This window comes from Salvelinus alpinus, chromosome 30 (genome assembly GCF_045679555.1).
Source record: "Salvelinus alpinus chromosome 30, SLU_Salpinus.1, whole genome shotgun sequence".
Lineage (NCBI taxonomy): Eukaryota > Metazoa > Chordata > Actinopteri > Salmoniformes > Salmonidae > Salvelinus > Salvelinus alpinus.
In genome coordinates this window covers 16,466,486-16,527,433 of record NC_092115.1, presented here as the reverse complement: position 1 = coordinate 16,527,433, position 60,948 = coordinate 16,466,486, and the positions used below count along the sequence as shown (strand labels likewise).

General features: G+C 42.6%; 2 protein-coding genes across 8 annotated transcripts in view; one reads left to right on the top strand and one right to left on the bottom strand.

The window, feature by feature from the left end:
- Positions 1-3,398: 3,398 nt before the first annotated feature.
- Positions 3,399-42,052, bottom strand: LOC139560559 (retinol-binding protein 1-like). 7 transcript variants are annotated; one of them, XM_071377442.1, is made up of 7 exons: positions 41,954-42,052; positions 40,398-40,543; positions 39,210-39,393; positions 37,283-37,368; positions 16,185-16,363; positions 7,644-7,745; positions 3,399-3,855 (listed from the first exon to the last, which is right to left on the bottom strand). In XM_071377442.1, exons 2-7 carry the CDS (start codon positions 40,504-40,506, stop codon positions 3,805-3,807), a joined length of 711 nt encoding a protein of 236 aa, XP_071233543.1. In that variant the 5' UTR covers positions 40,507-40,543; positions 41,954-42,052; the 3' UTR covers positions 3,399-3,804. The 7 variants fall into 7 exon arrangements, with proteins under 7 accessions (XP_071233543.1, XP_071233545.1, XP_071233546.1 ...); XM_071377444.1 differs by lacking the exon at positions 16,185-16,363; XM_071377439.1 differs by lacking the exons at positions 3,399-3,855; positions 7,644-7,745; positions 16,185-16,363 and adding an exon at positions 34,418-36,164.
- Positions 42,053-60,324: 18,272 nt separating this feature from the next.
- LOC139560558 (calsyntenin-2-like) overlaps positions 60,325-60,948 on the top strand; it is a 258,095-nt gene continuing 257,471 nt past the window's right edge. The window contains exon 1 of the mRNA XM_071377438.1: positions 60,325-60,610. Coding sequence (XP_071233539.1) covers positions 60,538-60,610 — 73 coding nt within the window. The 5' untranslated portion in view covers positions 60,325-60,537. The remainder of the gene's footprint in view (positions 60,611-60,948) is intronic.

Genomic DNA, 60,948 nt, shown 5'->3' with positions numbered 1-60,948 from the left:
GATAGGTACTCAGTGTAAAGCCAATTACTACACAGCTGGGCCCAATAATTACTTTGTCTCTTCCTCCTATATAGGTGTGCCAGGAGAGGAGCTGGGGGAGGATTGGGAGGAGAGACGGGGACCTGTGAGGATGTTGGTTTTTCCTACCTCAGAGAAAGCTTCTATGACTGGGCACCTTGTCTCTCTGTTAACCAAGGCAGGCTTTAGGTAGAGAGAAGCGTGCCTCCTGTAACTGTTACGTTTAGACGATAGTCTAAGACAGGAGTAGGCGTTTGTTGTTTTGCTTTCTCTTTTTGGCCACGGCCTTTTGGTCAACGGCTTAGTTTGTTTATTTGTTTTGTTACGCTGGTGTTTCAGTGTTGGACGTTCCCTGTACTGGAGTTATTTTGTCGGGTGAAAGAAGACCCGTTTAGTAAAAGATACAAAAGAAAAGGAACCAATGCCTCTGGTCTGTTCGGGTGCTTCGGACAAGCTGATCCATTCACAATAGTTTCTTTCTAGAATATCAAGACAGCTGAAATGTTTGATGGGACTATTAAGGCCATCAAGTTCCAAAGAGAATAGCTAGTGTTGCCGTTGTTTTTTTCTAAAATGTGATTGTTATCTTTAGTGTTGATAAGCCATGGATGTAAAATAAAAAGTGGGACGCACAGGGAGGGAAACCCACCCATTGGTCGATCCCCACCCAGAAGACGCTCATATGGAGTCTCTTAAGCAGCACATTTTTGGTCTTAAGGTAAAAAATAATAATAACTTTATTAATTATAATAAACTAAAACAAAATAAGTAAACAAATCAGATCTGTACAATTAAGTTAGCAGACTTGATGAGTAAGGGTGGGTAATGAGGAAAATATGAAGAAAATGAAAACAAAGATATGACAGATATACAAGCCTAATGCCTAATGCCTAAACAGTCAGATATAGGATAGCTATAGAACCAATAGCACCTAATCCATGATCAACACTTATTATTAGCAATATGCTTTAAATGACCTTAAAACTACATTCCCCCTCCTTTATGTGCTCTATACTATGTACAAAAAAGGAAGAGGGTATGTGCAAAAAGTGAAGTCTATTCTCTAGATCAGTGGTCACCAACCTTTTCTGAGTCAAGAACACTTTCTGAGTCAAAATGCATGCTGAGATCTATCGCTCTGATTTACTTTTTAAACATGACTTAAACATAAGCCTATAAAACATTTACCAAATAAAAACTCTTCTGTAGCGATGAGGTTTGTGCAGTAGGCTATAGGCCCAATACATGATCACTGCATATTGGCTATTGGCCCTGCCAATGTTGTTCTTCTCAGACCATTTTGAAATAATATTGTATGATGACACTGGTAATGGATCATATGTTGTATTACTTGTGGACTGATGCCCTGCATCTGATTGTCATATATATGAAAATGGTGCAGACAGATAAGGGCGGCCGTGCTTCTAGCTCCAAATCAACTTTGCAGTAAATAGTTTTTTTATGTGTTATTTCTTACATTATTAGTTCAGTCTCTGGATAATAAAGTTGACGAGCTCAGGGCGAGGATTTCCAGAGAAACATCAGGGATTGTAACATACTCTGTTTCACGGAAACATGGCTCTCTCGGGATATACTGTCTGTCCGTACAGCCAGTTGGGTTCTCAGTTCATCGCGCAGACAGGAATAAATATCTCTCTGGGAAGAAGAAGGGTGGGGGTGTATGTTTCATGATTAACTACTCATGGTGTGATTGTGATAACATACAGGAACTCAAGTCCTGACCTAGAATACCTCACAATCAAATGCTGACCGTATTACCTCCCAAGAGAATTCTCTTTGGTTATAGACACCCAAACTTTGAACAACCCACGGAGCTCCATTAAATCCATTATTAAAAAATGGAAAGAATATGGCACCACAACAAACCTGCCAAGAGAGGGCCGCCCACCAAAACCCACATACCAGGCAAGGAGGGCATATATCAGAGAGGCAACAAAGATACCAAAGATAACCCTGAAGGAGCTGCAGACCTCCATGGAGGAGATTGGAGTATCTTGTCCATAGGACCACTTTAAGCCGTACACTCCACAGAGCTGGGGTTTACGGAAGAGTGTCCAGAAAAAAAGCCATTGCTTAAAGAAAAAAATAAGCAAACACGTTTGGTGTTCACCAAAAAGCATGTGGGAGACTCTCCAAACATATGGAAAAGGTTCTCTGGTCAGATGAGACTAAAATTTAGCTTTTTGGCCATCAAGGAAACCGCTATGTCTGGCGCAAACCCAACACCTCTCATCACCCCGAGAACACCATCCCCGGTGAAGCATGGTGGTGGCAGAATCACGCTGTGGGGATGTTTTTCATTGGCAGGGACTGGGAAACATAAGAATTGAATGAATGATGGATTGCGCTAAATACAGGGAAATTCTTGAGGGAAACCTGTTTCAGTCTTCCAGAGATTTGAGACTGGGACGCAGGTTGACCCTAAGCATACTGCTAAAGCAACACTTGAGTGGTTTAAGGGGAAACATTTACATGTCTTGGAATGGCCAAGTCAAAGCCCAGACCTCAATCCAATTGAGTATCTGTGGTATGACTTAAAGATTGCTGTACACCAGCGGAACCCATCCAACTTGAAGGAGCTGGAGCAGTTTTGCCTTGAAAAATTGGCAAAAATCCCAGTGGCTGGATGTGCCAAGCTTACAGAGACATACCCCAAGAGACTTGCAGCTGGAATTGCTGCAAAAGGTGGCTCTACAAAGTATTGCACGCTCGTTTTCAGTTTTTTTGTCTTATTTCTTGTTTGTTTCACAATAACACATATTTAGCATCTTCAAAGTGGTAAGCATGTTGTTTAAATCAAATGATACAAACCCCCCCAAAATACATTTTAATTCCAGGTTGTAAGGCAACAAAATAGGAAAAATGCCAAGGGGGTGAATACTTTTGCAAGCCACTGTAAACAAGATGGCTATCGGGCCCAGTGTATCTGAGTCATCATAGCCATCTGTCACATCTTCTGTTGCCTGTGCATTTCCTTTACATTCTTTACCTCTCTCACCCACACCTTCACTCTGCTGAAACCCTCCTTCCTACTGGTCAAGTTCACCGTCAGTCTTCAGTCCGGCGCATCATCAGAAATGAAGGCACTAATCGCAAAAAACATGTTCATCAAAGGAGCACCCGGCCACCCTGAAACAGAGTTACAGTACCACTGATGAAAAGGAAATTATGTTTGAATTTTTTATTTCACCTTTATTTAACCAGGTAAGCTAGTTGAGAACAAGTTCTCATTTACAACTGCGACCTGGCCAAGATAAAGCAAAGCAGTGCGACACAAACAACAACACAGAGTTACACATGGAATAAACAAGCATACAGTCAATAACACAACATAACCGTCCAGAGTAGTGATGCTAGTCGGGCGGGCGGGTGTGGGCAGCGAACGGTTGAAAAGCATGCATTTGTTTTTACTAGCGTTTAAGAGCAGTTGGAGACCACGGAAGGAGTGTTGCATGGCATTGAAGGTCATTTGGAGGTTAATAATAAACCGTTTTCCTTTTTGTTAGGAAGCTCACCCCTGTTGTGGATAGTTTGACTTTGGTGGGGCAAGGCAACAGTCTTGATGGAATGAAATGTGAAAGGATGGAATGAAATAAGGAAGGATGAATGAAAGGATGGATTGATGGACGGATGTGTACAATAGGTGGTTCTCTGTCACAGGCTTGGGTCGTGTCCGTGTCTCTCTTCACTCTCAGGTTGGGGGTCGTGTCCGTGTCTCTCTGCACTCTCAGGTAAGGGGTACCGTTCTGTTGTTCCAGGGCTGGTTTAAGTTTTCTCGAAGACCTGTTTGCACACAGCTCCACATGCTCTCAGCTCCTGCAGAGAGAACAGATTTTTTAGAAATCCTTTTAATTATTGATTTGTTCGTGTAGAAAGCAAAAAAGAACCCCCTTATCACAATTAATTGAGGTAAACAGCTGTGAAAATGTATTTAAAAAAAAAACTAAATCGATCTCCTCTAATTCAAATATAGTAATTGATAAAAAAACTGTATTTATCGAAGAAATGTTTAAAAAAGGTATAATTTTTGTGAATGATATCATAAATAGGACTGGTGGAGTTATGTCACACATGCAGCTAACACAGACATATGGAAATGTCTGCTCTACCCAAAATTACAACCAATTAATTGCAGCATTACCACAAAAATGGAAGAGGCAAGTAGAAGGGGAAAAAAGTAAGGAACTTGTATGTCAGCCCTGTATTAAAGAACATAAATGGTTAAAGAAAAGTGTGATAAATAAAAACATATACCAATTTCATTTAAGGACCAAAAAACTGACAGCTGTGCCATATAAATTGCAAAATAGTTGGGAAGAGATTTTCGATGTACCCATTCCATGGCACATGGTTTATGAATTGATACGCAAAACAACGCCCGATTCAAAACTTCAAATTTTTCAATTTAAATTACTGTACAAAATTCTTGCAACTAATAGAATGTTATATATATGGGGTATACAATCTTCCCAGCTCTGCAGATTCTGTTGTGAGGAGGCAGAGTCATTAGATCATTTATTTTGGTATTGTCCATATGTAGCTCGTTTTTGGTCACAGGTCCAGGAATGGCTGAAGAATTGCAACATTTGCCTAGAACTAACGCTACAGATAGCAATACTGGGGGATTTTAAAAGCCATAGTCAATCAATCAATAATATAATAATTATTTTAGCAAAACTGTTTATTTTTAATTTACAATCTGTAGAAGCTATGAGAATAGGAAGGTTCAAATCTTTTGTGAAGCATCACAGCACAGTTGAAAAATATATGGCAAATAAAAATCCGAAATGGATGATGTTGGAAGATAGATGGGAAGGGTTGAGTGGAACTGAAGGGTGGGACTAATAACAAGATAAACAATGTAGGGCATACGGGATCTGTGAAATGTGTATAGGTGCGGAGCTTTTGTGAAATAGCACAGTTACAAGTGGAAATAAAATTGGATGGACAACAGAAATAGAGGAAGGACTAAGAACAAACAAGAGAGAACTATTATAAAGTAGACTGTGTCTGTAAAATGGGTATAAGATGTATAAATTGAAGGTAAAAGCAGAAGTGTTTATTAGTTTACTCCAATTGGGGGAGCGGTGGTAGGGTTGCGGGGAATAATAATAAAGGTATATTCTTTAAAAAAGTATGTATGTCTATATAGGTATGTGTATGTATATATGTGTATATGTATGCATGCGTGTATGGATATATATATTTACCCCAAAAAATATGGGGGATTGGAAATGATGCAGACAATTACATTGGAAGCAACATTCTTTCCGCAATATTAAGCTGATCCACCCCTAAAAAAATATATATAATAATAAAATTTAAAAAAGAAAAAAAGAAAAGAAAAAAATAAATTAATAAAAATTTCGATCTCCTCTATGGAGAATAATCATAGTCAAAGCACTTGTACTTGCAGTTATATTTCTAACCACCAGAGGCCGCTGTTCAGTGTTCCGGGGATTAGTGACTCCAGTGAGCCACTCTGCTGATGAATAATTTCATGGCCAATGATTGCGAACATCTGTTAGAATCACTTTGACTAAATAATATGGCAGTCAGATGCCTTTTACCACAGGATGTTGGTGGAACCTTAATTGGGGAGGACGGGCATGTGGTAATGGCTAGTGCGGAATAAATGGAAAGATATCAACAACATCATATACTTGGTTTCCATGGTTCCCATGTGTTCGATGCAAATCCATTCGCTCTGTTCCAGCCATTATTATGAACCGTTCTCCCCTCAGCAGCCTCCACCGCCTTTTACTCAGCTTTGACGACAATAATCATATAGCAATGAAAATCCGCAACGACAAGGTAGTCATACGGTGGTCATTGTAGAGGTCAGTGTCGTTTTTTACTCTGCTATTTATCTAAAGCCACATCTATATACAGTGGGGAGAACAAGTATTTGATACACTGCCGATTTTGCAGGTTTTCCTACAAACAAAGCATGTAGAGGTCTGTAATTTCTATCATGGGTACACTTCAACTATGAGAGACGGAATCTAAAACAAAAATCCAGAAAATCACATTGTATGATTTTTAAGTAATTAATTTGCATTTTATTGCATGACATAAGTATTTGATACATCAGAAAAGCAGATCTTAATATTTGGTACAGAAACCTTTGTTTGCAATTACAGAGATCATACGTTTCCTGTAGTTCTTGACCAGGTTTGCACACACTGCAGCAGGGATTTTGGCCCACTCCTCCATACAGATCTTCTCCAGATCCTTCAGGTTTCGGGGCTGTCGCTGGGCAATACGGACTTTCAGCTCCCTCCAAAGATTTTCTATTGGGTTCAGGTCTGGAGACTGGCTAGGCCACTCCAGGACCTTGAGATGCTTCTTACGGCGCCACTCCTTAGTTGCCCTGGCTGTGTGTTTCGGGTCGTTGTCATGCTGGAAGACCCAGCCACGACCCATCTTCAATGCTCTTACTGAGGGAAGGAGGTTGTTGGCCAAGATCTCTCGATACATGGCCCCATCCATCCTCCCCTCAATACGGTGCAGTCATCCTGTACCCTTTGCAGAAAAGCATCCCCAAAGAATGATGTTTCCACCTCCATGCTTCACGGTTGGGATGGTGTTCTTGGGGTTGTACTCATCCTTCTTCTTCCTCCAAACACGGCGAGTGGAGTTTAGACCAAAAAGCTCTATTTTTGTCTCATCAGACCACATGACCTTCTCCCATTCCTCCTCTGGATCATCCAGATGGTCATTGGCAAACTTCAGACGGGCCTGGACATGCGCTGGCTTGAGCAGGTGGACCTTGCGTGCGCTGCAGGATTTTAATCCATGACGGTGTAGTGTGTTACTAATGGTTTTCTTTGAGACTGTGGTCCCAGCTCTCTTCAGGTCATTGACCAGGTCCTGCCGTGTAGTTCTGGGCTGATAACTCACCTTCCTCATGATCATTGATGCCCCACGAGTTGAGATCTTGCATGGAGCCCCAGACCGAGGGTGATTGACCGTCATCTTGAACTTCTTCCATTTTCTAATAATTGCGCCAACAGTTGTTGCCTTCTCACCAAGCTGCTTGCCTATTGTCCTGTAGCCCATCCCAGCCTGTTGCATGTCTACAATTTTATCCCTGATGTCCTTATACAGCTCTCTGGTCTTGGCCATTGTGGAGAGGTTGGAGTCTGTTTGATTGAGTGTGTGGACAGGTGTCTTTTATACAGGTAACGAGTTCAAACAGGTGCAGTTAATACAGGTAATGAGTGGAGAACAGGAGGGCTTCTTAAAGAAAAACTAACAGGTCTGTGAGAGCCGGAATTCTTACTGGTTGGTAGGTGATCAAATACTTATGTCATGCAATAAAATGCAAATTAATTACTTAAAAATCATACAATGTGATTTTCTGGATTTTTGTTTTAGATTCCGTCTCTCACAGTTGAAGTGTACCTATGATAAAAATTACAGACCTCTACATGCTTTGTAAGTAGGAAAACCTGCAAAATCGGCAGTGTATCAAATACTTGTTCTCCCCACTGTACATGTTTTAAATCACCTGATCTGAGATTTGTTGTGACAAAAAGTAAAATCAGGAACTGAGGAAGTAGACTTGCATTCAAATGACATGAATGAATAGACTCTCTTACCAAATAAAGCCTATCTCCCTCCACCCAATGGGTCCAGCCTCGGCCCTCCTTCTCTCCCTTCTGAACACACACCAGCTTGTCCCCCTCCCATGAGATAGTGGTCTACGGGAAGAAAGGAGAGACACTATTATGCATTCTAGGAGCATGACCCACACATCAACACACACATAGCATCCACAACCATATGTAGAACAACTTACAGGGAGAACATACACTGAGTGTACAAAACATTAGGAACATCTGCTCTTTCCATGACAGACTGACCAGGTGAAATCTATGATCCCTTAAACCTGTTGGTTTTTTCACATTCAACAGTTTCCCGTGTGTATCAAGAATGGTCCCCCACCCAAAAGACATCCAGTCAATTTGGAACAACTGTGGGAAACATTGGAGTCAACATGGGCCAGCATCGCTTTCGACACCTTGTAGAATCTATGCCCAACGAATTGAGGCTGTTCTTTTTTTTATTTTTATTTATTTATCCGTTATTTTACCAGGTAAGTTGACTGAGAACACGTTCTCATTTGCAGCAACGACCTGGGGAATAGTTACAGGGGAGAGGAGGGGGATGAATGAGCCAATTGTAAACTGGGGATTATTAGGTGACCGTGATGGTTGAGGGCCAGATTGGGAATTTAGCCAGGACACCGGGGTTAACACCCCTACTCTTACGATAAGTGCCATGGGATCTTTAATGACCTCAGAGAGTCAGGACACCCGTTTAACGTCCCATCCGAAAGACGGTTCTGTGGGCAGAAGAGGGTGGAACTCAATATTAGGAAGGTGTTCCTAATGTTTTGTACATTCAGTGTATACAGACAGAAACCTGCAACCACACTTCTCAGCAGAGTAAAATAACTTTTCATATATTGTTCAGAGTACAGGAGCAAATAATATGCCAAAGGACTTGAATGAGATCAGAATGTGAGGAAAGGCTGACATCTATCTTTGTATTTATATTTATTATGGATCCCCATTCGCTGCTGCACTCTTCCTGCGGTCCAGCAAAATTAAGGCAGTTTGTACAATTTTAAAACATTACAATACATTCACAACACACTGTGTGCCCTCAGGCCCCTAATCCACCACTACCACAGATCTATAGTACTAAATCCATGTGTATGTATAGTGCGTATGTTATCGTATGTGTGTGTGTATGCATGTGTCTGTGCCAACGTTTGTATTGCTTCCCAGTCCCCGCTGTTCCATAAGGTGTTTTTTTAATCTGTTTTTTAAATAAAATTTTACTGCTTAAGTCAGTTACTTGATGTGGAATAGAGTTCCATGTAGTCATGGCTATATGTAGTACCGTGTGCCTCCCATAGTCTGTTCTGGACTTGGGGACTGTGAAGAGACCTCTTGTGGCATGTCTTGTGGGGTATGCATTGTGTCCGAGTAGTTTAGACAGACAGCTCGGTGCATTCAAAATGTCAATACCGCGCCATCCATCATTCCTTCAATTCTTACCTGTTTCCCAGTCCCTGACATGCATATTATTAATATTAGCTCTCGGTGTACATCCAAGGGCCAGCTGTGCTGCAATGTTCTGAGCCAATTGCAATTTTCCTAAGTCCTTTTTTGTGGCACCTGATCACACTACTGAACAGTAGTCAAGGTGCGACAAAACTAGGGCCTGTAGGACCTGCCTTGTTGATAGTGTTGTTAAGAAGGCAGAGCATCGATTTATTATAGACAGACTTCTCCCCATCTTAGCTACTACTTTATCAATATGTTTTGACCATGACAGTTTACAATCTAGTGTTACTCCAAGCAGTTTAGTCATCTCAACTTGCTCAATTTCCACATGATTTATTCCAAGATTTAGTTGAGGTTAAGGGTTTAGTGAGTGTTTTGTTCCAAATAGAATGCTTTTAGTTTTAGAAATATGTAGGGTTAACTTATTCCTTGCCACCCACTCTGAAACTAACTGCAGCTCTTTGTTGAGTGTTGCAGTCATTTCAGTCGCTGTAGTAGATGACGTGTGTAGTATTGAGTCATCTGCATACATAGGAACTCTGGCTTTACTCAAAGTCAGTGGCATGTCGTTAGTAAAAACTGAAAAAAGCAAGGGGCCTAAACAGCTACCCTGGGGAATTCCTGATTCTAACTGGATTATATTTGATAGGCTTCCATTAAAGAACACCCTCTGTGTTCTGTTAGACAAGTAACTCTTTATCCACATTATAGCAAGGGGTGTAAAGCCATAACACATACGTTTTTCCAGCAGCAGACTATGATCAATAAAGTCAAAAGCTGCACTGGAGTCTAACAAGATAGCCCCCACAATCATTTTATCATCATTTTCTCTCAGCCAATCAGTCATTTGCGTAAGTGCTGTGCTTGTTGAGTGTCCCCCCTGATTAGCATGCTGAAATTCTGTTGTCAATTTGTTTACTGTAAAATAGCATTGTATCTGGTCAAACACAATTTTTTCCAGAAGTTTACTAAGGGTTGGGAACGGGCTGATTGGTCGGCTATTTGAGGGTGGCGGAATGACTTTATCTTCCTCCAGGCCTGAGGGCACACGCTCTCTAGTAGGCTTAAATTGAAGATGTGGCAAATAGAAGTGGCAATATTGTCTGCTATTATCCTCAGTAATTTTCCATCTACAGTCGTGGCCAAAAGTTTTGAGAATGACACATGAATTTTCACAAAGTTTGCTGCCTCAGTTTGTATGATGGCATATACTCCAGAATGTTATGAAGAGTGATCAGATGAATTGCAATTAATTGCAAAGTCCCTCTTTGCCATGCAAATGAACTGAATCCCCAAAAAACATTTTCACTGCATTTCAGCCCTGCCACAAAAGGACCAGCTGACATCATGCCAGTGATTCTCTCGTTAACACAGGTGTGAGTGTTGACGAGGACAAGGCTGGAGATCACTCTGTAATGCTGATTGAGTTCGAATAACAGACTGGAAGTTTCAAAAGGAGGGTGGTGCTTGGAATCATTGTTCTTCCTCTGTCAAACATGATTACCTGCAAGGAAACACATGCCGTCATCATTGCTTTGCACAAAAAGGGCTTCACAGGCAAGGATATTGTTGCCAGTAAGATTGCACCTAAATCAACCATTTATCGGATCATCAAGAACTTCAAGGAGAGCGGTTCAATTGTTGTGAAGAATGCTTCAGGGCGCCCAAGAAAGTCCAGCAAGCGCCAGGACCGTCTCCTAAAGTTGATTCAGCTGCGGGATCGGGGCACCACCAGTACAGAGCTTGCTCACTAATGGCAGCAGGTGGGTGTGAGTGCATCTGCACGCACAGTGAGGTGAAGACTTTTGGAGGATGACCTGGTGTCAAGAAGGGCAGCAAAGAAGCAACTTCTCTTCAGGAAAAACATCAGGGACAGACTGATATTCTGCAAAAGGTACAGGGATTGGACTGCTGAGGACTGGGGTAAAGTAATTTTCTCTGATGAATCCCCTTTCCGATTGTTTGGGGCATCCGGAAAAAAAACTTGTCTGGAGAAGACGAGGTGAACGCTACCATCATTCCTGTGTCATGCCAACAGTAAAGCATCCTGAGACCATTCATGTGTGGGGTTGCTTCTCAGCCAAGGGAGTGGGCTCACTCACATTTTTGCCTAAGAACACAGCCATGAATAAAGAATGGTACCAACACATCCTCCGAGAGCAACTTCTCCCAACCATCCAGGAACAGTTTGGTGACAAACAATGCCTTTTCCAGCATGATGGAGCACCTTGCCATGAGGCAAAAGTGATAACTAAGTGGCTCGGGGAACAAAACATCAATATTTTGGGTCCATGGCCAGGAAACTCCCCAGACCTTAATCCCATTGAGAACTTGTGGTCAATCCTCAAGAGGCGGGTGGACAAACAAAACCCCACAAATTCTGATAAACTCCAAGCATTGATTATGCAAGAATGGGCTGCCATCCGTCAGGATGTGGCCCAGAAGTTAACTGACAGCATGCCAGGGCGGATTGCAGAGGTCTTGAAAAAAAAGGGTCAACACTGCAAATATTGACTCTTTGCACCAACTTCATGTAATTGTCCATAAAAGCCTTTGACACTTATGAAATGCTTGTAATTATACTTCAGTATTCCATAGTAACATCTGACAAAAATACCTAAAGACACTGAAGCAGCAATCTTTGTGAAAATTTATATTTGTGTCATTCTCTAAACTTTTGGCCACGACTGTAGAGTATCAGACCTACAGTGGCTTGCAAAAGTATTCACCCGCCTTGGCATTTTTCCTATTTTGTTGCCTTACAACCTGGAATTAAAATGTATTTTTTGGGGGGGTTGTATCATTTGATTTACACAATATGCCTACCACTTTGAAGATGCTAAATATTTCTTATTGCGAAACAGACAAGAAATGACACAAAAAAACTGAAAACTTGAGCGTGCATAACTATTCACCCCCCCAAAGTCAATTCTCTGTAGAGCCACTTTTTGCAGCAATTCCAGCTGCAAGTCTCTTGGGGTATGTCTCTATAAGCTTGGCACATCTAGCCACTGGGATTTTTGGCCATTCTTCAAGGCAAAACTGCTCTAGCTCCTTCAAGTTGGATGGGTTCCACTGGTGTACAGCAATCTTTAAGTCATATCACAGAGTAACGTTTGTCGTCGGAAGGAGACCAAGGTGCAGCGTGGTAGGCATACATTCTTCTTTATTTTAAATGTACACCAAAAAACAATAAACAATACAGCGACCGAACAGCTTCGTCGTGCAAACTACATGCACTCAAAACAAAGACAAGATCCCACACTGAAGGAGGGAAAAAGGGCTGCCTAAGTATGATTCCCAATCAGAGACAATGAAAGACAGCTGCCTCTGATTGGGAACCACACTCGGCCAAACACAAAGAAATAGAGAACATAGAATGCCCACCCCAAATCAAGGCGTGACAGTACCCCCCCCCCAAAGGTGAGGACTCCCGGCAGCAAACCTGAACCTATAGGGGAGGGTCCGGGTGGGCATCTAATCTCGGTGGCGACTCCGCTGATCCCTCCGCTTCTGTGGAACCGGACCATGGATCGTCGCTGGAGGCTCCGGACTGCAGATCGTCGCCGGAGGCTTTGGACTGGGAACCCCCGCTGGAGGCTCCGGACTGCAGATCGTCGCCGGAGGCTCTGGACTGGGAACCCCCGCTGGAGGCTCTGGACAGCGGATCGTCGCTGGAGGCTCTGGACTGGGGACAGTCGCTGGAGGCTTCGTACGTGGAGCCGGAACAGGTCTCACCGGACTGAGGAGACATACTGGCAGCCTAGTGAGGGAAGCTGCCACAACACATCCTGGCTGGATACTCACTTTAGCTCAGTGAGTGTGGAGAGCTGGCACGGGACGCACTAGGCTATGACGGCGCACTGGAGGCATAGTGCGTAGAGCCGGCGCAGGATATGCTGAGCCGTGGAGGAGCTCTGGAGCGCAGACCTGGCACAACACGTCCTGGCTGAATCCCCCATGTAGCATGGCAAGTGCGGGGAGCTGGAACAGGCCGCACTGGGCTGTGCTGGCGAACTGGGGATACCGTGCGTAGAGCTGGCGCAGGATATCCTGGGCCGAAGAGACGCACCGGAGGCCATGAGCGTTGAGCCGGCACAAACCGTCCTGGCTGAATGCCCACTCTAGCACGGCAACTGCGGGGAGATTGCACAGAGCGCTCCGGGCTGTGGCTGCTCAATGGGGACACTGTGCGCATCACCGTATAACACGGTGCCTGACCAGTCACACGCTCCCCACGGTAAGCACGGGGAGTTGGCTCAGGTCTGAACCTTGACTCCACCAATCTCCCTGTGTGCCCCCCCCCAAAAAAGAATTTGGGGGGCTGCCTCTCGTGCTTGCTACGTTGAGCTAACTCCTCGTAATGTCGCCGTTCCGCTTTCGCTGCCTCTATCTCCTCCTTCGGACAGCGATACTCCCCAGCCCTTGTCCAGGGTCCTGCTCCATCCAGGATTTCCATTCCAAGATATTTAAATGTTTCCTCTTAAACCACTCAAGTGTTGCTTTATCAGTATAATTAGGGTCATTGTCCTGCTGGAAGGTGAATCTCAGTCCCAGTCTCAAATCTCTGGAAGACTGAAACAGGTTTCCCTCAAGAATTTCCCTATATTTAGCGGAATCCATCATTCCTTCAATTCTGACCAGTTTCCCAGTCCCTGCTGATGAAAAACATCCTCATAGCATGATGCTGCCACCACCATGCTTCACTGTGGGGATAGTATTCTTGGGGTGATGAGAGGTGTTGGGTTTGCGCCAGACATAGCGTTTTCCTTGATGGCCAAAAAGCTACATTCTTGTCTAATCTGACCAGAGTACCTTTTTCCATATGTTTGGGGAGTTTCCCATATGCCATTTGGCGAACACCAAATATATTTACTTATTTTTTTCTTTAAGCAATGGCTTTTTTTTAATGGCCCATCTTCCGTAAAGCCCAGCTCTGTGGAGTGTACGGCTTAAAGTGGTCCTATTGACAGATACTCCAATCTCCGCTGTGGAGCTTTGCAGCTCCTTCAGGGTTATCTTTGTTCTCTTTGTTGCGTCTCTGATTAATGCCCTCCTTGCTCTTGTCCATGAGTTTTGGTGGGCGGCCCTCTCTTGGCAGGTTTGTTGTGGTGCCATTATCTTTTCAAATTTTTTATAATGGATTTAGTGGTGCTCTGTGGGATGTTCAAAGTTTTGGATATTTTTTTGTAACCCAACCCTGATATGTATTCTCCACAACTTTGTCCCTAACCTGTTTGGAGAGCTCCTTGGTCTTCATGGTGCCGCTTGCTTGGTGGTGCCCCTTGCTTAGTGATGTTGCAGACTCTGGGGCCTTTCGGAACAGGTGTATGTATACTGAGATCATGTGACACTTAGATTGCACACAGGTGGACTTTATTTAACTAATTATGTGAATTCTGAAGGTAATTGATTGCACCAGATCTTATTTAGCAGCTTCATAGCAAAGGGGGTGAATACATACGCACGCACCACTTTCCTGTCATTTCTTTTTAGAATTTTTTAAATAAGTAATTTTTTTCATTTCACTATTTTGTGTATGTCCAATACATGAAATCCAAATAAAAATCAATTTAAATTACAGGTTGTAATGCAACAAAATAGGAAAAATGCCAAGCGGGATGAATACTTTTGCAAGGCACTGTATATGGGACTCAGAGAGGGAGAGTAGTCAACCATTTTGATATGATCACTTTACCCATCAGCATTTTCAAAACACTACACCAAGCCAGTTCATATTCATACCAACAGGAGCATTCTAGTGCAAATGCAAATGAATTACTTAAAAATCATACAATGTGATTTTCTAGATTTTTGTTTTAGATTCCGTCTCTCACAGTTGAAGTGTACCTATGATATAAATGACAGACCTCTACATGCTTTGTAAGTAGGAAAACCTGCAAAATCGGCAGTGTATCAAATACTTGTTCTCCCCACTGTATATACACACACAATACTGACCAGATATTATACACACCAGCTCTTTCATGACATAAACAAGTCAGGAGTTAATTGTAAATAGTTATAAAGGTATAGTAAAGTATTTATCAATTGGACTCACAAATCATAAGGTACAACATTATATAGTTGGCTCATTGGTCAATAACAGATTACGCTATTTCATTCCCTGATGGTACTCGCAGCACCACACAAGGGGATGGCTTATGGGCTTGAAAAGTAATCAGTCTATATCGGCTTACAAGGGCAGATCTTTTTTGGGGAGAAAAATATGCAGATCCTGATCAGTTCAGAGAATAAATGTAATCAGAGGAAAAATTTAATCGTACAAGTTTGTCTCTGAGCTACTAACTAACCTTCTCGCCTTGCTCTTGTCCTCTATTGCCTGATTTTATTAGGCCGACCCAAACCTTACTGTGCTGGCTTGGATATTTTCTTTTCACATTGTCCTCTTCAGCAGTTCCAGCAACTATGATGAATACGTAACCTGGCCAGCTCAGTACAGCTTGGTTTAGCACTGCTCTGATCGGCTCAGTAGTGCGAAAAGCCCTTAGAGTATGTGTTCTCAAGGACTCCAGTGTCTTCTCTAGCTTTGTTGCTGATTCCATCTACTGCTTCCCCCTTAGTCTCAAGTATGGTCCTCTGTGGCTCAGTTGGTAGAACAATTGCGGTAGAACAATTGTGCTTGCACCTGTCAGGGTTGTGGCTTCAATTTCCAGGGCCACCCATACGGAAAATGTATGCATGCATGACTTTAAGTCGCTTTGGATAAAAGCATCTGCTAAATGGAATATATTATTATATTAACTCAAGGCCCCTTGTGTTCACAGTGGTACCTCAATCAATTATAAGGACACATAAGGACTGCCATCACACTAGAGCAGGGTTTTGGCAAAAACCAAAATGTGCACCCCTTGTGGTCCCCAGGACCGAGTTTGAAAAACGCTGCACTTGAGGGAATATGATTGATCAAATCACTACTGAAACATCAATATTTCTCCTTGTTCGGCGTCTCTCTCCAGTCTCCAGAAATACGTTTTTATAGCCGTTGATAGCCAAAAACTAGTCTACACTGAATGTGTGATGGAAATGTTTTCGTCAACTCACCATGCATTTTCTGTCATCCACCCCTGACAGATCCTCCTCAAACTCCTTGTCAACATGGAAATCCATGTTGTAGTTCTTAAAGGTACTGAGGGTCTTGATGACCATGTGGTCACCATCAACACTGATGTCTTTGTCGGGCTTCAACAAAGTGGCAATTTTCCTAATGGCAACATTTACATCTGTGTGATAGGTCCCCAAGGAAAGAAGAGAGAGAAAATAGATCAACACAAGAGGAGCAGGAAGGCTACGTTCATCTATAGCCTAATGTCACATTCATTCTCCCATAACCTGTTTCTGTAGCCTATAGGCTTTAACTGGATCCAACTCCCGAAAATCTTTTTGGGAGACTTTGTAAATATGAGGCACTTTCGAAACCATTATTTTAAGTGACACAACAATTGTCAGTATCTACACCAGTGCTCCAATAAGAACACTTTCAAACTACTAAATGTTATAACCCTATATATGTCTCTAAATATTCAGAATAGTAATGTTCGCTAGGTCTATAGTTGGAATATTGAACCCATGGCGCAGTGGTCCAGCAGGTATCCTTGCGCATTATCCATTTTGACTGAAGTTTGAATCCCCGTCATTAAGGGCAAACCATCCATAAAAGACTGTGGGACAACTCACCGAGGGCTTTCAAGTACTCTTCGAAGTTGTCATTAGAGATCATTTTCCAATACCCATTCAGGTCAACTGGCATATTGCTGTGTGTTTCTAGTGTCCTTACTCCCAGTGAAAAGGGTAAAGGAGATATATCGCTGTTTACTTGCAATCGAATGCCGGACCACTGTCCATACTGTAATAAATATCATTTATTATAACACAAGCATATTTGCTAATACATTGTTATAACTAAACTCTTTCCAAACAGGGTTACTCACAAACTCATAGCAGATACGGAAACCCACACACACCCAGAGACAGATGGCTGACACAGGCCTTTTTCATAAAGACTGATAAGAAAAGTGGTGCCGGGTACTGCATATCACGAGAAACTGAGACACACACATACCCAAGGACAGAGGGCTGACGTAAACCTTTCATAAACACAGATAAGACAGGAACATCTACGCACACACAAAAACTCCTCTTCAGTCTGAACATTTTACAGAGACACACAGAAATGTCAAAATAGGAACATCTACGCACACACCTAATCTCCTGTTTTAGCTGAACATTTCTGAAGACAAAGAACTCTACTCAGAGCCAATGGGACAGTGATACTGGCCTGAAGGAGACCTCGCCCAACTCATCAGAACCAACCAGAGGACCAGAACTTCCAGACTCAACCTACTTTCTGTACTGTATAAAATGTATATGCACTCTGTTATCTGGGCTTTTTTCAGAGAGTTCCATTTGAGCTTGATGAAAGGGTCCGTGCACGCTATTTCAGATATCTTTACCTCTGAATAAATTGCATTTAATTAAACCTCATCCACCCTGTCCAGAGTCTCTACTTCATCTCAGTTCTCCAGTAAACATGTTTTATCAACAAATGGTAGCAGAGGATGGTTTTCTTCTCTGAATTCGGTCCATAAAAAGTTGATAGAGAAAAGAGACAAGTGAGAGACGGATCAGAAAGGAAGGGTGACCTGTCGAAGGAGCAGCCGGGAATCTAGCTCACCTCAGGAAACTGATCTATAAGGCCTACAAAACAAAGGTAAGCAGAAACCTGTTAAATCAAAAATCTGCATATTGTATATTAGGAAAATCCAAATTAAAGATCAGAAGTACTGAGGTTGAGTATGGGTTACTGTCAAATTTATGATAAATGTCTATTGTAAATGTAAAAGTAAACATGTAAAGATATCTGAGATATAGAGAGTCACATAGTCGGGTAGAAGCCGTGAGACTCAGATTCATATAGTCGGGTAGAAGCCGTGAGAATCTAAGTAAATGGGTGTTGTGATAAATCCACATAGTCGGGTAGAAGATAATTGTAACTGACTTGATAAAAAGATTCAGACAGTCGGGTTGAGTGAGAATTCCGTGAGAATCCAAGTCTAGAAAAGGTTCCCCAGACTTAACAACATTTGATTGGTTAAAACACTTGGAAGTTACCTAGGGGGAATCAACAAAATAAAACAAAAATACAAGTTCAGATAGTCGGGCGAATGGTTGACGTGGCACTTAACTAAATGCACTGTGAAGAACTTAACCTGCAATCAATGTGTTAGTGTTGTTATGTAATAAAACTAAATGTGGAAATGTTAATTTGAAATGTTGTGTAAGATTGGCCTTTTCACGAGACTCACTAGTTGATAACTTTTGGGAGGACAGCTGAGTTTTCTTTTGGCCCGTGGTGCAGCCGCCGAGCTGAAAACTGACTTGTATTTGTCCTCTATTGTGATGTTGGTATTTCCATAATTCCTAAAATTGAATTGATAATTATTTTAGCAGCGCTTGAGTTCGTTGATATATTGTTCCCGAAGGGCGATTCTGATACCTTCTGGAAAGTATATAGCAACTCGAAAAACTGAAAAACGCTGATAACTTTTGCAGAATAATTCCTACAATTGAATTAATAATTATTTTAGCAGCGCTTGAGTTCGTGTATATATTGTTCCCGAAGGGCGATTCTGATACCTTCTGGAAAGTATATAGCAACTCGAAAAACTGAAAAACGCTGATAACTTTTGCAGAATAATTCCTACAATTGAATTAATAATTATTTTAGCAGCGCTTGAGTTCGTGTATATATTGTTCCCGAAGGGCGATTCTGATACCTTCTGGGAAAATATATAACAACTCGAAAAACTGAAAAACGCTGATAACTTTTGCAAAATAATTCCTACAATTGAATTGATAATTATTTTAGCAGCGCTTGAGTTCGTAGATATATTGTTCCCGAAGGGCGATTCTGATACCTTCTGGGAAAGTATATGGCAACTCGAAAAACTGAAAAACGCTGATAACTTTTGCAAAATAATTCATATAATTGAATTGATAATTATTTAAGCAGCGCTTGAGTTCGTTGATATATTGTTCCCGAAGGGCGATTCTGATACCTTCTGGGAAAATATATAACAACTCGAAAAACTGAAAAACGCTGATAACTTTTGCAAAATAATTCCTATAATTGAATTGATAATTATTTTAGCAGCGCTTGAGTTCGTAGATATATTGTTCCAGAAGGGCGATTCTGATACCTTCTGGGAAAATATATAACAACTCGATTAACAAAATCTGTTTAACAGTAATAACTGCTGTAAATAATTCTTTGTGTACGAGTGTGGGGCACCAGAGATAAGTCGGTGTCAGCACCGAGAATACATTGCTGGCCTCGGCCAGTGACGGGCTAAGTGCACTAAGATAGTCAAACCTGATCCTGAAATTTACCATGGCAGCCGCTAATGGCCCAAAACTAGAGTTCAATGAATACCTAGAACAAAAAATACAGGACAGGGCAGGGGGAAAGGAACAATATAAATGTACAGGCCCCAATCTCAAGACCTCGTGGGAGGGCCAATCAGACTTTGAAGGCTAAGATAGATGTGTGGTACACCAAGAGAGGGAGGTCATATGCCCGCTCTTGATGTACAACAAATCACAAGGTCCAATGGCAGGGTATAAAGTATTTACATGTGAAGGCACTTGTGTAAAGATATCTGCCATTTATTCTGATATATCTTAGAAACGGGGCTAGTTGCAACTAGGAGTATCCGTAAGATAAGTGAGAAGTAATGACACATCTTAGAAATGGGGCTAGTTGCTAGAACTAGGAGTATCCATAAGATTGAAGTGTCTGTTCAAGTTTGTATCAGTGTCCGGGACTAGAAGTTAGTGTAAGTTGAAGATGTAAGTTGTTGGCAACCTCGTACACGCCTCGGACACCCTTCTAGGTAGCATCGGAATTAAACTGAGCTTGATCATTCGGGAGCTCGTGCTGAATTGGCAAATCCGGGTCAGGTTAATAACTATTTTTTAACTGGTCGCCGCTCGGTACCTAAGTCCAAGCCTGAGCTTTAATGTGGTGAGGACTTAATCCTCTTGGCCATGTTTTAAATTCTTGTGACAGGTATAACTATGTAATTATGTTTTGTTTGTAGTAAACGTTTGGGTTAAGGGGATTTACATGTTCCCAGAGACAAGGTATCTTAAAGGGGCACACTCATATATGGAATATTCAGAGTTTTATTTTCTGAGTTTTAATTAGACAAGGAAATGTTTAATTTTTAAAGATAAGGGGTTCTTTAATAGGTCTAGACATGGTATGGAACACGAATGTAAGGGGGTGTTGTAACCTTTGACCTGCATCATGGCTGTCTCTTGAAGTCTGATCAGCTTCGGGGGATGGTCATGTAGATAAAGCATTTGTGGTCATTTGGTATACTGGTTTTGAGGTAAATTAATATGTAAGGACTCTAGAAATTGCCACCATAGACATGTTTTTCTAAAAATCCATGAGTTTAGATGAAGCCAAACAGTGAGACATTTAGTTAAAATTTGGAAACAAAACAGTTGTTACAGACAGATAAGGGAAAGGGAAGACAGACAGGCCCTCCCTACACTGCTGAGACCTTGAAGGTTTGAGAGCAGAGAGGGGAGTTTCGGAAGGGGCGCCAGGACATGGATAACAGAATGGGTAGATAACAGTTACTGAATGGAGACATGAAAGGGGCGCTCCTACATGATAATGTAGAACATAAGAATATTTTACTATTCTTACCTAAGTCATTATTTAGAATAGGTAAGGTTGTTACCTGGCTAGAGCCAGGTATCAAGAGGGGGATGGGTACATTGTGGTCTAGGATAGGATGGGGCCTATTGGATAATAAACTAATTATAAAAAAATAAAAAATAAAATAATAATTATAGCTAACAAATAGGTATAGAAGTTAAATATATAATCAGATAAAACAAATGAGAAACTGGTGGTTAACCAAACCTGTATGTCCAGGATTTTATGCGTTACAGATGAATTAAAGGAGAAGGTGATTCACTCGACCTGGGGGCATATCGCACTTGGAGGGTGAGACACACTGACACTGCCGAATGATCACAGAGTTAAGGAGAAGAACTGATGCTAATAAAGCTCAGGGGTCAACTCCTTAATGAAGAATTCCCTGACCCCGACCTTTCCTCACTGTGTACGTTCATAGAAGTGAAAGTGTTGCTTGGTCTCTAGCTGATGATGTGTTCTCTGGGAGAGGATGGGGTTTTACAGGACTGCTTGTGGTCCTGAGCTGTCTGTTTAGGATACGATGGGGATGTTACCATCACGGTGCTGCCAGAACCACCACCAGTTCCAACGGACCAGGGTTCAGCCGGCCTCCTCCACCACTTCAAGACCAAGTCCCACACCACCACCTAAGCTCTCCAATCTGGGACAGGTAATAAATGTAAAAGACATCTCAGATAGTGAACAATTGGGGACTGAAACTGGTTATGAGGAAAGGGAGAATATGTGGTTGGCCTGCAAAACAATAAATAGAAAGGACTGTGTCGTATGTGGACATGCCAGACCTATTCTGGCTGCTCACCCATTTGCCCTAAGTAATGGGGAAGGTTGGATGTGCATATTGGAAAGTTTAAGCCAAATTCAACCCTGTGTAAAACTCTGAGTCTTGTGTTCCCAGAAGTCCCTCCCCAGAAGACACCATGGGGGGTTAAGGCATATGGGGGATATTACAGCTGTAACACTGGTACAGGTAGGGGTATAGACTATGGGAGGCTCCCTACTGCTACCTGCATCACCAATGCCACTATTAACTGGAGGTGTTGCTGATGTATGGTGGATGTGTGGACCTGCCAGGCGATTGACCCCATTTTGAAAGGAGATTGTCAGGGCACATGTGCTTTGGCCAGTCTGATAACACCATTGCCTATTATTGAGGTTACAGCTGACCAACTTCTGAGAGCTGCACATGACACAGAGGCTCGGAACCAACCCAGGAGATGGCAGAGCCGTGACGCTCCTTGGTCCGAGGGTACAGATAACATCCACACCAACCTGTTGGGGGTCCCAATAGGGGTCCCCCCACGAATTCCAGGCATTAAACAGAAATGATGGTCTGTGGCATCTGATGCCCACCATTGGCCCAGCTATTGGTGATACTAAACAAAATGCCTGGATCAATTATCTTTAATATAATCAACAATGATTTGTCAACTACACCCACACTGCACTTAGGGGGATGGCTGAACAATTGGATGCCACCTCTCGAACTGCTAGACAGAATAGGCTAGCACTAGACATGATACTGGCCAACCAGGGAGGTGTATGTAAAATGATTGGAGAACAGTGTTGCACGTTTGTCCCTAACAATACTAGTCCGGATGGGAGCATTTCAAAAAGCTCTGAGTGGGTTGGCAAGGTTATCGGTGGAGATGGAGGGTCTTGCAGGTGTGGAGGAGAGTGGACTGTTCCCCTGGCTGGGTGGTTGGTTTGGTAAGTGCACTACAATGATGGATACTGGCACTACAATGATGGTTACTGGATTTCTGACTCTAGTTGTTGTTTTTCTTATGCTCATGTGCTGTGCTACCTGTATCATACCTTGTTTGAAGAAGTCTGTTACAGATGGGGCAAGGACCTCTGGTATGATGCCGTTGCTTGATGCTCCAGTTGGAGAGGCTGATACGGAATCAAGCTTTCGCAGGAGAGTGGGCCTGACAGAGGAGGACCCTTGGTTTGCTGTAGTAGAGGTTGTCGAATGAATAAAAAGTGATGTTTGTCCTCCCTGTTGTGAAGGTTTGAAGTTCCCGGGTGGCGACGAGCCCACCTGGTACAGGTTGTATAGAGGGATGGACCTGAGGGTTTAACATTTTCTCGTTTTTTGGTTAAAAAATTAGGTAATTGGACTCAACAAGGTTTCGAGGCGGTCCATGGACAATTGGCAGCTACATCCCTGATGGCATTCCAAAATAGAATCGCGGTGGATATGTTGTTGGCTGAACGCGGAGGTGTTTGTGCCATGTTCGGGGAGCAATGTTGTACTTTCATTCCCAATAACACAGCAACTGATGGTAGTCTTACTGTTGCCTTAGAGGGTCTTCGTACACTTAATGAGAAGATGAAGCACCACTCCGGGGTTGACACCTCTATGTGGGACTCTTGGATGGATGCGTTTGGGAAATATAAGATGCTTGTTTCCTCCATACTGGTATCTATATCTGTCTTCACTGCGATACTGGTGCTTTGTGGATGCTGCTGCATTCCATGTATTCGAACGCTGACCACTAGGATCATAACTACTGCTATTGATCCCAACCAGGCAGAGAAGGGACAGATGTTTCCTATGCTTGCCCTGGAGGATGCTGAGCCAGGCTATTGGACTGATGACTAATTAAACGCCATTCTTAGTTTATGTCACGTCTCTTTGGAGACGTGAAGAGAGGGAATCAAAACTTTCTCTCTGAGAAAGTTTCCCTGGTTGTTTACTTTTGCTTTTCTTACTTTTACCTAGTTTATGTCACGTCTCTTTGGAGACGTGAAGAGAGGGAATTAAAACTTTCTCTCTGAGAAAGTTTCCCTGGTTGTTTACTTTTGCTTTTCTTACTTTTACCTAGTTTATGTCACGTCTCTTTGGAGACGTGAAGAGAGGGAATTAAAACTTTCTCTCTGAGAAAGTTTCCCTGGTTGTTTACTTTTGTTTTTCTTACTTTTACCTAGTTTATGTCACGTCTCTTTGGAGACGTGAAGAGAGGGAATCAAAACTTTCTCTCTGAGAAAGTTTCCCTGGTTGTTTACTTTTGCTTTTCTTACTTTTACCTAGTTTATGTCACGTCTCTTTGGAGACGTGAAGAGAGGGAATTAAAACTTTCTCTCTGAGAAAGTTTCCCTGGTTGTTTACTTTTGCTTTTCTTACTTTTACCTAGTTTATGTCACGTCTCTTTGGAGACGTGAAGAGAGGGATTTGTAATAAATATCATTTATTATAACACAAGCATATTTGCTAATACATTGTTATAACTAAACTCTTTCCAAACAGGGTTACTCACAAACTCATAGCAGATACGGAAACCCACACACACCCAGAGACAGATGGCTGACACAGGCCTTTTTCATAAAGACTGATAAGAAAAGTGGTGCCGGGTACTGCATATCACGAGAAACTGAGACACACACATACCCAAGGACAGAGGGCTGACGTAAACCTTTCATAAACACAGATAAGACAGGAACATCTACGCACACACAAAAACTCCTCTTCAGTCTGAACATTTTACAGAGACACACAGAAATGTCAAAATAGGAACATCTACGCACACACCTAATCTCCTGTTTTAGCTGAACATTTCTGAAGACAAAGAACTCTACTCAGAGCCAATGGGACAGTGATACTGGCCTGAAGGAGACCTCGCCCAACTCATCAGAACCAACCAGAGGACCAGAACTTCCAGACTCAACCTACTTTCTGTACTGTATAAAATGTATATGCACTCTGTTATCTGGGCTTTTTTCAGAGAGTTCCATTTGAGCTTGATGAAAGGGTCCGTGCACGCTATTTCAGATATCTTTACCTCTGAATAAATTGCATTTAATTAAACCTCATCCACCCTGTCCAGAGTCTCTACTTCGTCTCAGTTCTCCAGTAAACATGTTTTATCAACAATACCTCCAATTTGAAACATAACCCCTTTAATCTGATTACTTACTAGTTTAAAAAAAATTCCTACAACATTTTGAGCCTCCCTCCACCGCTGATCCGCCGACTCACCCCCATGCATCCCTACGCAAACTGCGCATTTGGAACAAGGGCACATAGTGTATCAATTAAACCTCGTCCCCAGCCCATGAGAGCAGACTGGGAACGACATAATATATAAATTATACAACAGTATTGTTCAATACCCGTTTCTGATTGGCTAGAAGAGCATTCTAGAATGGACATTAAAACCAGATAACAGGACACCTTTTAATATGCGCCTACAGATGCAGACCGTAAAACTAACAACTAAACAAACTGAAATGGGATACATTGTAAATGCAGGAAAAACAACGAAAAAATAGCTAGCTAGGCATTGATTGGTTTTTGCAGAGACATTGTTTTGGAGCATCTGGTGAACTAACCTGGTGAGTGATAAACATGAATTTCTCTGGTCCCTACTGTTGCAGTCATGACGCAAGAGGCGCTCTGCTGTCAAATCCTCCCACATGTTTCTAGTTTGACCAGCTGTTTTCAGCAACAGTTTTTTTTTTTTTTATCGGCAGATTTGCTAGCAACAAACTATTTAGCTAGTTAACTAGCCTAGTGTTTGATATGCAATGCGATCCCCAGTCTCGAGTGGCCTGAGGATAAGGGAAACTTTTCTAGCTCTTCCAGGCAAAATCGGGCACCCTCAGCGCATTGTTATGGATTTATTCAAATGAACGTCAATAGAAAACAGATACTTGTTGTTATTCTGGCGGCAGAGGTCGTGACTATGTTAGCTGTAGCTAGCTGGCTATCTAGCAAGCAAGGGTTAAGGGACAGGTCGCAATTTACTGGGGGAAGGGGTGGTCTAAAATAGGGGAGGGTTGTCAAACTTCATTTTTTGCTTTGGGGAGGGTTGTGTGTTTTTTTTTTTATTGGGCACATGGGAGGGTAGTGCATTTTTCCCCTGGTTAACATTTGCTCTTTTGCAGGTTTTACAATATAATTTCCATCCTAGCTACATTTCCTCAGCTGCTTGCATGCGCCTCCCCTATATCAAGGTGTTTTGGTACTTCCCTTATGCACTACACTTTTCCATGTGACAACTTTTATTATAAACTGAGTGGTTCGAGACCTAAATGCTGATTGGCTGAAAGCTGGGGTATATCAGACCATATACCACGGGTATGACAAAACATTTATTTTGACTCTTCTAATAATGTTGGTAACCATGGGGGTTAGCTTGTGGGTTAAGGCTAAGGGCTGTATCCAGGCACTTCGCATTGTGTCGTGTTTAAGAACAGCCCTTAAATCAAATCAAATGTATTTCTAAAGCCCTTTTTACATCAGCAGACGTCACAAAGTGATTATACAGAAACCCAGCCTATAACCCCAAAGAGCAAGCAATGCAGATGTAGAAGCACTGTGTCTAGGAATAACTCCCTAGAAAGGCTGGAACCAAACCTAGAGGGGAACCAGGCTCTGAGGAGTGGCCAGTCCTCTTCTGGCTGTGCCGGGTGGAGGTTATAAGAGTACATGGCCATTAAGGCCAGATTCTTCTTCAAGAGCTGTGTTATATTGGCCACATTTAATTTGAATAATGTCGCAAACGCCCTGTAATTTGAATGTTTAATTCCATTTGTATCAGTTGTGGACTACTCTCAACAGTTTATAAGGTCTAGAAAGGCACAGTAGCAGGCCAGTCTGGCTGTATTTTTACCTCTGATACTGAATGCGCTGTCTGTATCAGATAATCATTCTCCCAAGTCCTCCTAAAATAATGTGGCAACATATGCTCCTGGCAGGCCCGGTTAATCAGGAAAGCTTAACACCCACACTGCCTCCTCTCCAATCCGAGCGGCTATTCCTTGCGCACCTAGAACATTTCAACAGACAAAATATTTATCAATTCATTTAAAAAATGTATTACCTTTTATATGTGGCATAAATACAACCAGTCACAATGTTTTAATATGATTAGTCTCCTATAGTCATGCACACGTTAATCCAAAATATAATTCCAGCATCCTCAAAATGGCTTGACATTAACCAGGTTTCCATCCAAACTTTTTATGGATCAGTTTTGCCTATTAGATCATAATAAATAAGATTCCATGGACAGGGGGACTTCCTGTTGAACGCAGAATGAGGGAGAGCTTGGTTTGTTGTTTTGAAAGTGTATTGGAACATTTCTTAGTAGCTAGCTAACTTTTAAGTTTGGTTCCCGCGATGCAGTTGGCATCAGTTTCTGGGACAGCTACTCTCTATCCAGTGATCCTGCTGACCAAGGCCGGGTCTGAGGAGCTATTTGGCGTAGCTGCTAACTAGCTGCCCATCAAGCTAGCGGGATTTCTTGAGGGCTTGAACGCAGCCCGCGACGCGGTTATGCGACTGCAGAATGTCCCAGGTTTGTGTCTGTCTAGATCCCTGCTGTTTGTTGTTTTCAATCTTCCCTGTGACCTGCCCTGTCTGGAACTGCGAGGAGAAACAGCATAACCTACGTTGCTAGCTACCATGACAAAGACCAAAGCCAGCGGGAGTACCGTTGAGGACAGTGGTGTCTCTCTATCACAGATGAAGTATATTTTAAACTAACAAAAAGAGATCTACAGGCAGTTGTTACAACAACAAGAAAATAGAAAGTGTTTTGTCCAAATACTGGTGGATTCAGCTAATAAAAGAATGGACGACCTGACCAGAGAGGTCCAGGACCTGAAGAACAGTTTGCAGTTCTTCCAGGGTCAGCTCAATGAGTTGAAACAGGAGAATGGCAAGATGACAGCAATTTGTAAGTCATTGAGAGAGGACATCAGTTCTGTGTGTGAATCCATGATAACAATGACGGATAAATCTCGAGGGACAATCAAGACGGAACAACATGGTTGTTGACGGAATTGCAGAATCTCCACGAGACCTAAACGGAGTCTGAGGACAAAGTGAGGGAAATTATCTCTAAGACATTGAAGATGGACCACAGGAAGATTGAGGTGGAGCGCGCCCACAGGACTGGAAAACACACCACCGGCCCAGGTGATAGACCCAGGTGATAGACCCAGGCCGATAGTGGTCAAGTTCCTGAGGTTCAAGGACAAGTTAGCTGTTCTGAAAAGAGCCAAGAACTTAAGAGGAACGTATACCGTCCTCAACAAGATTTTCCAGAATGTGCGCGCCAGAAGAGGAAATCCCAGCCATGAAAGCTGCCAGAGTGTGTGGGGACATTACATCTGCTATGACAGGCTCATTGTCCACCCTCTCTCCCAGAAGCCTGGAAGGGATGAGAGCCAAGCCTATGGGTTTGTAGCTTCAACCACGCAGCACACACACCAATTGATTAATGGACTGCGGAATATATATATTTTTCTCTTGCTTTGTTTGCTTATTTCCATATTATGTCAATCTCTGATAAGCTACCCAGGAAAGGTCTGAAAACAGCCCATAATAATGTTTGTAGCTTTAGAAATAAGGTTCATGAAATCAATAACTTGCTAACGTCAGATAACATTCATATATTAGTAATTTCTGATACTCACTTAGAAAATTCATTTGATGATACATCCGTAGCAATACAAGAATATAACATCTATAGAAGAGACAGAAATGCTTATGGTCAAGGTGTTGCTGTATATATTCAGAGCCATATCACTGTAATGCTTAGAGAATATCTTATGTCAAGTGTTATTGAAGTGTTGTGGTTGCAGGTTCACTTGGCACATCTAATGCCTTTTCTTTTGGGGTGTTGCTATAGACAACCAAGTGCAAACAGTTAGTATCTAAATAATGTGTGTGAAACGCATGATAGTGTATATGATGTAAACAGAGCATTCTACTTTCTTGAGGAGCTGAATATTGACTGGTTGTGATCAAGCTGTCTGCTCAAGAGGAAGCTTCTCACTGTAACCAGTGCCTGTCATCTGGTTCAGGTTATTAATCAACCTACCAGGGTGTTTACAAACACTACAGAAACAAGATCATCCACATGTATCGATGATATTTTTACTAATACTGTAGAACTTTACTCTAAAGCTGTATCCGTACACATTGGATGCAGTGATCACAATATAGTGGCTATATCCAGGAAAGCCAAAGTTCCAACAGCTGGGCCCAAAATAGTCTATAAGAGATCATACAAAAGATTTTGCTGTGACTCTTATGTGGATGATGTTAAAAATATTTGTTGGTCTGATGTGATTATTGAGGAGCATCCAGACACTGCACTTGATGAATTTATGAAATTGCTTCTTCCAATTATTGATAAACATGCACCTGTTAAGAAACAGACTGTTAGAACTGTTAAGGCTCCATGGATTGATGAGGAATTGAAAAACTGCATGGTTGAAAGAGATGGAGCAAAGGGAGTGGTTAATAAGCCTGGTTGCACATCTGACTGGCTGACTTACTGCAAATGATGTGACTAAACTCAACAAAAATAAGAAACTGTGTTAGGAAGCTAAGATCAATGATATAAAGAATGTTGGAAAAAAACTTGTACTTTAAATGAAATGGTCAGAAAGACAAATTCAACTCATCTTTCATCGAATCAGAATGCTTATTCATCACAAAACCATTTGATGTTGCCAATTATTTTAATGATTACTTCATTGGCAAAGTGGGCAAACTTAGGCAGGAAATGCCAACAACGAACAGTGAGCCATTGTATTCATGCATAAAAAAACAAATAAAGAAAAAGCATTGCAAAGTTTGAATTTTGTAAAGTTAATGTGGGAGAGGTGGAAAAATTGTTATTGATCAATGAGAAACCTCCTGGCATTGACAACTTAGATGGAAAGCTACTGATGATGGTAGCTGACTCTATAGCCACTCCTATCTGTCATATATTTAATCTGAGCCTTGAGGAAAGTCTTTGTTCTCAGGCCTTCGGGGAAGCCGTTAGTAATTCCGCAACCCAACAGTGGTAAAGAGGCCTTTACTGGTTCTAACAGCAGACCTATCAGCTTGCTGCCAGCTCTTAGCAAACTGTTGGAAAAAATGGTGTTTGACCAAATATAATGCTATTTCTCTGTAAACAAATTAACGACAGACTTTCAGCATGCTTAGAGAAGGGCACACTCAACATGTACTGCACTGACGCAAATGACTGATGATTGGTTGAAAGAAATTGTTAATAAGATGATTGTGGGAACTGTACTGTTAGATTTCCGTGCAGCCTTTGTTGAACAAATTGAGGAGACTAAATTACTTGGCGTTACCTTAGATTATAAACGGTCAAGGTCAAAACATAGATTCAATGGTTGCAAAGATGGGGAGAGGTCTAGCCGTAATAAAGAGATGCTCTGCTTTTTTGACACCACACTCCAAAAAGCAAGTCCTACAGGCTCTAGTTTTGTCTAATCTCGATTATTGTCCAGTCGTGTGGTCGAGTGCTGCAAGGAAAGACCTAGTTAAGCTGCAGCTGGCCCAGAACAGAACTGCATGTCTTGCTCTTTGTTGTAATCAGAGGGCTGATATAAATGCTATGCATACCAGTCTCTCTTGGTTAAGAGTTGAGGAGAGACTGACTTGTGCCGTGGCGGAGATCTTTGTGGGCTATACTCGGCCTTGTCTCAGGATGGTAAGTTGGTGGTTGAAGGTATCCCTCTAGGGGTGTGGGGGCTGTGCTTTGGCAAAGTGGGTGGGGTTATATCCTGCCTGTTTGGCCCTGTCCGGGGGAATCATCGGATGGGGCCGCAGTGTCTCCTGACCCCTCCTGTCTCAGCCTCCAGTATTTATGCTGCAGTAGTTTGTGTCGGGGGGCTAGGGTCAGTCTGTTATATCTGGAGTACTTCTCCTGTCTTATCCGGTGTCCTGTGTGAATTTAAGTATGCTCTCTCTAATTCTCTCTTTCTTTCTCTCTCTCGGAGGACCTGAGCCCTAGGATCATACCTCAGGACTACCTGGCATGATGACTCCTTGCTGTCCCCAGTCCACCTGGCCGTGCTGCTGCTCCAGTTTCAACTGTTCTGCCTGCGGCTATGGAACCCTGACCTGTTCACCGGACGTGCTACCTGTCCCAGACCTGCTGTTTTCAACTCTCTAGAGACAGCATGAGCGGTAGAGATACTCTCAATGATCGGCTATGAAAAGCCAACTGACATTTACTCCTGAGGTGCTGACTTGTTGCACCCTCGACAACTACTGTGATTATTATTATTTGACCATGCTGGTCATTTATGAACATTTGAACATCTTGGCCATGTTCTGTTATAATCTCCACCCGGCACAGCCAGAAGAGGACTGGCCACCCCTCATAGCCTGGTTCCTCTCTAGGTTTCTTCCTAGGATTTGGCCTTTCTAGGGAGTTTTTCCTAGCCACCGTGCTTCTACACCTGTATTGCTTGCTGTTTGGGGTTTTAGGCAGGGTTTCTGTACAGCACTTTGATATATCAGCTGATGTAAGAAGGGCTATATAAATACATTTGATTTGACTACATCACTTATTTTATAAAAAAACATGAATGTGTTGTAAATCCCAAATTGTTTGCATAGTCAATTTACACACAGCTCTGACACACACACACACACTTACCCCACCAGACATGCCACCAGGGGTCTTTTTACAGTCCCCAAATCCAGAACAAATTCAAGAAAGCGTACAGATTTATGTAGAGCCATTATTGCATGGAACTCTGTTCCATCTCATATTGCTCAAATGAACAGCAAACCTTGTTTCAAAAAACAGATTAAGCAACGCCTCTCCCCTATTTGACCTAGATAGTTGTATTGACATGTAGGCTGTGTGCGCCTTTAAAAAAAATAGGACTAAATGCAGTAAAGTAGTCTACATGTTGGATAAAAAATGTCAGGATATCATGAGAAAGCATGCAGTTTATTAAGCTACAGATGAAATACGTTCTGATGAACTTCACAAGGTGGTGAAAGTGCAGTGTCAGCCAATGCTCCTTTCAATAAATATGCAGTTGATGCTCCTTTCAATAAATATGGAGGGTCTTATTCTGCTGAAATGATGCTTGGCTGACATTTGACAAATAAAAATAATCTGGTGCTTTTGTGAATAATGATATCATCATGTAGTAGGCTATACCTGGGTCGACAGGTAGCCTAGTGGTTAGAGCGTTGGGCCAGTAACCGAAAGGTTGCTGGATTGAATCCCAGCAAGGTAAAATTCTGTCATTCTGCCCCTGAACAAGGCAGTTAAAACACTGTGCCTTGGTAGGCTGTGATTGTAAATAAGAATTTATCCTTGACTGACTTGCCTAGTTAAAGGTCAGAGGTAAAAAAAAATGTAAATAAATACCTGCACTGTATCTGCAACCTGTTGGCTAGAGCGCACGTGCCAATACCAGAGTGGGCACATTTGCTATACCTATGTAAAACATGTTGTGACAAAACCATCAGTAGGCCTAGAGTTGAAAATGTGATGGAAACCCATTGCTTTGGATTTTTTATTCGGTACATGTGAATTTAAGCTCAACATTTATTTTTTTATGTGCACAGACTTTTATTTGCAACAAGTGAATGATAGAAAACACAACTCTGATGGAACAATGCACCAGGGTTTCCCTTAGCCTGTGGAAAAGTCAATAAATAGAATTGTAGCAGGCCAAATTGTCCTGGAGAGGCTGTCTATCATAGCCTACGCCCCAAATTGTCCTGGAGAGGCTGTCTATCATAGCCTACGCCCCAAATTGTCCTATAGAGGCTGTCTATCATAGCCTACGCCCCAAATTGTCCTGGAGAGGCTGTCTATCATAGCCTACGCCCCAAATTGTCCTGGAGAGGCTGTCTATCATAGCCTACGCCCCAAATTGTCCTGGAGAGGCTGTCTATCATAGCCTACGCCCCAAATTGTCCTGGAGAGGCTGTCTATCATAACCTACGCCCCAAATTCGCGCTTCAGAACCATTCTCTCACGCATTGTGTGCACATGAGCCTGCTGCTTAGGAGAGACCGAGCGAGAGAGGAGCCTTGGCCTAGGCCACTGTTGATTGTGAAGATAGATGGCTTTTTCATTGAAGTAAAACAAAAGTTAGAGGAAAAAGAGTACACCTATAGTGAAAAGTCTACAAGGGGAATTTAATATAAGTTTTAATATTGTAGATGAAGATGAGAAGAACGTTGGCATGGCCAAATACAGGCTACAGTGGCAACTCCCTATTCAGGTAGGATGCAATTTTGAAACTTAAATGTATTTCTAATAACTTGTTTTATCCTTATTATTGTATATCATTTATTATTAAGCCTATTTATTTATAGAACACTTTTTTTTATTTTTTTTTAATACGCAAAACCTGTTTTGTTTAATTCTGTTGAGACATTTTCATTGGCTAAATGACATTTTATTTGTCTTTTTAATTGTGTGCTCCGTATTTAGTTTAAGCTAGGTTATAAGTAGGTCTGTATATGATATGATTCTATTTCTGTAATTTGTTGTGTATGGTACGTACTTGCCTTTGTTGGTAATTACTGCAATAAGGTTTAAACCAGTTCGCAATTGTTGTATTTCATTCAGTTGAGCCATTTTCTTAGGCCAAATTAAATTCCAACTGTTATGTTGTGTTTGCTGCAATATAATGGCCTGTTTTTACTTTATATTCCCTATAAACAATGGCTTGACTTTTGATATTACACTCAAGTTTACAAACTTTTGTGAAGGTTTGGTGTGGTTATTATTAAGCTTTAGCTACTGCAAGCCTATGATATGAAGGCAGTGTGCACCGTTGCTACAACTGACTCGGACAGTTGAACTTGAGGTGAGGAAGAATGTTTCAGGCCTACCAGTGATGAAACATGATGGGAGAGTGAGCTCCTCTGTGGTGGTCGGTGAACACTCAACCTTCTGGCCCATAGACCTGCGTGGCATCGACTGTGCCACAAAATCATGCTGAAGTCTATATCCACGTTCATAAACACAGGGTTGCTACATTTGTTATTTGTGGGCGTAAACATTATTGGAAATATTTTTACGTTGGGGCGGGGGTGCATTTTATTTTATTTTTTATAAATTTTATCCCATTTTCTCCCCAATTTTCGTGGTATCCAATCGCTAGTAATTACTATCTTGTCTCATCGCTACAACTCCCGTACGGGCTCGGGAGAGACGAAGATCGAAAGCCATGCGTCCTCCGAAGCACAACCCAACCAAGCCGCACTGCTTCTTAACACAGCGCGCCTCCAACCCGGAAGCCAGCCGCACCAATGTGTCGGAGGAAACACCGTGTACCTGGCCCCCTTGGTTAGCGCGCACTGCGCCCGTCCCGCCACAGGAGTCGCTGGAGCGCGATGAGACAAGGATATCCCTACCGGCCAAACCCTCCCTAACCCGGACGACGCTATGCCAATTGTGCGTCGCCCCACGGACCTCCCGGTCGCGGCCGGCTGCGACAGAGCCTGGGCGCGTGGCGCAGTTAGCACTGCGATGCAGTGCCCTAGACCACTGCGCCACCCGGGAGGTGCATTTTTTAATTTTTATGACACCATAAATTGTACAACTCTGCTAATTCGATTAGGCATAGCCGTGTTTTAAACTGAACAACCACTGTCTTGACATTTGCATTTGCACAGTGGCCATATAAAACGGTGCTAAGTGTTGGCCTATCGGTAACATAAACCACGTTTCCATCCACAGTTTTTATGCGAATAAAGTCATACTGTATAAAAAAAAAAAAGTAATGACAGCCGTGATGGAAACAGAACGTTTCGGTACAATTTTATTAATACCGACAAATAGTTTGTTCATTCGACATGGTGGGTGGGATCTTTTTGTATCCGCAAAATTAATTATGCAAGGAATGTGGAGGAAATATCAAACATATCACACTTTCACAAAATGCATGTAGACATGGCTAAAGGTCAATCAGATTTGTGAACATAATCCCTAGCTGTGTATTGCCGCTTTCCATGTTGACTGTTGTCTGTAGCTTGTGAGGTGTGGAAACACTTTGTTGCTTTTATGAATTTTGTTCTATGTTGCTCTGTCTGTATGCTACGTCTTGCTTGTCCTATGTTGCTCTGTCTGTATGCTACGTCTTGCTTGTCCTATGTTGCTGTCTGTATGCTACGTCTTGCTTGTCCTATGTTGCTCTGTCTGTATGCTACGTCTTGCTTGTCCTATGTCGCTCTGTCTGTATGCTATGTCTTGCTTGTCCTATGTTGCTCTGCGTGTGCTCACTGCTCAATGATTGTCTATATTGTAATTGTTTTTAATAATCTGCCCAGGGACTGCGGTTGAAAATTAGCCGGCTGGCTAAAACCGGCACTTTTACTGAAACGTTGATTAATGTGCACTGTCCCTGTAAAAATAAAATAAACTTACACTTAAATGCCTTTATGTGCAAATAGTGATATCATCACATCGAAGTAAACTTGGAGTGGCGTGTGGTCCGGTCCCCCCACTACGACTCGAGAAAGCATACAGTTTATTAGGCTACAGTTATGATGAGCTTCACATGGTGTTGAAAGTGCACGGTGATGAGCTTGATGGTCATTTCCAATAAATATCGAGGATATTATTCTGGTGACATGATGATCGATGCTTGACTGCCTTTTGACAAATACAAATATTCTCGCTCTTATCCATAATAATCTGATCATGTAGACTAGCCAACCAGCACATACCCGGACTGTATCTGCGGGCTGTTGGGGGTGATGATGTCATCTCTTCCAAAACAGATTACATGTCAGCAATAGTTTAGGAGCATCCTAAACTAGTCCAGCTTACTACAATCCACCACGTCAATCACAATTCTCATCTGGTCTCTCTAGTCATCTGCACTGCTGCACAAATGTCTTTGCTGTTACATCAAGTTTGCCAACATTAACAAATGTGTATAAATCTGCTTATAAAAAAGGCAACCACTGATGGCAAAACATTGTGCGTGTGGTGTGCCACATATTCAACTGAGATGACAGAAGTGAACTAGTTATGGGCCACATGGCCTGTTCTTGCAAAGTCAGTAGATGTATCTGCTATTGGCACATCATATGCTTGCTTCCATCAATGAAGGCCAATGGCAGTCTCTCAGTCAATCATCCAGAGTTTTCACAGGCATCTCTGTCTGCTTGGTAAGCGGCCTCAATAGCACATCCTTATTCTTCAACTCACTATCCCCGGTATAGAGGTTGTGCTGGTGGATATACTTGATGACAGAATCTGGGAGGAGGTACTTGACACTGAGGCCTCGTCTCAAGGCCCGCCGGACCTCCGTGGCGCTGGTCTCGTTGCGGACCCACTCGCGCACCAGGAAGATGTTTTGCCAATGGCGTGACAGTGTCTCCGACTCGTGCACGTCGCGCTCAGGCTCCAGGCCCCCCCGGCTGACACAGACCAGGCCGAAGCGGCCCGCCACCTCCTCCACGTGGTCGTCCAGCCACAGGCCCGGCACCTTGAAGGTGTCCAGGAAGTCAGCTCCGCACAGCAGCTTCAGCCTGGGAGAGGAGCCTGAGAGAGGGCCAAGAAAAGGAAGCGTTGGTGAATGGCGGCCTTCACACTGATGTCTCCCCTGCTCTCCACCCAAGAGAGATTTGGATGTGGCCATCATGTTGAAGTAAACATGAAAGCCATGGTTTTAATTGGTTTGCTGAGAGTTAGTTATTCATTTGTTTTGCCAATTTCTTTATTTCTACTGCGGTAAACCATGTAATCCATCCCTCACTAGAATGAGCCATTTTCTTCATAAATATAGGTGTTAACCAGATGTAACCCCAAGCCAGCTGACCACCAACACAGTACGACGTAACTGAGCATTCGGATTTCATCCCTAAATCCATTTAATTCAATATTGTATTTTCCGTGGCACAAACCTTCCGAACCGAAATGCGCGTGAACAAAAGCTAATGATCTTTATCTGCGTTCGCTAGCACTGCAGTGTAATAACACAGGCACACTATAGTGCCAATGTGGAGGTTTATAATTAATAGAGGATGATTGCTGTTTATTATCTATGCATAGTCACTTTACCCCTACCTACATGTACAAATTACCTCCACTAACCAGTGCCCCCGCACATAGCCTCGTTATTGTTATTTTATTGTGTTACTTTTTATTATTCTTTTTACTTCATAAATATTTTCTGAACTCTTTTTCTTGAACTGCATTGTTGGTTAAGGGCTTGTAAGTAAGCATTTCTCAGTAAGGTATACACCTGTTGTATTGGGTGCATGTGACTAATACAATTTGATTTGCAGCTCAGTTGGTGCCGAGAGAGAGGCCCAGTTCCATTTCAGTCCACTTCCCATAAAAGTCCCATAAAACAGAATTGTGTTGAGTGTTGAAGGCCAATTTCAACTGTTGTTAAATACGTCTCATGTGGTTGTTCAAGTGTGAGTACAGCTTATTTGATTTGTTCTTTCAACTACTTTTATAGTTGATTGATAACATCAAAATACTACTTGGATCACCATGGGCCCACAAAGGGACAGGTAAAGAGCAGCACGCGGCTCCAGAGCCACACGTTGCAGAACCCTGACCTATCCAATCCTTTTAGATCTTTGAACATAAAAGGAGAAGGGGCTAGAATGGGCCCATGCTACAGAGTGCAAGGTCAAGGAGGGTCTTACTTGTGATATGATGGGAGTTTGTGGTTGGACCACTGTCCTTCCCTGTGCCCTCTTGGTACTGCTTCAGTATCCGACCATAATGGTACCTGCCAGCAGGACAACGCAAAGGGAGACACAAATAAACATATGACAACCGCAAAGAAAACCAATAAAGAAATATGCTGTTGAGAGCAAAAGCCTCTTACAGATGTTCTAGAAGATTTGTGTTTTGGGTTACGTGATCCCATAGGTTTCAACAGCCCTGCTCCAATGTGGACAACAGGCCACTTCATGGCTTTAATCAGCTCCCCTTGTTGCGCAAACGCAGCTTAAGAGTGCAGACAGCTCGCTCAACAAGGGAATTTGTCAGAGCAGAGGGGACAAGGAGAGGGTTGTATAATGCATCACAGCACTTCAGCTGGGAACAGCACTTCAGCTGCGTGTGCATTTATGTTTGTATGTGTGGGTGTGTGTGTTTACATTTGCATGGGTGCACATAGTCGTTGAGTACATATAACTAAATGCGTGTCATGTTTATGTGTAACCCTAAATGAAAGGTTGCTGGTCCATTTATGTGACTTGTAAATCAAATCAATAGTGAGTGCCATTGTGGGAGATAAACACTCAATATCCCACGCATGTAAAGTGGAGGTAACTTTCTGTATGTATAGTTTCAACTGGTTGATCAATATCAAATGCAACTGTGTCCCACATCCACTTAATCACTATGGCAACAGGTTACAATAGCAACAAACTCAGCCAGCAGCAAGGGATCTGACCCCAGTAAAGACTCAGACCTGGCATGGGCCCCATGTTGCTGCAATATCCCTGGAATCTCTGGCATCGCAGCCTTAAATCTGAGGTGGTTTCTGGCACAAAGAACATTTGGCATGGAGCAGCAACAGAGGGGATTTTTACCCAGGGAGCTCTATTGCGAACAGGCTTGTGGTGCGGGAAGAGGAGATTCTATGGAGCGCTAACGGCTAATGAAGAGCTAAAGAATGAGGGCTGGGAAGTACAACATGGGAGGACATAAACCAAGGCTCCGGACCAGTGTACACCTGGTATTACAATGTTATTGGATGTTGTTCATATTCAGTAGAATTGGATGTTTATGGACACGTGTAGAATAGAGTACATGCATTGTGATCGGATCTGATGGACCACAACAGTCATGTAAATGTAGTTGTAACGGTCCTCAGATGAAGTGGGAAATTCTGATCATGAACGTGGACAGTCGAGGCATGATGTGACACATCATGTTGGGAGACATTTTAATACAGGGTGTGGATGCAAACTAAGCCTTTAATGAGATTGTCTAAATCATTTGTGATAGGATTATCAAAGTTATTTTTAATGTCAGGTCTAGACGGGATCTGTCTGGCTGAAAAGGAGGATGAAGCTCTGACTGGCAGGTTCAATTAAGTCTTTCTGCATGCTGAGATGCTTTACAAAGGGAATTAGACATTTTTACAACATGATATTATTTCATGAATAAAGTGGAGCTGAATTGAAGGATTTTGCTAAGTAAAACCCTATTATTGTAAATCAAAAACATCCAGTAAAAGATACCATGGTTAGTTTAAGGTATTGACCACTTGTAAACACTAATGTTTGAGGTGGAATCCTGACCTATCAGATCTTAGATAAAAGCTCTGAATCGTATTGTGTTATTTTTAACAAAAACACTTAAAGTTATGAAAGGGTTACACTCAGCGGCTAACTTGCATAGTGACGACTGTGGTGCACATGACCAGTGGCATCACAAGGCAATGCTGATTCCACAAAATCTCTAATAACATACATCTTTTTTTAGTGTTCATCAAAGCAGTAATAAACTTCTCAAAACATTTCTTCAGAGAGAAGCCATTTTGGGGCTGTGATATACTAGTAGTTACTTAATCAATTAGTTTAAAGGTTGAAACTGTGAAAATGTGTGACTCCACACCTCATTGTGACCACTGTCTCTGTCCAGTCGGGCTGCTGGCTCTCCCAATCGTCAACGGAGACCCAGTCTGAACTCTGCAGTGCCAGCCTCGCCATAGCGATGCGGTGCTTGGCCAACACCAGGCCCTGCTTGACATAGCCGTCACTCACCGGAGACACAATCCCGCCCACAACCTGAAACTGACCTGAAAGGGGGTAATTCATTGGTTGATGAGACTCTTGATCCTCCCCACTCTCTGACATTGGGCAGATTGGATTATACTGAGTCACGGGGCACCGGTCTATGGCCCGTGATGTGAATGGGCAAAAGCAGTGACTGAGGAGCACCCTTCTCAAATCTAACAGTAATCTGCGCCGCTCGGTCATGTTGTCAACAAGGAAGCATGGTGCATCATCCAGAAACATACAACATATCTTTTCCATAAAAATATGTTTGAAAATGTTAAAATAGTTTTCATTGAGGGCACCTAAAGCATTTTTATCTAAAGCAATCACTTTTGCATGTGAAAACACAGAATCTTACTCATTACTCGACGTACTTAATTTACGTCACTTTTGTTTTGAGCCGACTTCACCGTGGGTTTCGAACAGGGCACCTGGCTCACGCCCAGGAGGCAGCCTGGTTCCAGAATGAATGCAATTAACTTTCACCCGGTGCAAAACACACCTAATTGAATCCCCTCAATGCTATATTGTCTTCCTTATTGCACCAGAAACGGCTACGACCGATCACAAGGCTATGGGATTAAGGCCAAGTCTACAACATGGGAAAATATAACAAAGCTTTAGTCACCACGCAATATAATACTATACAGCTTATTCTGTACAATGTTCACATTCTCACAGGTCAGCTGACATCTTATGCCCCCAGGGTCCATAGGAAAATAAGAACAATATTTATTCCAACTGTTTATTTGGTCTATATAAATAGACTGAATGTGTAGGCTCATGTCAAGGCACAAGGTGTAAAGTAGTGTGCAAGGAAGGCACAGCTCTATCTGTACAGATTACTATTGATACTTAACCACAATGTAAATGCTCCTGAAAGCTTCACAGAAACCCTTTGGGGGACTTCTACCTTCCACTGTCCCGTGATCACACTGACGAAATAAACAGACAGGTGCATAATACAAGTCTAGGAGGCAACACGAACATAGCAAATTAATATAGGGTCTCTATGGTGCACGACCTGTCTGGTGCAGGTGATCCCTGGCCAGCTCGAACAGCCGCATGTGCTGGTTGGTGATGGGGTTGAAGGAGCCGCAGGCCAGGAGGACCAGCGGAATACGGGCAGACATCTTTGTTCCCTCAAACCATGGTCACCCCCACAGAACACTGAAAAACAGTAGAACACAGGATTAGAGATGAATGGGAAATGTATTCAATAATAACAGCAATGCTGAGAATATACTGTAGCAATGCCTGAATAAATGGAATACTTGATGCAGATTATCTCTCATAGGTGGTCAAAGTACTGAAGGGCTTAAATTGACATTAAAGAGGTTTACCAGTGTGGTCAAAATTTGTGGTATGAATCATGGTAACTATGTGATATTTGGCTTATTGAGGAAGTAGCTATATAGAATTTAGCAATATTGAATTGGAGTGTGACCAGTGGTGGAAAAAGTACCAGATTGTCATCCTTGGGTAAAAGTATGATACCTTAATAGAAAATACCTCAAGTAAAAGTCACCTTGTAAAATACTACTTGAGTAAAAAGTATTTGGTTTTAAATATACTTAAGTATCAAAAGTAAATGTAATTGATCAAATATACTTAAGTATCAAAAGCAAAAGTATAACTAATTTCCATTTACTTATATTAAGCAAAACAGACACCACCATTATCTTTTTTTACAGATAGCCAGGGGCACCCTCCAACAGATATAATTTACAAATGAAGCATTTGTGTTTGTTTAGTGAGTCCGCCAGATCAGAGGCAGAAGGGATGACCAGGGATGTGCTCTTGATAAGTGCGGGAATTTGACTATTTTCCTGTCCTACTAAGCATTCAAATTGTAACAAGTACTTTTGGGTCGTAGGAAAACTGTGTGGAGTAAAAAGTACAATATTTTCGTCAGGAATGTAGAAGTAAAAATAGTCAAAAATATAACTAGTAAAGTACAGATACCCCAAACAACTACTTAAGTAGTACTTTAAAGTATTTGTACTTAAGTACTTTACACCACTGAGTGTGACATAACTACATACAAGGTACAACATTTTCTAACGAAAACTACGGAACGCGTCAAAAAACATTGATAAAACACTTACAGGTAACGTTAGTCTCGCAAGGCTACACCGAAGACCCCTCACGTACAACTTATATGATAGTTTTAATTTGTTCTAATTTAAACTGCACATGCACGAAAACACGACTGGTTATTCAGCTACAATAGCAGTCAAAACTATTTTCAACATCTAGCTAGTCTTTTCTTGCTACACTAGCTAGTAGCTAACGTTACCTAGCCTCGTTGAGAACCTTTGAGGTATGGCAACGCGAGACTAGTACCTACCTAGTCCGTTATACCCAGTCCGCGTATATAAAGGGTAGTTGGCAGTATTTATCAGGCGGCTACAGGTGATTTGACATTGATAGCGGGCTAGCTAGCAGTAACCAGGCTAGCTATAATACACACATCGAATGTCTTACTATGATTATGCTATCTTATATAATACAAAAAAAAGGACATATTCATTAAAATGTTTTAACGCCAATGGTAGCTACAACCAATAATATCGTTACCTTTTCCCACTTGTACTTTTTGTTTGCGTAAGGTTCATGTGTTACACTTTTTGTCTTCCCCAACTTGGAACAACGTTGTATAAAGGTCCTGTAGTGGTATGGTACGATAGTGACAACTAGTGGCAAAAATAGAGAACTGACGATATGTTATTTTTTGTTCATGCAGAAAGAACACAAGTTGTTTGAGGTCTGCGTTCGTCACATGAAACTGAATGCCAAAGTTCTACACATCAAGGAAGTAAAAATGTGTTTGTGTCTGTTCAAACAGCTGACACAAAGCTCAGACACCCATACATACCCCACAAGACATGCCACCAGGGGTCTCTTCACAGTCCCAAGTCCAGAACAGACTGGGAAACATGCAGTACTACATAGAGCCATGCAAGGAACTGTCTTCCACATCAAGTAACTTAAGTGAGCACTAAAATCAGATGAATAAAAACAGATAAAACAACACCTCACGTGGACCGTAAACACACACACACACACACAAACACACTCACATACGCACACACACTTTTACACACACATTTAAATGTTGTGGTATTGCATTATTTTACACTGTACATTTGTAATATTAGAGTAATAATGTATTGTATGATGTATTGTTTTATTTATGATGTAGGCTGTTGGTGTGTTTTGGTGTGATGTAACTATTTTAACCCTGTTTGGACCCCAGGAAGAGTACAGTGCCTTCAGAAAGTATTCATACCCCTTGATTTATTCCACATTTTGTTGTGTAACAGCATAAATTCAAAATGGATTACATGAAAAAAAATCTCACACATCTACAAACTATTCCCATAATGACAAAGTGAAAATATGATTTTAGAAATGTTTGCACATTTATTGAAAATTAAATACAGAAATAGCAAATGTACATAATTATTCACACCCCTGAGTCAATACATGTTAGAATCACCTTTGGCAGCAATTACAGCTCCGAGTCGTTCTGGGTAAGTCTCTAAGAGCTTTGCACACCTGGATTGTGCAACATTTGCCCATTATTCTTTTCAAAAGTTCTGTCAAATTGGTTATGATCATTGCTAGACAACCATTTTCAGGTCTTCAAGTAGATTTAAGTCAAAACTGTAACTCCGCCACTCAGGAACATTCACTGTCTTGGTAAGCAACTCCAGTGTAGATTTGGCCTTGTGTTTTAGGTTATTGTCCTGCTGAAAGGTGAATTCATCTCCCAGTGTCTGGTGGAAAGCAGACTAAGTTTTCCTCTAGGATTTTGTCTGAGCTTAACTTCATTCTGTTTCTTTTTCATCCTGAAAAACTCCCCACTCCTTAACGATTACAAGCATACCCATAACATGATGCAGCTACCACTATGCTTGAAAATATGGACAGTGGTACTCAGTAATGTGTTGTATTGGATTTGTCCGAAACGAATACAGTTTGTATTCAGGACGAAAAGTTAATTGCTTTGCCACATTACTTTAGTGAGTTGTTGCAAACAGTATGCATGTTTTGGAATAGTTTTATTCTGTACAGTCGTCCTTCATTGTGGACTGAATACAATGTTGTTGATCCATCCTCAGTTTTCTCCTATCACAGCCATTAAACTCTGTAACTACTGTATGATAAAGTCACCATTGGCTTCATGGTGAAATCATGGTGAAATCCTTGAGTGGTTTCATTCCTCTCTGGCAACTGAGTTAGGAAGAAGGATGCCTGTGGGACCTTACAGAGAATTTTATGTGTGGGGTACAGAGATGGGGTAGTCATTCAAAAATCATGTTAAACACTATTATTACACACATAGTGAGTCCATGCAACTTATTCTGTAACTTGTGAAACAAATCTTTACTCCTGAACTTATTTAGGCTTGCCATATCAAAGGGGTTGAATACTTATAGACCCAAGACATTTCAGCATTACATTTTTTATTAATTAGGACAATTTTGGAAAAACATAATTCCACTTCGACATTATGGGGTATTGTATGTTGGCCAGTGACCTAAAAAATCTAAATTTAAGCAATTTTAAATTCAGTCTGTAACACAACAAAATGTGGAAAAGTCAAGGGGTGTGAATACTTTCTGAAGGCACTGCAGCTGCTGCATTGACAGCAGCTAACGGGTGTCACGTTCCTGACCTGTTTTCCGTTGTTTTTGTATGTGTTTAGTATGGTCAGGGCGTGAGCTGGGTCTTGCTTTAATAAATCTTCATGTATTCATCAACCGCTGCATTTTGGTCCGATCCCTCCTCCTCCTCTTCGGACGAAGAGGAGGAAAACAGCCGTTACAACGGGGATCCTAATAAATACAACATTCTAAAAATACACTCTCTCTCTCTCTCTCTCCCTCTCTGTCTCTGTCTCTCTCTTTCTCAATTCAATTCAAGGGGCTTTCTTGGCATGGGAAACACATGTTAACATTGCCAAAGCAAGTGAAGTAGATAATATACAAAAGTGAAATAAACAATAAAAATGAACAGTAAACATTACACTCACAGAAGTTCCAAAATAATAAAGACATTACAAATGTCATATTATGTATATATACAGTGTTGTAACAATGTACAAATGGTTAAAGTACAAAAGGAAAAATAAATAAGCATAAATATGGGTTGTATTTACAATGGTGTTTGTTCTTCACTGGTTGACCTTTTCTTGTGGCAACAGGTCACACATCTTGCTGCTGTGATGGCACACTGTGGTATTTCACCCCGTAGATATGGGGGTTTATCAAAGTCGGGTTTGTTTTTGAATTCTTTGTGGATCTGTGTAATCTGAGGGAAATATGTGTCTGTCTCTAATATGGTCATACATTGGGCAGGAGGTTAGGAAGTGCAGCTCAGTTTCCACCTCATTTTGTTGGCAGTGTGCACATAGCCTGTCTTCTCTTGAGAGCCAGGTGTGCCTACAGCAGCCTTTCTCAATAGCAAGGCTATGCTCACTGTGTCACGTTCCTGACCTATTTTCTGTTGTTTTGTATGTGTTAGTCGGTCAGGGCGTGAGTGTGGGTGGGCATTTCTATGTTTTGTGTTTCTATGTTTAGGTCTTGTAATCAGCCTTATATGGTTCTCAATCAGAGACAGGTGTTTGACGTTTTCCTCTGATTGAGAACCATATATAGGTTGGCTGTTCACACTGTTTGTTTGTGGGTGATTGTCTCCTGTGTCTTTCGTGTCTGTGTATGTGCACCACACGGGACTGTTTTGGCTGTTCATTCGTTTGATGTAGTCTGTTCCTGTCCGTGAGTTCTGCGTGTAGTTATGTAAGTTCATGTTCAGGTTTCGTCTACGTCGTTTTCTTATTTTGTAATTTTCCAAGTGTTTTCGTATTCGTCTTTGTATTTCTAATAAATTCATTTATGTCTACTTACCTCGCTGCGTGTTGGTCCGCTCCTCGTCCGAGGAGGAGGCAGATTTAGAACGCCGTTACACACTGTCTGTACATACTCAAATCTTTCCTTAAGTTTGGATCAGTCACAGTGGCCAGGTATTCTGCCACTGTACTCTCTGTTTAGGGCCAAATAGTGTTCTAGTTCTCTGTTTTTTTGTAAATTATTTCCAATGTGTCAGGTAATTATCTTTTTGTTTCCTCATGATTTGGTTGGGTCTAATTGTTTTGCTGTCCTGGGGCTCTGTGGGGTGTGTTTGTGTTTGTGAACAGAGCCCCAGGACCAGCTTGCTTAGGGGACTCTTCTCCAGGTTCATCTCTCTGTAGGTGATGGCTTTGTTATGGAAGGTTTGGGAATCGCTTCCTTTTAGGTGGTTGTAGAATTTAACGTCTCTTTTCTGGATTTTGATCATTAGTGGGTATCGGCCTAATTCTGCTATGCATGCATTATTTGGTGTTCTACGTTGTACACAGAGGATATTTTTGCATAAATCTGCATGCAGAGTCTCAATTTGGTGTTTGTCCCATTTTGTGAATTCTTGATTGGTGAGCGGGCCCCAGACCTCACAACCATAAAGGGCAATGGGTTCTATAACTGATTTAAGTATTTTTAGCCAGATCCTAATTGGTATGTTGAAATTTATGTTCCTTTTGATGGCATAGAATGCCCTTCTTGCCTTGTCTCTCAGATCGTTCACAGCTTTGTGGAAGTTACCTGTGGCGCTGATTTTTAGGCCAAGGTATGTATAGTGTTGTGTGCTCTAGGGCAACGGTGTCTAGATGGAATTTGTATTTGTGGTCCTGGCAACGTTTTTGGAACACCATTATTTTAGTATTACTGAGATTTACTGTCAGGGCCCAGGTCTGTCAGAATCTGTGCAGAAGATCTAGGTGCTGCTGTAGGCCCTCCTTGGTTGGTGACAGAAGCACCAGATCATCAGCAAACAGTAGACATTTGACTTCAGATTATAGTAGGTTGAGGCCGGGTGCTGCAGACTTTTCTAGTGCCCTCGCCAATTCGTTGATATATATGTTGAAGAGCGTGGGGCTTAAGCTGCATCCATGTCTCACCCCACGGCCCTGTGGGAAGAAATTTTAACCGCACACTTGTTTTTTGTGTACATGGATTTTATAATGTCGTATGTTTTTCCCCCAACAACACTTTATATCAATTTGTATAGCAGACCCTCAAGCCAAATTGAGGGAAGGACTGCCCGTTCCATGATCTCGCCATCACGGTTGACAACTCCATTGTGTCCTCCTCCCAGAGTGCTAAGAACCTTGGCGTGATCCTGGACAACACCCTGTCGTTCTCAACTCACATCAAGGCGGTGACCCGTTCCTGTAGGTTCATGCTCTACAACATTCGCAGAGTACGACCGTTCCTCACACAGGAAGCAGCGCAGGTCCTAATCCAGGCACTTGTCATCTCTCGTCTGGATTACTGCAACTCGCTGTTGGCTGGGCTCCCTGCCTGTGCTATTAAAACCCTACAACTCATCCAGAACGCCGCAGCCCATCTGGTGTTCAACCTTCCCAAGTTCTCTCACGTCACCCCGCTCCTCCGCTCTCTCCACTGGCTTCCAGTTGAAGCTCGCATCCGCTACAAGACCATGGTGCTTGCCTACGGAGCTGTGAGGGGAACGGCACCTCCGTACCTTCAGGCTCTGATCAGGCCCTACACCCAAACAAGGGCACTGCGTTCATCCACCTCTGGCCTGCTCGCCTCCCTACCTCTGAGGAAGTACAGTTCCCGCTCAGCCCAGTCAAAACTGTTCGCTGCTCTGGCACCCCAATGGTGGAACAAACTCCCTCACGACGCCAGGTCAGCGGAGTCAATCACCACCTTCCGGAGACACCTGAAACCCCACCTCTTTAAGGAATACCTAGGATAGGATAAAGTAATCCTTCTAACCCCCCCCTCCCCCTTAAAAGAGTTAGATGCACTATTGTAAAGTGGTTGTTCCACTGGATATCATAAGGTGAATGCACCAATTTGTAAGTCGCTCTGGATAAGAGCATCTGCTAAATGACTTAAATGTAAATGTCAAATTTGTCTCCACTTTTGTGGATTGGGGTGATCAGTCCTTGGTTCCAAATATTGGGGAAGATGCCAGAGCTAAGGATGATGTTAAAGAGTTTTAGTATAGCCAATTGGAATTTGTTGTCTGTATATTTGATCATTTCATTGAGGATACCATTAACACCACAGGCTTTTTTGGAGGGTTTTTATTTTGTCCTGTAGTTCATTCAAGGCAATTGGAGAATCCAGTGGGTTCTGGTAGTCTTTAATAGTTGATTCTAAGATTTGTATTTGATCATGTATATGTTTTTGCTGTTTGTTCTTTGTTATAGAGCCAAAAAGATTGGAGAAGTGGTTTACCCATACATCTCCATTTTGGATAGATACTTCTTCGTGTTGATGTTTGTTTAGTGCTTTCCAATTTCCCCAGAAGTGGTTAGAGTCTATGGATTCTTCAATTACACTGAGCTGATTTCTGACGTGCTGTTCCTTCTTTTACTCAGTTGCTTTGGCTTTGATGCCTCATGATTGAGTATTGCTCTGTTCAAGTAGAATGTGATTTAGCTGTGGTCTGATAGGGGTGTCATTGGGTTGACTGAACGCTCTGAGAGACTCTGGGTTGAGGTCAGTGATAAAGTAGTCTACAGTACTACTGCCAAGAGATGAGCTATAGGTGTACCTACCATATGAGTCCCCTCAAAGCCTACCATTGACTATGTACATACCCAGCGTGCAACAGAGCTGCAGGAGTTGTGACCCGTTTTTGTTGGTTATGTTGTCATAGTTATACTTAGGGGGGCATATGGGGAAGGGAATGCTGTCACCTCCAGGAAGGTGTTTGTCTCCCTGTGTGCTGAGAGTGTCAGGTTATTGTCCGGTTCTGGCATTTAGGTCGCCACAGACTAGTACATGTCCCTGGGTCTGGAAATTATTGATTTCCCCCTCTAGGATGGAGAAGCTGTCTTCATTAAAGTATGGGGATTCTAGTTGGGGGATATAGGTAGCACACAGGAGGACATTTTTCTATTTTAAGAACATTTCCTTTTGAATTTCTAGCCAAATGTAAAATGTTCCTGTTTTGCTTAATTTAATGGAGTGAGTTAGGTCTGCTCTATACCAAATTAGCATACCCCCTGAGTCCCTTCCCTGTTTCACACCTGGTAGTATGGTGGATGGGACTACCAGCTCTCTGTAACATAGAGGGCAACCGTGGGTCCGTCTCCTCTATACCAGGTTTCTTGTAGGATGACAATGTCTGTATTTCCGATTTCTTCGATGAAGTCCAGGTTCCTGCTCTTTAGGCCAAAGGCAGATGACCTCAGGCCTTGGATATTCCAGGATGAGATAGTGAAGGCTTTGTGTTCCATAAAGTGTCCAACGTAGTTGGTGGTTTGGCCTCAGGCCAGTAAGTGTGAACAGAGCCTGCTGAGCACCTGGTACATGCCATTGGCTTGGGATAGTGTAAGAGTGGTGGTTTGGCCTGTCTGCACGCTCACGGCCTGTGCGTGTTTGTGACTTACATGTTGAGGCCCTCTTTGCGGGGGTGGGGTACATGGGGTGGGCAGGAGGGGCATAGGTCTGATCTGAGGGGGCCTAAATGGGGTGTGGGCATGGTGGTGTTGATTGGTTGGGGTGGGGGTGTTGCTGGTGGTGTTGTGGTCTGGATGTAGGTCCTCTCGGCGTGGGTCCTCTATGTGTAGGTCCAGGAGGGGGGGGTCCCTCAGGTCTGGGAGAGTGTCTTGTTGGTCTGGGCGGGGTGTCTATTGATCTGTTGCTCCTGTGTGAAGTGTTGGGGCTGCGTTTGAGAGCGATGTCCTTTAGAGTCCGGGCGAAGGTGGGCACTGCTGCCTTGTATAGGTGGACCTGGTCATAGGCTGTTCATGTCCAGGGTGGAGTGGTGGGCCAGGAAAACATTTGGTTTTGAGGCACAGTCACGGGAAATACTTGCGTTTACCCGTTGTATGGTAGCAGGGTGGAAGTATTTTTGTGGTAGCAAGGTGGAGATAACCACTTGTGCATTAGGGAAAGTAGAAGAAGCTTTTTCAATCACTCCCTTCAGTGCTGTAGCCACCCTTTCCTGCTGTGTTCTCAGGTCGTTGGTGCCTGTGTGTATTATTATGTGGCTAGGTGAACCTAGTTGGTCCTTAGACAGAAAGCCTAGGGCGCGCTGGGTGTTTGGACACCAGAGTTTAGACACACTGTGTTTGGGAAAAAGTTTTTTTTCTTGTATATATTTCCCATTTGAGTCCATAAGGAGTACAATCTGTGTCTTGTGTATGTCCTCAGTGGGTGTGGGGGGGTTGTCGGGAGGGCTATCAGAGTGGCTGACAGGAGGGGTGCTCAGAGGGGGTGAGATCCCCTGGGCTTGGGGTTCTTCATTTGTCTGTTCTGCTGTGATGTCGACGCTATGGTCAGGGTCTGGTGTGGACTGTTCTGTTGTGGTATCGAGACTTGTCGGGATCCTGTATATGTTCCTGACAAAAAATCCAAATTTATCTAACTCTAACTCTATATTTTTGAAAGAATATGCTGAAAAATACAGGAGCTCATCTGATCATGACCTCTCGCTCTCCCTGCATCTCTCCTCTATCTCTGTCTCTCTCTGTGTCTCTCTCTCTGTCTCTCTCTCTCATGCGCACTCGCACACACACACACACACCAACAGGCAGAGTGGGTTACGGCCGTCATAGCGACAGTCTCCTTCAGGTCTCCTCTGCTCTCAGTTACTCGTGCGTTATAAAAAACATTTTTTAACATAACTGTGCAATCTGCAGGAAGAATGGAAGGTTTCTTATTATCTGTCACACACACACACACACACTAGCAATATCATTAAAGTACAATGTAAGTTGTTATAACAATATCCTTTACAAGTTGTTATTACAATTATTTTTGCTGAACTACAATCTGGAAGTTCACTGTGAATGAAATAGATACAGAGACATTCTCATCAATAATTACGGATAAATTAAATCGTTTTCCCCTTTTACTGCTTAACCCCTTGTATTTGCCATTGAGCTTTTAGTTTTTTTTAAATGACTTTGATCTGACCCCCTGTGGAGAATATGATGAATTGCAACCAAACTCAGAACGTTGTCCATGGTGCTGAATATCCAAACGAAACAGTAAGAAATATATATAGAGAAAAAGAAAACACAGGAGAGGAGATTAACAATAATTCAATGGAATACATTTACTGCAGCATATGGAACAAAAAGAGATCTCCCTGCCAAAGCCTTCACTTGAACAGATTGCCCTCATAAGATGAAAAAAAAAAACTTGAATCAATTATTCATAGACTTCCATAACAGAGACAGGCGTAGCTGCAACCTATAACCGCCTAAACATACATAATGGGGCAACCACATGGGACTATGTGGATGAAAGACAAGGGCCGTTGCATTTGATGGTACAAAATGCAGGTAAAACAGTTACTGCCATATTATGTATTAAAGTTTCCGGTTATACGTAATCCTTTAAAAGAGGTATACATGTCTACTGATATTAACAGGTGAAAGTACAGTATTGTGGTTTGAATCCAAACAGCAGCTGTCTATGGTGCACCAGATTGGGCATTTGCATTAGTGCAATATTTGCATCTGTAGGGGGAATAAAACAGAAGGTAGCTGAAAAAAGGATTGAATAAATGTAAAGAGAGGGAATTAAATCAGTTTAAGGAGAGAGTCTTAAATTTCCCTTCTGAAAAAGACAGATGCACACTAGTATGAGCGCTTAGTAAAGCTGGCCTTTAAAAACAGCTATCTTTAAGTCCTTTCTCCTGAGGTACAAGACATGGCTATATACAGGGAGTAGAAAATAACATGGCTATATAAAGGGAGTACCAGTACCGAGTCGATGTGCAGGGGTACAAGGTAATTGAGGTAGCTATGAACAGTACATATAGGTAGGGGTAAAGTTACTAGGAAACAGGATAGATCAAAGACTTAGCTGTATCAGCAGCATACAGTATGTGGAGTAGTAGCAGCTACTTGTGTGTGAGTGTGTATGTCGCGTAAGAATGCATGTGTACGCATGTTATGTGTGTTGGGGTGTCATCTATCATCTATCCACCGGATGTATACCAAACTCACTAAAAGTGGCTTCTCTTGAAAAATAGCACTGAGACTGCACTTGTGAAGATGGTAAATTACCTTTTAATGGTGTCAGACCGAGGTTCTGCATCTGTCCTCGTGCTCCTGGACCTTAGTGCTGCTTTTGATACCATCGATCACCATATTCTTTTGGAGAGATTGGAAACCCAAATTGGTCTACACGGACAAGTTCTGGCCTGGTTCTGTCGGAAAGATATCAGTTTGTCTCTGAGGATGGTTTGTCCTCTGACAAATCAACTGTAAATTTCGGTGTTCCTCAAGGCTCCGTTTTAGGACCACTATTGTTTTCATTATATATTTTACCTCTTGGTGATGTCATTTGGAAACATAATGTTAACTTTCACTGCTATGCGGATGACACACAGCTGTACATTTCGATGAAACATGGTGAATCCCCAAAATTGCCCTCCCTGGAAGCCTGTGTTTCAGACATAAGGAAGTGGATGGCGGCAAATGTTCTACTTTTAAACTTGGACAAATCAGAGATGCTTGTTCTAGGTCCCAAGAAATAAAGAGATCTTCTGTTGAATCTGACAATTAATCTTGATGGTTGTACAGTTGTCTCAAAGGACCTCGGCGTTACTCTTGACCCTGATCTCTCTTTTGAAGAACATATCAAGACTGTTTCAAGGACAACTTTTTTCCATCTACGTAACATTGCAAAAAATCTGAACCTTTCTGTCCAAAAATTATGCAGAAAAACGTATCCATGCTTTTGTCACTTCTAGGTTAGACTACTGCAATGCTCTACTTTCCGGCTACCCGGATAAAGCACTAACTACAGTTCAGTTTGTGCTAAACACGGCTGCTAGAATCTTGACTAGAACCAAAAAATGTGATCATATTACTCCAGTGCTAGCCTTAACTGGCTTCCTGTTAAGGCAAGGGCTGATTTTAAGGTTTTACTACTAACCTACAAAGAATTACATGGGCTTGCTCCTACCTATCCTTTCGATTTGGTCCTACCGTACATACCTACACGTACGCTACGGTCACAAGACGTAGCGTACGTATAGAGCTCCTATAGAGCTCCATTTTTATGGAATGGTCTGCCTGTCCATGTGAAAGACGCAGACTCGGTCTCAACCTTTAAGTCTTTATTGAAGACTCATCTCTTCAGTAGGTCCTATGATTGAGTGTAGTCTGGCCCAGGAGTGTGAAGGTGAACGGAAAGGCACTGGAGCAACGAACCGCCCTTGCTGTCTCTGCCTGGCCGGTTCCCCTCTCTCCACTGGGATTCTCTGCCTCTAACCCTATTACAGGGGCTGAGTCACTGGCTTACTGGTGCTCTTCCATGCCATCCCTAGGAGGGGTGCGTCACTTGAGTGGGTTGAGTCACTGACGTGATCTTCCTGTCCAGGTTGACGCCCCCCCCCTTGGGTTGTGCTGTGGGGGAGATCTTCGTGGGCTGTACTTCGTGAGATATCCCTCTAGTGGTGTGGGGGCTGTGCTTTGGCAAAGTGGGTGGGGTTATATCCTACCTGTTTGGCCCTGTCTGGGAGTATCGTCGGACGGGGCCACAGTGTCTCCCGACTCCTCCTGTCTCAGCTTCCAGTATTTATGCTGCACTAGTTTTTGTATCCCCGGGCTAGGGTCAGTCTGTTATATCTGGAGTATTTCTCTTATCTTATCCGGTGTCCTGTGTCCTGTGTGAATTGAAATATGCTCTCTCTAATTCTCTCTTTCTTTCTCTCTTTCTTTATTTCTCTCTCTCGGAGGACCTGAGCCCTAGGACCATGCCTCAGGACTACCTGGCCTGAAGACTCATTGCTCTCCCCAGTCCACCTGGTCATGCTGCTGCACCAGTTTCAACTGTTCTGCCTGCAGCTATGGAACCCTGGCCTGTTCACTGGATGTGTGATCTGTCCCAGACATGCTGTTTTCAACTCTCTAGAGACAGCAGGAGTGGTAAAGATACCCTGAATGATCGGCTATGAAAAGCCAACTGACATTTACTCCTGAGGTGCTGACCTGTTGCACCCTCGACAATCACTGTGATTATTATTATTTGACCCTGCTGGTCATCTATGAACATTTTAATATCTTGGCCATGTTCTGTTATAATCTCCACCCGGCACAGCCAGAATAGGATTGGCCACCCCTCATAGCCTGGTTCCTCTCTAGGTTTCTTCGTAGGTTCTGGCCTTTCTAGGGAGTTCTAGGGAGTTTTTCCTAGCCACCGTGCTTCTACACCTGCATTGCTTGCTGTTTGGGGTTTTAGGCTGGGTTTCTGTACAGCACTTTGTGACATCAGCTGATGTAAGAAGGGCTTGATAAATACATTTGATTGATTGAATGATTAGTATGTGTGAGTTTGTGGGTGGAGCCTAGTGTGTGTGTAGAGAGTCAACGCAAGAGAGATAGTTAAAAAAAGGGTCAATGAAGGTAGTCCGTGTAGCCATTGGATTAGCTATTCAGCAGTCTTGTTTATCAGTCTTATGGCTTGTGGGTAGAAGTTGTTCAGGGTCCTGTTGGTTCCAGACTTGGTGCGCTGTTACCTCTTGCCATAGCACAGTCTATGGCTTGGGTGGATGGATTCTTTGATGATTTTTGGGGCTTTCCTCTGACACTGCCTGGTATAGAGGTCCTGGAAGGCAGGGAGTTCGGGCCCAGTGATGTGGTTCGGTGCCTTTCAGTTGCCATACAAAGCGCTGATGCAGCCAGACAAGATGCTCTCAATGGTGCAGCTGTAGAACTTTTTGAAGATCTGAGGGGCCCATACTAAATTTTTTCAGCCTCCTGAGGGGGAAGAGGCGCTGTCGTGCCCTCTTCACAACTGTGTTGGACCATATTCATTCCTTAGTGATGTGGACACTGAGGACCTTGAATATCTCGACCTGCTCCACTACAGCCCCATTGATGTGGATGGGGGGGTGCTCGCCCCTCCGTTTCCTGTAGTCCTTGATCAGCTCCTTTGTCTTGTTGACGTTGAGGGAGAGGTTGTTGTCCTGGCACCACACTGCCAGGTCTCTGACCTCCTTCCTATAGGCTGCCTCTTCGTCGTTGGTGATCAGTCACTGTCGGGTCGTCAGAGAACTTGATGATGGTGTTGGACTCCCTGTTCACTCCCTGTTCACCCATGCTATCATGGGTACAGGAGGGGACTAAGTACACACCCCTGGTCAGCGTGGCGATGTGTTGCTGTCTACTCTCACCGCCTAGGGTGTCCCGTCAGGAAGTCCAGGATCCAGTTGCAGAGGGAGGTGTTCAGTCCCAGGGAACTTGGTGTTGAATGCTGAGCTGTAGTCAATGAACAGCATTCTTACATAGGTATTCCTTTTGTCCAGGTGGGTTTAAAAAAATAAGAAATATTGAATCTTTATTTAACTAAGCAAGTCAATTAAGAACAAATTCTTATTTTCAATGCCTACCAAAAGGCAAAAGGCCTCCTGCGGGGATGGGGGATAAAAAAATAAATAAAATAACAATTATAGGACAAAACACACATCCCGACAAGAGAGATAACACAACACTACATAAAGAGAGACCTAAGACAACAACATAGCATGGCAGAAACACATGAAAACACATCATGGTAGCAACACAACATGGCAGCAGCACAACATGGTTCCAGCACAAAACATGGTACAAACATTACTGGGCACAGACAACAGCGCAAAGGGCAAGAAGGTAGAGACAACAATACATCACGCGAAGCAGCCATAACTGTCAGTAAGCTTGTCCATGATTGAGTCTTTGAATGAAGAGACTGAGATAAAACTGTCCAGTTTGAGTGTTTGTTGCAGCTCGTTCCAGTCGCTAGCTGCAGCGAACTGAAAAGAGGAGCGTCCCAGGGATGTGTGTGCTCTGGGGACTTTTAACAGAATGTGACTGGCAGAACGAGCATTGTATGTGGAGGATGAAGGCTGCAGTAGGTATCTCAGATAGGGGGGAGTGAGGCCTAAGAGGGTTTTATGAATAAGCATCAACCAGTGGGTTTTGCGACGGGTATACACAGATGATCAGTTTACAGAGTAGTATAGCGTGCAGTGATGTGTCCTATAAGGATCATTTGTGGAAAATATGATGGCCGAATGGTAAAGAACATCTAGCTGCTTGAGAGCACCCGTACCTGCCGAGCTATAAATTACATCTTCGTAATCTAGTATGGTAGGATCGTCATCTGAATCAGGGTTAGTTTGGCAGCTGGGGTGAAAGAGGAGCGATTACGATAGAGAAAACCAAGTCTAGATTTAACCTCAGCCTGAAGCTTTGATATGTGCTGAGAGAAGGACAGTGTACCGTCTAGCCATACTCCCAAGTACTTGTATGAGGTGACTACCTCAAGCTCTAAACCCTCAGCGGTAGTAATAACACCTGTGGGGAGAGGGGCATTCGTCTTACCAAACCACATGACCTTTATTTTGGAGGTGTTCAGAACAAGGTTAAGGCAGAGAAAGCTTGTTGGACACTAAGAAAGCTTTGTTGTAGAGCGTTTAACACAAAATCTGGGGAGGGGCTAGCTGAGTATAAGACTGTATCATCTGCATATAAATGGATGCGAGAGCTTCCTACTGCTTGAGCTATGTTGTTGATGTAAATTGAGAAGAGCGTGGGGCCTATGATCGAGCCTTGGGGTACTCCCTTGGTGACAGGCAGTGGCTGAGACCGCAGATGTTCTGACTTCATTCACTGCACTCTTTGAGAGAGGTAGTTAGCAAACCAGGCCAAAGACCCCTCAGAGACACCAATACTCCTTAGCTGGCCCACAAAAATGGAATAGTCTACCGTATCAAAAGCTTTAGTCAATAGAAATAGCAGCACAACATTGCTTAGCATCAAGGGCAATGGTGACTTTATTTAGGACCTTTAAGGTTGCAGTGACGCATCCATAACCTGAACGGAAACCAGATCGAATACCCGAGAGAATACTATAGACATCAAGAAACCCTGTCAGATGATTATTGACAAGTGTTTCCAAAACTTTTGATAAACAGGGCAAAATAGGAATTGGCCTATAACAGTTAGGATCAGCTTGATCTCCCCTTTTAAATAAAGGATGCACCGTGGCTGCCTTCCAAGCAATGGGAACCTCCCCAGGGAGGAGAGACAGGTTAAAAAGGTCAGAGATAAGCTTGGCGACGATAGGGGCAGCAACTTTAAAGAAGAAAGGCTCTAAACCATCTGACGCAGGGAGAACTTTGTAGCGGGGCAGGGGAAATAGAGGGAGGAGCATCGGGGATAGTCGCATTAGAAGGGGTGGGAGATGAGGAAATGTTGGATGGGCAAGGAGGCATGGCAGAGTCAAATAGGAATCCTGACTTAATGAAATGGTGATTAAAGGGGGCTCAGCCATGTGCTCCTTGTCAGTAACAACCACATCATCAACACTAAGGGACATGGGCAACTTTGAGGAAGAGGGTTTATTCCCCAGGTCTTTAACCGTTTTCCAGAACTTCTTGTGGTTAGACCCACAGAGAGAGAACTGCTCCTTAAAGTAACTAACTTTGGCCTTCCGGATAGCCTGAGTGCACTTATTTCTAATTTGCGTGAACAAGTCTTTTTCAAGGAACACCTTCAGTGCTCGGTTGTCTCCACCAAGTCTGTCCCCAAACAATTTCATGGTTTTACACAGTAAACTTTCAAATAACTCTTTGTTGACTGTTGCTGGGTGTTATCGGCCACCATCAGCACCGGCCTGTACCCTAAATGCCCTAAGCTCTCTCCTGGCCCCTTACACTAAGTCTGAATTTGTCTTGCCGAAAAAGGTTATAACCAGAAAAGTTAACATCAGTGTTCAAAACACTCTTTCTTAACCACGTCTCAGTAATGACAAACAGTGGGCAGTGTGTGCAATAGAGATTGCGTCATCTTTGGATCTGTTGGGGTGGTATGCGAATTGGAGTGGGTCCAAGGTGTCTGGGATGATGGTGTTGATGTGAGCCATGACCAGCCTTTTAAAAAATGTAATAGCTATAGATGTGAGTGTTACACGGTGATAGTCATTTAGGCAGGTTACCTTAATGTTCTTGGGCATGGGGACTGTGGTGGTCTGCTTGAAACAACTTTGGTATTATTAAATGTTTGCATTGTTGAATTTGATAAATAGTTAGCTTGCTAACATTTAGGAGGACTAATGGTTTGCTTAGCTAGCAAGTCTGTTTGTTAGGTTATCAAGGAAACTAGGCCTGCTGTAGCTAGCTCAGCCAAGTCACATTAGATCCACTACAGTATTAGACGTTTGTCCAGGTCCCCAGAATGTCGGAAGATGCCTTCAATACTGTCCACTGGGGCAACATGAGCGCCTATTACCATCTAGTAGGCTCGCGGCTAGCTTGGGTGGTGTTAAACCGCGAGCTATGGCTCAGAGGATCGCTGGTTCAATCCCAGTGCTAGGTAATCATTTGTAGTTTTTCTGTTTTTACCCTATCCCAAACATTCACCCTTAACTTAACCAGTGTGAATTAATGCCTAAACTTAATCCTCCTCCTGGACAAACGTTGAATGCTGAATTGAGACCGTGAGTTCTTGTTGAGCTAGCTATCTACTTGCTAGCAACTTCAGAACACATTTCTACCAGAAAGTGTGTGTGTGTGTGTTACAATTTTGGGCCATGGTATAAGTGATATAATCACCTCAGGGAACTTTGAATACTATGGGAAATAATACAACTTAGTGTAAGGTAAGCTCCACTCCACTGCACATCAAGGCACACATCTTCCACGTCATCCATTATTTTCCATAGCCCCTCCTTCATTATCCCTTACCTAAATTTAATTAAATGCCTTCAGATGCCATGCATATCATGTAGGCTGTGTAAAACTACTACTTACAGATACAGAGGCAATAGAGAGATAATGTTAGATATTATATCTTCCATATATTTTATATAATTTAATCTGTATGTATTGTGAAAACTACGATATGAATTGCCTCATTGTTGACAAAAGTTTTTCTAATCTAATATATTTTACTGAACAAAATATAAACGCAACATGTAAATTGTTGGTCCCATGTTTCATGAGCTAAAATAAAAGATCTCAGAAATGTTCAACATGCACACAAAGCTTATTTCTCTCAAATTTTGTGCACGAATTTGTTTACGTCCATGTTAGTGAGCATTTCCCTTTTGCCAAGATAATCCATCCACCTAACAGGTGTGGCATATCAAGAGCTGATTAAACAGCATGATCATTACAGAGGTGCACCTTGTGCTGGGGACAATAAAAGTCCACCCTAAAATGTGCAGTTTTGTCACACAACACAGTGCCACAGATGTCTCACGTTTTGATGGAGGTGGCAATTGGCATGCTGACTGCAGGAATGTCCACCAGAGCTGTTGCCAGTGAATTTAATGTTCAGCGAAATGAAGTGAAATTGTTGCATGTGGCGTTTATATTTTTGTTTAGGATACAGTATATATTTCATATCTTCCAATATCTTGCCTAATTGTGTTATGTTCCCTGGTTACAGAGTAGTTTGAAAAGCCCTTGGTGCCATGGATGAACTTGTACAAATCTGTACAGAAAAGCTAAGATGATAAAAGCTGTCACGCCTGCTCCCGCTCTCCCTTCCTTGCCCAGCACTACGCACTCCTGCCACCATCATTACGCACACCTGCTCCCCTCGTCACGCGCATCAGCGATTCATTGCACTCACCTGGACTCAATCACTTGTGTTATTTCCTCCCCTATATCTGTCTGTTTCCCAGCTCTGTTCCCCGCTTCAGGATACATTTACGTTTGTCGTTTTGTTACCCGGTTCTGACACTGTTCCTGTCCTGTTCCATGACTGTGCTATATAAAATGTTCACTCTCCGTACCTGCTTCTCATCTCCAGCGTCGGTTCTTACAAAAGCCTTGTTTTTTGGCTTCATAAGTGCAATACAATGTTCAAAGACCACCTTGTGTGGAGCTACACAGCCTTCTACCACTACTTGAGCGCCCCGGTATATTGTTTGATCACTCGGATTAATGTGAAGCAACCTTTCACTGATAGGAATGGGCATTCTGCAACATTCTCTAGGGTTCAATAAGTTACAATGGTTTTACCACACACACAATAACACACACCCACACACACACACACACACACACACACACAATAACACACACACACACACACACACACACAATAACACACACACACACACCAGTTTACTGTCTCCTCTCCTACACCCCACCGCTCATCACACCCACTCTAATGAGGCAAACACACACAAGTACATTGGTGTAACCAGTTATTTTCCTCTGTGTCTCTGACTCTAGGGACATTCTTCATTCTCCCCCTGTCCCCAGACAGCATGAGGCAACACCACAGGGCTTAACACACACACACACAAACACACACACACATAAACTTACACACACACACACACACACACTAATCCTCACCACACACAACAGAGGCAGGGAATGTTGTGAACAGAATAAAAGAGAAATCAGACATATTGCAACAGGGTTACTTCATTTGGAAGAGTTCAATCTGGAGGGGGCACAGATGTACCATAGGTTTTAAGCCTTTGTCAGGCTATTGATGGAATTGTACAATAGCCTACACAGAGCTGTGCCGTTGCAGTAGTTTCGTTATAGTTTAATATCAGCAAAAGTAACATTCATATGATTGATAGAAGATGATGTATTGCTTTGTGGTCATTGTGGTTTATAGTATAGGCTACTGTTGTAAGCAACTTCATAAGCGACTCAAAGACTCCTACTCTTACATTATGCTGCACTAGAATGTAATCTATTCCATTAATAAAATATGTATGATTAAATGTAAATGCTGGTGATGATAAACAGACTGAATTGATAGGCTAATCAAGTCGAACACATCTTAAGCAGATCAATTAGGCTACATGATGATGAAGCTCGTTATATTTTTCACAGCGTGACGTAGCAGTCTAGTCCCGGGGCGCGCTGAAATATGTGTCCCGTCCCCTCCCGATATCAAAGGCTCAGCCAGCCACGCCAAACCATCGCTCCACCTAGTAGACTGTTGACTGGCACAGCACGCTTTCTGTCTCTCGCAGTCAGCTTCAGTTCCCCGCTTACTTCGCATTGAGAAGGTGTGTCGAACAGATATTGAAAGAAAGTAAGGTAATATCAAGTGAGAGAGAGAGCGGTCGTCTTGTGTTGCTCGAATTCGTTCTCCCATCATGGAGATGCGTGGAGTGCCATTTGCGCTGGTTTGGGTGGTTCTGGGGCTGTCCTGCATTCTCGCTGGAAAAGGTAAGTGATAATGAAAACTTGCTTATAGATTGTGATTCTGTATAGTGGGGCATTGATAGACGCGATCGTTGATTTCAAGAAGGATTTTCAGATTTTTCTTTACTATTTGAACTAAAGCTGTGCAATGGATTTTTTGAAAATAAGAGACATTCATGAAATTAATAATTCAACAGAAGCTTTCTTGATGTTTGATGCATGTCAGACAGCAGCCTACAGGCTACAACATATGTTGTCGAGCCCCTTGGAAGTTACCAGCATTTTAGTTTAAAGGGGTTTCAAGGGTTGCAGTTTATTTATGCCATCACCAACCTTGGTAAAACAGCATATCATCTATTTTA

What these genes read in the sequence shown, in the direction of transcription:
- LOC139560559 (XM_071377439.1), bottom strand. Translation starts at nt 40,506, where the DNA reads ATGTCTGCCCGTATTCCGCTGGTCCTCCTGGCCTGCGGCTCCTTCAAC. An exon ending in GGATCACCTGCACCAGACAG is followed by an intron (nt 39,394 to 40,397) that starts GTCGTGCACCAT and finishes ACCCCCTTTCAG; the next exon opens with GTCAGTTTCAGGTTGTGGGC. An exon ending in AAACTCCCATCATATCACAA is followed by an intron (nt 36,165 to 37,282) that starts GTAAGACCCTCC and finishes GCCCTCTCTCAG; the next exon opens with GCTCCTCTCCCAGGCTGAAG.